This window comes from Haplochromis burtoni, unplaced genomic scaffold (assembly GCF_018398535.1).
Source record: "Haplochromis burtoni strain Fernald_Lab_line unplaced genomic scaffold, NCSU_Asbu1 Contig_260, whole genome shotgun sequence".
Classification (NCBI taxonomy): domain Eukaryota; kingdom Metazoa; phylum Chordata; class Actinopteri; order Cichliformes; family Cichlidae; genus Haplochromis; species Haplochromis burtoni.
The window spans coordinates 381,356-453,444 of NW_024582621.1; the positions used below are offsets into that span (position 1 = coordinate 381,356).

General features: G+C 40.4%; 3 protein-coding genes across 6 annotated transcripts in view; all 3 read right to left on the reverse strand.

Moving 5' to 3' along the window:
- Nucleotides 1-10,538: 10,538 nt before the first annotated feature.
- On the reverse strand, nucleotides 10,539-20,369 carry LOC102290461 (carboxypeptidase Z). Its single transcript, XM_005939656.2, has 11 exons — nucleotides 20,192-20,369; nucleotides 19,703-19,732; nucleotides 18,861-19,235; nucleotides 15,898-16,125; nucleotides 15,587-15,813; nucleotides 15,162-15,326; nucleotides 14,856-15,014; nucleotides 12,577-12,712; nucleotides 12,260-12,399; nucleotides 12,023-12,122; nucleotides 10,539-11,110 (listed from the first exon to the last, which is right to left on the reverse strand). Exons 1-11 carry the CDS (start codon nucleotides 20,262-20,264, stop codon nucleotides 10,770-10,772), a joined length of 1,974 nt encoding a protein of 657 aa, XP_005939718.2. The 5' UTR covers nucleotides 20,265-20,369; the 3' UTR covers nucleotides 10,539-10,769.
- A 6,215-nt stretch (nucleotides 20,370-26,584) lies between these two features.
- LOC102290961 (G-protein coupled receptor 26) lies at nucleotides 26,585-32,436 on the reverse strand. Of its 4 annotated transcripts, none has more exons than XM_005939659.2 (4): nucleotides 32,286-32,436; nucleotides 31,134-32,165; nucleotides 30,924-31,037; nucleotides 26,585-27,903 (listed from the first exon to the last, which is right to left on the reverse strand). In XM_005939659.2, the coding sequence occupies exons 2-4, from the start codon at nucleotides 31,802-31,804 to the stop codon at nucleotides 27,666-27,668; spliced, it is 1,023 nt and encodes a 340-aa protein (XP_005939721.1). In that variant the 5' UTR covers nucleotides 31,805-32,165; nucleotides 32,286-32,436; the 3' UTR covers nucleotides 26,585-27,665. The 4 variants fall into 4 exon arrangements, with proteins under 4 accessions (XP_005939721.1, XP_005939722.1, XP_042083365.1 ...); XM_005939660.2 differs by having other exon boundaries at nucleotides 32,257-32,436; XM_042227431.1 differs by having other exon boundaries at nucleotides 32,245-32,436.
- Nucleotides 32,437-65,067: 32,631 nt separating this feature from the next.
- Nucleotides 65,068-72,089, reverse strand: part of trmt44 (tRNA methyltransferase 44 homolog) — a 15,774-nt gene continuing 8,752 nt past the window's right edge. The window contains exons 10-11 of the mRNA XM_005939661.3: nucleotides 67,560-67,676; nucleotides 65,068-66,135 (exon numbers count right to left, since the gene is read on the reverse strand). Coding sequence (XP_005939723.1) covers nucleotides 65,903-66,135; nucleotides 67,560-67,676 — 350 coding nt within the window. The 3' untranslated portion in view covers nucleotides 65,068-65,902. The remainder of the gene's footprint in view (nucleotides 66,136-67,559; nucleotides 67,677-72,089) is intronic.

Genomic DNA, 72,089 nt, shown 5'->3' on the forward strand with positions numbered 1-72,089 from the left:
ATAGAATATGAGAGCTGTGTAATGCAACCCCTTAAAACGTGCCAAAATATTCCTTCTCTCTGACACAATGAATTTAAGTCCATGTGAAAGTCTGTTTATTCATATTCATACACTGGAAAGCCTCCAGGTACTGTCATTACCTACGCACACACCCAGTTTCACAGCCTGGGAACCAAGAGATTTCAAAACTTAATACAGAAACATGCTGTTTGATGCTTTCATCATAGAAAAGTAAAATATCCTTTATTCGTCTCGAACATACACAATCATTTAGCCTGACACCAAACCACAATTTATTTTTCGTAGCATCCAGGCAGTGACAGAGCAGCTCAACAAAGCAGTGGAACACAATGACATCCACACAGACTCCTGCGCTTGTTAGCACTAAGAAAATCACCCGTGATGGCGAAATATGAGGAAACTTTCTTTAACAAAACAAAGATGAAGGACTATGAAGTGAGACATTTGCAGAAACAGGACAACTTATCTGGATAAAATCTTCCTGTTTTCCTGGAACACTCACTTCCTGGCCAGGTCGAAATAAACATAAACTTCTAACAATGAAGCGCTTACGTATTTTTCATAAACTCCAAATTTTTATCCTGCAAGTCAAACTTACTGTGCAAAAGTCGTTAGTGACCTTTCATTTCTTTATATTCTGCTGGGAAAATAGGAAGTAGATGCAGTCATTTATGAAAATGTGCAAGCATACATGAAAACGCAGTTCATAAGGTAAAAACTGAGTTTGAACAAATCTGACTTGAAAGCTTGAAAGTAAATATTTGGCACAAGCACCTTTATTCTTCAACACAGGCAGAAGTCTCTGGGGCGAGCTTTCTTACCATTCCTTGCCATAGTCCTCCAGGATTCTTGAAGGACTGAAGAAAAGCTCTTCTTTAGATGTTTGCTGCATTTTGATCTCTTCCCTGTCAAGATTATCCCACACTGCTTCAATAATGCCGAGGTTCTGGCTCTGGGGAGGCCAATCCATGACTAATATTGATACTGTGATACTTATAATGTGTGTTTTTCTGTCCAGGTATGCTTTTACTGCACTGCATCTTCTAGTCAGTGTCCTATCTTGTATGTTGCATGATAATAAAGGCAATTCAGTTCAACTCAATTCAACACCACAGGCTGAAATGCGGACCCAAAACCATGACCGAGCCTCCACAGACGGCTGTAGACACTCAGGGTTCTGTCTCTCTGTTGACCTCTGTACATATTGACCTTGAACCATTGAAACTTGTAATTTGGATTCATCACACCATAAGACCAGATGCCACTGATTTTCAGTCCAGTTTCTGTGTAATTTGGCATGCTTCAACCTTTTCTACCTGTTTCCCTTACCTTCAGTCCAAGACCTGGACTGAAAATGAGTGACAAAGAAGCCAATGTTCATGAAAAACTTTGAAAAAGCTTCAGAAGACTTGAAGAACTATTGCACAGGATCACTTTGTCTAGTGCTCAACACTTTTACACAGAACTGTAAAGTCCAAATCATTTCCAGTTAATATTTTTGCTGCTTCAAATTGCGTCTTCAGAAACGACGTCGCAGTAATTATGCTCTGCAAGCCTAAGGAGAAACAACTGTTGGGACAATGAATGTGGTCTCATCATCATCAGTGTGCATTTTAAACACAGTGTTTACACTGATTTGCCAATGGGCAGCAAAAGACAAATAGAATATATAATAGATATAATGTAAAATGACATTATTTGTATGGCACTGATATTCATGCTTGGAACTGTAGTTTGTGAAGAACTCCACACAGAATAATGTCCAGTGCAATTACTCTCTGCTAAAGCCACATATTCCTAAATTTAGACATGAAAAATTTAGTGTCATGGCAAATTTTTGTTTATCCCCATTGTCCAGATTTTGTTACTCTCATGTTTCAGTAGCTGTCAGAATGCATTTCTATTGCGTGAACTCGGTCTGTTTCTGTTCAGTCTGGGAGAACTAGGCTTGACAGAGTGGTGAATTTAAACCTTGCAATAAATCACTGTCACGTTAACCACAGCTAATAGATCATCTTGTCTTTTTTTTTTTTTTTACTTAAACAGTTTTTATTCATTATCAAGAAAAGCATAAAACATAACAAGCAAACAAAAAAGAAAGAAAAGAAAGAAAAGGAAAAAAAACCCAAAGGGAATATATTAAAGTCATTATATACCTGTACAAGGGTAAAGAGGAGAGAGAGAAAAAACAAAAAAAAACACACACACAAAAAAAAACATATTTTCAACTCCAAGAATGAATTGTTGTCCTTTACACTTACTTCCTATTTAACTGAGAACATCTTAATCGCAACCACCCCCCCTCAACAGTTGGGACAAATCATTTGGCAAATAAGAAAGCAAAGGGGACCAAACATTGAGAAAGAGACCCTCATTTCCTCCTAAAATAGCAGCAGTTCTTTCGTGAGGAATAACTTTAAATAATTCTCTGTACCACAAAGTCACAGAGGGGGGTTTATCCTTAACCCAATTAATGAGAATACATTTCCTAGCTACCAGCAATAGTTTGTCACATAATTGTGACAAACTATTGCAAGTGATTCAATGTTACTTCTTTTGAGGGTAGGCCAAGAAGAAAATACCCGGGGTTCCTTTGAATCAGATTGTTAAAAATATTACTTAGTTCTTGAGATATGAAGCTCCAAAGTCTTTTGATTAATTTACATTCCCAAAAGTAATGAAAAAAAGTGCCAGTTTCTTTTTGACATTTACTACAAAAAGGGGAAATATGAGGTGCAATCTTATGCAAGACATATAAAGGCGATGTATGATTTTGTATTGGGTTTCTCGCAAGCAGTTGCAAGTAAAAGTGGAACTACCCATGTTAATGGCTCCTTTCCACTCCTCTTCGGTATATTGATTATTAAGATCTCGCTCCCATTTATGAATAGCGCTCAATGTGTTGCTACCGAGAGTATATAGGAGAGAATAAAAAGCTGAGATAAAATGAGTTCTGTCTTTTCGCTTAATAAGAAATGTCTCAATATCATCATATATAACTATTTCTGAAGACTGTGGAATTTTAGAATGAACAAAGTTATGAACCTGGAGAAAGCCAAAAAATGGTCTCTAGGAATATTAAAATTTGACTGCAATTGCTCAAAGTTCATCAGTGTGTTGTTTAGATACAAATCGCCAATTACCCTTAATCCCTTTTTGTGCCACTTATCGAACATACTGCAAGACATTCCTGGAACAAAAGATCATCTTGTCTAACAGGGAAGACGTGCTTGATACTACAGAGTATACAGGATCTGAAAATACTGATTACACAAATAATAGTTCACACGGTGCGTTTAAATCTTTAGAAGAGATGGCTGGTTTAAAGAAACGTTGAGTTATTTACTAAAGTTAGTACCACTAGAAGTTATATTGTTTATCTGGAGGAAGTGTTTACTTTGCTGCTGGGTATTTGTGCTGAATAATGTGAAACTGTCCCAGTACTTCTTTCAAAAGAAAGTAGATTGCACCAAAGAGTTCACAAACCCTTGATTAGTTGGTTTTGGCCACATATTTTTGTTTACATGTAGGCTCTCTTTCTGCATTGAATTTGGTATTCATCTTTTTTTTTTAGCCCTGCAATAGACTGACAACCCGTCCAGGGTGTACCACCACCCCTATAACAGCTGGGATAGGCTCCAATCCAACTGCAACCCGATAAGCAGATGGATGGATGGATGGATTTAATGGATGGATGGATGGATGGATGGATGGATGGATGGATGGATGGATGGATGAATGAATGAATGAATGAATGAATGAATGAATGGATGGATGGATGGATGGATGGATGGATGGATGGGTATTTCCTTTGTCAGCCCTAATGTAGAAGGCTAACAATACTTTAGCCATACTAGCAACGTGATTCTGTCCATCATGCATCTGTAGCTCACATAACTTTTTTTTCTTTTTGTATGGCTTATTCAAAGATATTTCTTACCCAACAATGAATAAAAAATTATTTAACTTTGAAAAAAAATCTCTAACATTTACTTTTGCTACAACAAAATGATTTGACAGATTCAGTTAAAATGAAATGGTCTGCACTGCTCCTGTGCCAACAGGCAAAGCCCTGTAACTGAACCAGAACACAAGATCCTCACTTTGATCCCCCTCTATAAGAGAGTATCAGAGCGTTGCAGAAATAAATCAAAATAAATGAACACAATGGGAACATGTCAACAAACATGATTCTTCATCTGAGCCTGCAGGTCACTCTGGAGCCTGTGTGGCTTTGATGGACAATGACCTCTGACTGTCACGCTGAAGGAGAAACCCCAAACAAACCAACAGAAGAAGTCCACAAAGAAACTCTCAGATTCGCAGCGTACCTCCCAAGTTCATATACATAAGCAGCTAGTCAACCCGGACGCAGCCTCTTATTCCCAAAAGTAAGTGACTTCCACAAACGAGCAGCTGTATGTTCTATTGTTATGTGGTGTTGTGGCTGCGGATCCCAGCACTATTAAAGTGGAATCACCTTAACCCAGTTGGACCTGCTTTTGTCATAGCTGAGGGGTTTTCTACAAGAATGATTGGTGGGGTTTTGTATACACTCTCGCTCGACTGGTCGCATTATCTTTGCTTCACGTGTTCCCCTACGAGTTTGTTCAGGGTCTGTAACAAAGAAAGTGGCTTATTATCACCCACTGGAGGAGTTGTCTGCACATGTACCATTCAGTAATTGCTGCCGCTTAACAAGCGGACAGAATTGGACTTGACATTGAGCCATTATTAGGAAATGAAATGCTGTTTTTCCAATTATGGGAGTTTGGCAGGGCCCAGTGACTCTCCCCTGTAAGGATTATGAAAAGAGAGTTACAGTCACGGAGAGGCAGTGGCAGTCTGACGTCGGAGGCATGATTTTCACTGTAAGCAACACAACTGGTTGAAAGTTATGAATGAAAGTTGAGTTTGACATCCACTAAACTCTATTTCTCCCTGGTATTAGTACTTCCTGTGGTGAGTAGATTTTCTATGGCTACCCCTCAATGACTAGACTTGATGTGGTTCCATACAGCTATACAGCAGTGCTTGTATTGCAAGACGTGCTAACATTTCAAAAGCACACACCTATTACAGAGGAGTCAGTTCTTGTTCCTGTCATGAAGAAATAAACAAAAAGGTGAGACCTTGACATTATGCCAGGGATGTCCAACTCCAGGCCTTGAGGGCCGATGTCCTGCAGGTTTTACACATCACCCTGGGTCGACACACCTGAATCAAATGATTAGTTAGTCTGGAGAACTTCAGGGCATGTTGAGGAGGTCATTTAGCCATTTAAATCAGCTGTGTTGGATCAAGGACACATCTAAAACCTGCAGGACACCGTCCCTCGAGGTCTGGAATTGGACACCCCTGCATTACACACTAACTGTAAATTCGGAAAAAGGCTCAGGAAAGGGAACACTTCACCTTGATTGTGTCTTTAACCTCTAATACCACTCAACTTATTGTACCATTAAAAAAACCCCAAAAGAACAAATAAACAAAACAAGAAGTGAAGGAAGCTACTAATACATTTACTTATTTTCTGTCCAGTTATCACCATTTCACTAGCTGGGCCCACGTCCTCATTTTAGGTTTGACGGCGTTTTAGTAGGTAAAGGTAAATGCTTGGACATGAATTGAGCTGCAGTTTGGGGAAGGCCTCGAAGGGGACTGGTGGCAGATCCCCGTGTACTAAATAGAAGTGAAGAAGTTAAAGATTTGAGAACAAGGAGGGAGGGAGGGTGGGGCACGTAAACAAGAATGAACAGCTTGCAGAACTGGGGGAACCTATATAGATGAGAACCGGAAGGAGCGTGTTTGGAGGCGTGGTCCTGCACCTGAAATTCCGATACATAATCTCCAATTCAAACCTTCTCTGCTCTCTTTGGCAAACTCTTTGCAACAGCATTGTTTGAGTTCACTGACATTTGCAAGCATTCAAGGATATATCAATCAGGTTGAGATCTGGACTAGATTTGCTGCTGTGCCTGGGATCATTGTCCTGTAGAATGAACTAATTTCAACCAATCTGTTAGACAGACATATTTGACTCTAGAATACTGTGTTAAACAGAGGAGTTCATGGTCTATTCCATTACTGTAATGTGCACAAGTCCTGTGGCTGCAAAACAAGCCCAAATCATCACCCCTCCATCACCATGCCTCACAGTTGAGGTGAGGTGTTTGTGCTGATATGCTGTACTTGGTTTTCTTCAATTATGGTTCTGCACATTATGGCCAAACATCAACACTTTGGCCTTGTCTGTGCAAAAGGACAGTCTTTTGTACTATTGTGAACCTTAACATTTAACATGACAACTGAGGCCTGTAGAGTCTGAGATGTAGCTCTTGTGCATGGTCTGACCATAGGATGAATTTCCTGGGAAGATTGTGTGATTATGTTCGCACACACCTGAACAGTCCAGACCTGCAAACTGCCAAAACCTTTGCGTCTTAATTCATTTGGTATCAGTAGCGGTGTGTTTTGTTTTTCACACACCATTTCTGCTTTTTGATTTAGCTTTTGTTCAATTTCATAATGATGCTGTGTAAAAAAGTCAAGTTTTGTGGTTCATTATAGGTTGTGCTTATTTAAATTTAGACCTGCTAAGGATGGGTAATTGTTATAATATTCTAAACATAAAACCTCAGAATTTAATGTGGGTGTACTTTCTTTTCACCATGGTGGATGGCATTTCCAATTTTTGTTGTAACTTCTAATGTCCTAGAACATTTTCTCAAATGATATATGAAAGAAATGTTTAACCAATAATTAACCCACAAATAAAAGCACCTAGCCTATTGTGAAGTTATATATTATATATATATATATATATATTACCTATTGCTTCTTATTACTCTCTCTGTCTCAGTCATCACAATTTATTCTTTTTTAAGAGGCTTCTGTTTTGAAAAGCGCAGCATGATAAAAGTATGTCTGCGTATTATATTAATATACATTTACACAGATAACAGCACTTTGTCTGACGTCCAGCAGACTTGTCAGTCTCATACTAAAATGAGTTAATGAGAGTATTAAATGAAAGTACCCCCTGCTTCAATGCTGGCACCTGGTGGCACTGTATCCACATGGTGGACTAAGCATTCATAAATAGTCATAGTTAACAAACTGGTCTCGAGGTGGGACATAAGCGTATTAAAAGTCCTCTGAGAAAAGAGAGCAGGTTCACTGAACTGAAATGAGGCGTTACTTACCTACTTGCCAGCAGCATGATGCTAACACAACATGGCAGCTCAGGGCAGCTTTCTCAGCCTTACCAAGTAATTGGTGACCTGGCACCCCACCTGACATCGTACGCTCAAGGAAGCGGGCTCAGAAAAGCAAACGGGTTCAATTCTGCATTTTGCACATTTTGCAGAAGATTGCAGCGCCATTAAATCAAGGACATTTGTCGATAAAATATCTAAAGTTTCTTATATTACATTCTCATGTTGATATGTCTGGTGTTTTAACTGTAATTTCCAAGAACTGCAAAGTGCAGTAAAAAACAGTTTGAATGGCACATGGTTTAAATAAAACAAAAATGAAAAAGAAACTAAAAAACAAGTGAAAATTGATCAGCTCATTCATAAAATTACAGGAAAAAAGGGCAAATAGAGACGAAAAAGGAAAAAATATGATACACTATCCTTAAAACCCAGCCAGCAGTAACATATGGAAAAAAGTACTGGACCACCTACACATTAAACCTACAGGAGCTGCTCAGGTATTGATCCCCATCCCATGAAGCTCCCAGTGGACAGGATTTGTGCTGATGTTAATGCCAGAGGATGTTAGGATTTCTGTAGTTACATGGTCTGCGACTGGCGGCTGGGTCGCTGTGGTTCCTAAATGCTTCCACTTTGTAATAATACCACTAAGAATATCTAAGTGGACAGTAATTTTATAAACTGACTCGTTGCAATGGTGATATCCTGTTACCAACCACCAAACCTGAATTCAGTGGGCTCATTAGAACGACTCATTCTTTCGCAAAAAGCAGACTGCATGACTAGATGCTTGATTTTATATACCTGTGGGCCTGAAAACACCTGAATTCAAAGAATTAAGAGGTGTGGCCTAATGCCTTGCTGTATACAAGGTCAGTCTATAAATACTAGAGTGAAAAAAGTCACATAATGGACATATCCCTTAGATTCATCAATGGATGATGGATCATTGGATAAACAGTTGGATTTTGTATGCCACACTGTCAGTTATTGTACTTAAAATGTCACACAATGTCAAATTTCCATTGAGACCTTTTAAACCTTACCTGCAGTGTTCACCTGTAGAGCTACTTTATCTCAGTCAAGCTTGAACTTTCACTCTTGACCTTGTCAACCTAAGATCCACTTATTAGCTTCCGCAGCTTTCGGTCTAATGCGACAAGTGATGACAGTTAAGTGATTGTAAAGGTCACATGATAACACTCTTAACCATCTTCGCCACAACTGAACAACTGACGGCCAAAAGATTGTAATTAAAGCTGCTGAAACAGTGAGTGAACCTTGTTATGAAAAGTTTGCAGCTTCATTAGCTCCTCAGATTTATGGTATGTTAGTGTAGCAGCTTCATATATGTTTACTTGACAAAACAAAGGCCACCATAGTGAATGAGCAAAATAATGGGACTGAAGAAGTCAGACAGAAATACTCATCCACATTCAGGAGACGAATAAAAAAGAATAAGAAAGGGAGAAAGGAATAAGTTATTTAGTCCTGGTCTAGGAGACACCACCCCATCCCCCTACTTCCACCCCAAACCCTGAGTAGGAAACGTTATCAATGCTTGCAGCTTAAAGCCCACTACTTTGATATATGTGACCATGAATATGGTGGTATAGATGTTGCTGCAGGTACCATTGCAATATCACTGTAAACAATACCGTTAGAGGTACTGCAGTGCCAGTGCGGTACATAATGAAATCCAGTATTTGTAACATCCTGCATGGACCTGCAGGCATCCTGATGCCCTCTGACAGTCTGCTGAAAGCCCTGCACACAGGGTTATGTGATCCTGGGAGAGTGTGGAGTATTTTCCTATTCTCCTGTAGATGGAGGTCTCTGTTGTTTGGCTGACCGAGTTTGGTGCCAAATCATGTGTTTGTGTTTTATAAATCCCCTGAGAAGCCCGGTGTTTTTTTCACTGACTTGTCATGGGTCAAGTAGTTCTCTAAGCAGACTTTTCACTATGATTTTATAATACTATTCCTCGACCTTTATCTGGGGGTAATTTGCTTTTCCCATGCTTCTTTCATGACCTTTCATAAAAAAATTCTTAAGAGCTGTTTTGTTTATAGGATTTGGGACTTCACTGGACCCCAGGGCTGCCAATGCGAATGCATGCCTTACTCTGGTTGGGCTACTTTTCATTATCGGGATCTAGTGTCCATTTGGTGGTTTTCTCTGTAAAATTCTTGTTGTTGAGGATGTTTTGTTTTTTCTTTAACTGTAACAAATTTGCCTTCTAAGAAGATAAAGATATAGCTTTATCTTCTTAGCACTTCTTGCTTGTTCCTCCATTGTTGTTTGTAGACAAGTCTACGTAATGCACTTGTCTGCCACTATTTATGGACTCCAAAAGAAATGAGGTCTAATTTGACCGAACGCTCATCCTCTAAAGAAGGTCGACATGCAATACACCCTAAACACTGACAGAAGTTTCAACTGATTACCCCGGGCTTGGTTGTAAATAAACTATACAAGAGGTCAGGATCCCTCCAAGAAGCTTGGTTTATTTTCTGTGGGAAAAGTGGAGAATATAACTTCATCAAGTGTCTAACAATTATTCAGCAATGAAGGCCAGTCACTCTTTGGTGGAACGACATACAGATTATTGCAGGACAGCATGTCTACACGTGGAGGGGTTTTAGGTTAAGAATGCATTTTAGGAGTAATACAGTAATAATATAATTATAAAATATTATATTTTATAATTGACCTGCTCAGTGATATACTGATGCTTTCATGTTTATGTTTGTTTGTTCTGTTGGTGTGTTTTTAGTTGCCTCTTGGGGAATAAATAAAGTGTTTTTTGAATTTGAAGCATGACTCATGAAATCTAAATAGCATAAAAAAATGATAAAAGTTGAAAACTACTATTCTGCGCTGCCTATGAGAACACTTTCAGAATCCTGGACACATGAGAGTTGTGTATAATGAGTAAATTGTTGTTTTATAGTCAATGTAAAACCTTTAACTTCTTTTTATAATCGCTTAAATAACAGATTATATCACAAACCAAATTCTTCCTTACGCTCACTAATGAGAGAAATGAATGCAGAACTATTTATTCTCAATGACATGTCTATTTACTTCAATTTCACAAATTGCACACTGTGTTGAGGAGCAACCACCGTTTGGAGCAACTTCAGCCAGATGTTGGTTTAGCTTGCCCCCTAGTGGCCATCAGAAACCTTGTGTTTGGTAATTGTAAGTAGTCAGGGGTCAGGTCTAAATACGCCAATAATTCATGAAAAATATCGACAGTTCAGGTGAAATAGTGCTATAAAACTGCAGGTCAAATCTTTTAACGTGTTTTTTATTCAATCGTGGCCATTAACTAAAGTTATGTTACTGTCCAGGCAAAAGCTTGTAAGGCGCTTACATTATAATTCAGGTGTGGGCTTCGGACCAGACACAGCACATAAAGGCAAAATTGTGAAGCAGGAGTAGCATCAGTAAAAAGTAACGCTTCCATGTTTTTCTGCATAATGTAGAAAGACAGACTCATTTCTTGCTTCTCTTGTTAAAGCTCTAATATTGCTTCAGCAGCCAGGTGGGGGAAGGTACTCCAGGCAAAGCAAAGTAATTCCACCACCAGGGCTTCTCTGCTCTCTCCTCTTGGTTCTGGCTCAAATCAGCCATCTGGGTGTAGTGCTGGTACTGGTTGTAAGGGTCAAACTTGTCGTAGGACAAGTCCTCTTCCTGCGGGTCAAAGTTCACAGGCGCTTTCGGCAACACAAAGTCCACCCGGCCTGCAATCTTCATGCGAGAGGGCAGCTGGATTATCTTGGTGGCTGTGGTGTAGCCTTGCGCAGAGGCGGAGACTATGTGGCTGCCAGGAGTGAGGAGGCGCCAGTAGTCTCCATTTTCAGCTAGGGCAGGGAGAGAAAGGCTGAGTATTTGGGCTTTTAATTGGGCTTATAATCAACATGAATACACAGTACATGAGTACGAATATATTTGTAGAGAAATGTTCATTTTACACATCAAGATGGGTTTACACAACTTGCAGAAACCCTGTAATACAAACTGTAGGAGTAGGTGTTTGGTAGAACTGCAATGACCTTAATAACTTTAGTTGAAGTAAGATATTGATTTGGTTTCCAGGTACTTCCACCTCGAGAACCTAGATAGGATTTTTAATACAGACACCAGTGCCGATATTTGGCAATATGAAAAAAACCCATATATATCAGAAATTGTTTACCTTTCTCAACACAAGAAATAAACTAAAATAAACAGATTACTCAGATAATATGACAAAAAAGTTGAGATTTGTCAATTATTTTGAAAGTTTTGTGCTGCTGTTAGTGACTACTTGATGCTGAATCTTGTTTTACTGTCACAACAAGGTGTTTACATACGATGCTTCTCAGATTCTCACTTGGTTATTGAATTTGTGGCCAAACGCATCTCACCTTAAGGAAAGTTGTAGAGTGCCTTACTGTGCAACAGTAACACTCATAACATGGTTGAAGGGTGGTTGGAAGGTTGTGATCAGAATAAACAATGATGTTATTGAGCTTTGTTATGAGCTTAATATAGGTTTTATGAAGAACCTGACACAGGAAGTTGTACTTATACTGGACAACTACCTCAAAATGCCTTTTTTGCCTTTATAGCTCATATCTTTTTAATATTTAAGATGCTACATATCTGAATTACTGAATAAAAATCATGTTGGCCATAAAGAGCTTAAGAATTGACTAAGAGACAAAACTAATGTCATAACTAAATGAAATTTTGTAAAGGCGTATGTTTTGTTAGCAGGTGATAGTTATTACCTGTTGTAATGTCGTGCTGTATCCCTCTGACAGATATCCTGGCACCTTTCATAGCATTTCCCTTTTCATCTTTTACAATCCCTTTGATGCCACGATGGGCCTGAGGACCAACACCCAAGAAAGTTGTTTACAAATAGATCATTTCATTCATCGCACTTGAGATTCAGTATGCTATTGCTAACATGTGCTGAACTGCCATGCCAACAAAAATCAGGATATCTGCTAAAAGAGTCTTACTGTCTCCATAAATGAGAGCAAAGATTCTTGGTTTTCATGCCAGGCAAAGGCCAGATCCTCTTCAGGGGGAAATCTATCACATCCCACACTCACAGTCACCTCAAAGCAGTTGGTGTGGAGATAGTTGAAGTCTTGCATTCCTGACCACAAAAAAACAAAAATCCAAAAAACACACTCACAGGTTCACAACTGTTCTTACAGCACACTCTAGCAGACTCAGCAGACAACAGCACTTTCCTTCCTGCTCAGAAATCTATTTTACTTCTCTTGGATTTGTGCCCCCCCCCCCCCCCTCCGCCCCCCCCCCCCCAACTCACCGCCTGCCAAGCTGGACCACTGAGCTGCATTAACGATCCCTTTCTGGCTGTGAGTACGAGACGATCCACAGCGTGCGTTTTCATTGGACATGGTTTCGTGGGCATTTGCATAAGTTGCTGCGATAAATTTGAAAACCTGCAAAATGTAAAACTGGTTAACTGTTTCTCCCTTTGTTCAGATGAAAAAATAACCACTGATTTAAACCACATGTTCACAGGGTTTTACCGGGGCAACAAGCATAAATAAAAAATCAGAGTCTGCTGATCTTAATAATGTTTTGTCCTATTTTTTTGCCATCTGTTTTCTGTTGTTAGCAATGACTCATTGCTTCCTACCTTCCCTCAAAGAGCAGTAAACAGGCATGTCACTGCATTAAGTGTTTTATGGGAGCACACTGCAAATAATATTCAATATTACACCTTACTTACCAGTCCCGTTACAGTTGTAGTAGCTGTAGTCTACACCATCATGGGTCCTTCACTTTATAGCCTTTAACTCATTAAAACATGACATATATTGCATAAAGTAAGAATATAAGGGTGTAGAAGGTTTTCAGAACTGACCAGTGACTGTAGGAAAAAGCATAGAGCAGTGTGCACTCCTGGAGGATGCACACTCGGTCACAAAGGATGCACTGGTGTATCTTTTGTGTTTATATTTATCATACAGTCATGTCAGGTATCATTTAATTAACACTGCTTTAAAAAGGCTTTCTCCTTTTTTTAAAAAAATCCCCGTTGCCCCGGCTCCTCGCTCCAAGGGAATCCTCACCTCTTTTATTTGCTTGTGAGTTGGGAGGCCTAGGGGCAATGGGAGGAGTCAAGTAGGGCTGCCACGATTAGTCGACTAGTCACGATTACGTCGACTATCAAAATCATCGACGACTAATTTAATAGTCGACGCATTGTTTGAAGCTTTGTAAGATCCCAAAAGACGCAGGAATAAGTAGCAGGATTTAAGAGTGTAATAACAGACTGAAACAGAAGATGGCAGCACTGCATGTACAAGGATGCCAGCTGCCGTTAAACCCCGAAGAAGAAGAAGAAGCTGTGTACCAGAATTCATAGCGCGGACCAGCACAGTTGCCAACAATGGCGGCAGCTAGTTAGTTTTAATATTACTCTTATTATTCTTTCTGGGTCACAAAATAAAGTTGAACATATTTTCAGACGAGAATGTAGCTGTGTAAACCTCAAATATCTGCTCAGTTTATTAAGACACCACATATTTTCAAAAGTGCGCCGACGTTTTTGGAGACGTCTGTTACCCACTCGATAGCTAGCCGGGGGCAAGGCTCACTAGAGTCCGTGAGAACACCGGACTCCCGGCAAATCATTTTCAAACCCACCGCCGTCTTTCGCTACTCAGGTTAAACATATAAGTCACTTGGATAACTTACAAATGTTATTGTTTGGCTTTTTTAGTATTTTATTTGTTCCTGAGTAAATCGGTTTGGCTGAGAAATAAAGTTATAGTTTTTACACAGCTGAATAAACGACAAATGATTATCAGAAATGTGAGATGCTCAAGAATATACTCCGATGTCCTGTTATATTTTAGATAGCAAGGAGCAGACGAGACTGAGTTTATTAAACTCCAACGAAACAATCTGCAGATTTCATTAAACTTTAATAAACTATCATCTTGTCTTTATTTTTAGTTAAAATATACCTTAAACACTTAAAGCTGTAAGCTAATGATAGTTATATAAGAGCAAATACGTGCTGGTGCAATAAGCTGTACGTTTTACGTCCAATGGATGCATGATCTGATTAGTCGACTAATCGCAAAAATAATCGGTGACTAGTCGACTATCAAAATCGTTTGTGGCAGCCCTAGAGTCAAGGATGCCCAATTTTGCATGAGAAAGAGGGGAATATATACACTGAGAACTGGATTAAACATGCAATTAAATTAAGGTTAGGTTCACATCTAACACGTCCAACCATTTATGTGAAACTAATACGTTTAAGAGACGTGCTCTTCATCTTGTAGTTTATGCTTGTTTAGCATTGGTTGACCCACCATTTACCTGGTAGATGTTAAAAGATTAAAAAGGCAAATCAAATAACCAGAATGTCTATGGTTACAGTCAACAGTCTATTCTTTTTCCAGCTTCCTCTAAACATATACTACATGTTCATACCTGTACTGATGACAGTAATAATTGAGGTCCTTTATATTTTCTGGTTTTTAGGGTTTGTTTAGGTTTCACTTTGTTTTTGATTATTACAAACTATTCTTTAACTCTATAAGTTTCCCAAAGAACCCTTTTTACCTTATCATCTGGGGTTGGGCAGAACATTTCATGTCCCAATGGGTGTTTGGACAGATCATAAGGGTAAGACACCACCAAGTCTCCACCATGGAAGTTAGCGGAGAGCACAAACGGGATGGAGCGGACCCACTTCATGACAGCGTAGGTCTCTGGTGCAACCTGGATTTCAGCATTAACACTTCTTATTGGTCTAACTGATTAAGTCAGTTTATTGTAAAGAGGCAAACTTTGCAACAGCACAGCTCATTATTTCATAAAGTATGTGCAGTGTCATTCACTATATATGGATAAGGATTTATACTGTACCTTACCAAACCAGTAATAGTCTGGGATTGGGATGTGGTCGGTGCGGTAGCCCTTTTGTCTGCGTCTGCTGTAAACGATGGACGTCAGGTCGGGGAAGTTTCTGTTCAGGTCGATGTTTTGGGCGTTATTTCGGCCGATGTTCCAAGAATCATATCTTTGATCCTCCTGAGGATTAAGTATTATTGCCTTATTAATAATATGTGTTTTAGATAGTAGCAGTATGAGTCATCCAGAAATTGCCATTCAACTATAACAGACTACAATATATTCTGTAAGGTGAGCGTTTGGCTTCGTGCTCATGGGCATCAATTTAAAGAGCTGATGTTCTGCTGCACTGTGCAGGGAATCATGCATTACTAATTACTTAACTATTGACTCAAACTGCACATCAATATATTTACTGCTTGTAACTGTAAATAGCTCACCTGCTCAAAATCGTAGTTATTGTCACTGACTCCGGAAACAGCCAACTCATACCCATCGGGGTTCATGGAGGGCAGAATGTGGATGCGGGTGGTGTTGATTAGAGTCTGAATCCGCTCGTTGCCGAGCAAATACTCTGAGCACAAGTGCTGAGCCAAGTAGATGAGTAGTTGGCGGCCAAGGACTTCATTTCCACGCATGTTCCCAATATACTTTACCTCCGGCTCAACTGTAGAGAGCCACGTTTAAGTTTTACCTACATTTGTAAGAGAAAAGAAAGCAGACCTTATGAAGACTGAGGAGCCTGACTTACGTAGTTCATGCTCTCCGGGATTGTTAGAGAACTCGATCACAAGCAGCTCTCTGCCCTCCATACTGCGGCCTATGCTGTAGGTCCGGGCTATGCCGGAGCACTGCTCCTCAGTCTTCTTTAAGACACTGATCAGGTCAGTGTTGGAATGATAGGTGAACTGCAAAGTGTCAGGAGAGTCCGCAGTGAGTAGAATATCCAGGCCATCAGCAGCTTCTCCTTCCTCCTGCCCTGTAGAGACAAGCATAGTTACTGGAAATCTGCAAGCTGCTCTGCAAGCTGCTTTGCAACCCTTCACCACTCCAGCTCATCTTTTTAATCAATGCCAGTTCTGTTGCTCATCCCACAACCAGCTTTTTGTGTATGCACACAGAGTAAGGTCACAAAACAGACACACTACCGTGGCTCAGGGGGTTGGGAATCGCATCTGTAACCGGAAGGTCGCCGGTTCGATCCCTGTCCTTGGGCAAGACACTTTACCCTACTTGCCTACTGGTGTTGGCCAGAGGGGCCGATGGCGCGATATGGCAGCCTCGCTTCTGTCAGCCTGCCCCAGGGCAGCTGTGGCTACAACTGTAGCTGCCTCCACCAGCGTGTGAGAGTGAATGAATAGTGGTATTGTAAAGTGCTTTGGGTGCCTAGAAAAAGTGCTATATAAATCCAATCTATTATATTATCACAGTGGGTTTTAACACCCTCTTTTTAGGGGCTGTTAGGTGAAGCTGGCTTAACAATGACTTGTTCTATCTCACCTACCTCAAATGGAAGTACTATCCTTATTTGTGTAAGGTTTTCCAGGGTATAAATATTGCAGTTTACAACAGAAATCTAAAGGAGAAAAAGTTGAAGCACTTCAAATCTATAATTAGTTAGAAGTGTTTATTTCAACTGCCACCCCGCCCCTCCCCCAAAGTCTGTACAAGTCTGCCCTGATTTTAGGATTCACACTTATTTCTGACACCAGCTGAGACCAGACCTAGAAAGGCTGTAAAACCTTTCGCTGCTGGTTTAAAAAACATGATTTATGCAGTGTAAAACTGTATTATACAAAAACTTTAACATCTATGACTGCAACACAGAGCTGCTGGCTACATTATAAGCTACAGATGGTTTATGTAAACACTTCCTGCGCGTCATATTGTGGAGAAATCATCCCAAATGGTACGTGCACTCACACCTCTGAGGCCCTTTCTTTTTCCCTAATATGTCTTTGCATAGATACAATTTAAAGGGTGGAAATCACAGAGTAGCACAAGACAATCATATAACAAAAAATCATAGTACAAAGAAAAACAACCCAAGACCAACTGCATGTTTTATAAATATATTGATAATTGACACTACTGTGTTGATAATTTATCTCAATAGAAAGTGGAAGATTACATAGTGTATGCTTGGCCAATATGGAAATTTTAAATTTTAAGACTGATGCAGATATTTAGTGATTTCAAAAACCCAAACAGATTTCCATCATGTTTGTTATCTGTAGTTATTTAAGAATCCTTGTTGACAATGAAGTCTTCTTTCATTCTTTCATTCAATCTGAAGAAGATGCACCTCTGTGTATAAATAGTATGACTTCCATTGTGTTTGAGCCTCTGATGAAGGTCGGCAAAATAAATTAGTAGAGTTGAGGTTTGCGAATTATTTCGCTTACGTTTCGTGCTAGCACTACCTAATGCCTCTGCTTGGATCAGCTTGTTGTTGCATTTGAGTGCCCTCTGGTGGATAAATTGTGTAACATCATGTTGTGGTTGATTGTTTCTCTCGTTTCCACTTTTTCAAAATTTTTATTTATCGGCCTTTATAAATACTGATATGAGCCAATATCGGTCCCTAGTATACCGCACCCGAATTATGTTTTTACATTTATGTAATGTGAAGATTTAATATTATCAGGATTTTTTAAATGACACATGAGGAAATCAACCCATCACTTTGCGCCACAAACACTGACCCAGTCTGCCTACAAACATTAAGTTTTATTGTGCTGAGTGATAGAAGTAAAGTTAGCTTCACTGCTGCAAAATAAAGGAGTAAGACGATGTCAGGCAGTGGACCAAAGAACTGAGAGGCCCGTGAGGGGAGTCCAAACTTAAGAATGTATTGTAGTGTCTGCTACAGCTTGTTGTTTTATTATTTAAGATGATATAGTTATGTTTATAAGGGTGCATTCAGGAGAACACTGTTAACGCAGGCCTTTAATCGCCCTCGTGAGTGTTACTGTCCTAATATGATACACAGTGAAAGAAGAACAGCTGGAGTTCTTACACTGATATCAGGCTAACCTGCTACCAGACTGTGCATCATGAAAGTTTTGGAACAATTTAAAAAGCACTACCTGCATACACTTCATGAAATGTACACATTATACTGTCTATAAATGTTGAAATGACACAACTTAACTACTCAAATTGGTTCCATGTGTCTGTGCAGAAGTTGCTGCTGTTCACGCGCTCATCTGGTTCACACATGGAGATGCAACGAGTGGTAGCAAAATACATATTTGGGTCTGTTATTGTTTTTGTGTTTAGTTTTTTACTATAAAGACTTTTCAGCTATTTGGGCAAGATATGATTTAGCAATGTGTGCCTTTCTGTGGTTCATTGTGGGTTGTTTATAAAGCCACTGCCAATAAAAACACCAGAAGATAACCACAGGATCAAGGATTAGTGACAGTTTATAGGGGAAGTAAGGCGTTCCAGTTAGGCTATATCTTAAAGTGAGCCACATACGCATCTCTGCAAACCAGATGCCTTCAGAAAATGTGTTTAGGAGAAGGAGTGCACTGCTGAAATTTTCATGCCTGCTTTTTATTTGAGTTGCTCTTTTTTTCAGGTGGAAAAAAGAAGCTAATGTCAGTATTTAAAACATTTACACGGATGTCATCAGCCACAGCCAAGACTAAGGCCAATTCAGGTCAACAAAGGTCAACATAATGACAGTATGCTGTGATTATATCTCACCTCTGAGGCCCTCCAGGGGGTCATAACATCCCTCTTGGTCGCTGACAAAGAAGCGATCGCAGTCGAGGAAGTAGGGCCAGGCCATCTGTATCTTGTCAAACGTGCGACTGCATCTTCTGCGCACGGCTTCACACGTGCTGCGGCACGGCTTCAGCACCTTCTCCTTCTCACAACGTGGGGCCAACACCGAGCAGCCCAGCATGCGAATCTCTGGGTTACAATCTCCGCCCAGCAGAGATTCAGCCACGCTGATGAGGAGGTACTCAGTGCCAGCTTCAGCATCCTCACGAGTCTTGTGACCGAGGATGTTTGGGAACATGGTTTGAGCGTAGGGCATGTCATCGCAGTAGGACAGTATTAGATCTGTGCATTTGGCTGCATAGAAAAATTCCACAATGAAGACAGATCAGGGATCAGCTTAGAAAGTAACAGATCAAGACGTGTATCTCCATCTGTTGCAGCGCTTAATCATGAGCCTCACTGTGCCGTCCTCAATCATCTAGTCCTAAATATTTCTATTATCTCTGGAAATTAGAATTTGAATATTTCATGCTGCCATCGATCATCTAAAAATACTCAATGATTTTGTGGCTTTGGGGACAGATTCCACTAAAACTACACCCACTATCATTTATAATCTCCTCCTGTTTGTTGTGAAAAACAGTCCTGTTGCAGTCACTTGGCATATTAAGGGGGGAGAAGGGGGACTTTGAGGCTTGGTTTTGTCCAGTGTTAGAGGCACAAAAGACTGATTGGTTAGAAATTAGAAAGTGTACAGAAAAGCAAGATAGCAAACAGCACATGCATGACACTTTTCTTGCTTTAAGCCCATGGGTACTTACGTTTTTCTTCTATTATTGGCTTGCACTGTCCTGCAAGACATACCAGCATGCCATTAGCTGACACTGAGTAGACACTAGATGGCAGGGTGGTTTTTGTAAATGCTACAGTGTGGCCTACAGAACACTGTGCTCGCTTCAACAACTCTCTATAAAGCCAGTCAGTGTACAAAGAATCATTAAGTCCCTCGAGGATCACATTTTCCACGACTATAAATCGTATTCATTAAACTTGCTTCCATCTAAAACATTAACACCATCTGTCAGACTTTAGATCTGTCACCATCTAATTCAGCTCACTCATCCTGTAGCTTTAGGTTTTTTTAAAGTTATATACAAGAATTTTTCACAAGTCTAATTGAACAAAAATGAGCTTCTGAATCAAGAATAGTCCACAGCCTGCACGTGACGTCCTGTCCAGTTTTTGCGCGGCAGGTCCAGATGCGCACATCAGCATAAAGTTTGTTATCGCAAAAAGTGCAGAAAGTTTACCTCGAAACTTCGGGTCGCATCGCGGAGGAGCACAAGACGCAAAAACCAACAACTGCAGCAGGATCAGCAGCATGATGCGCACTTTCCGACACTTATGTTCCGTTTCGATGTGGCACCTCACACACTGAGCCAGAGGGCGTGAGTGTGCGCGTTGGAGTGTCCCAAGTCTGCAAAACTTTCCTCCGAGAAACTCTGTGAGCGACTTTATTACAAGCATTACGGTTTCCTATCGAGTTACAGAGGAAATGGCTCTGAGGTAAAACGGGGATAAGTGCATGAAAGGATGGGCAAATTTTCGCTCACATTTTGCTGCGTCTTCGTTTTTCAGTACGGCTGGTGGCTGTTTCACGGGCCTGCTGCTGGGTTTAACTCGAAACTCAAACCTGGCTCTGCGTATTTAGACTAATAACCTCACATTTTCACTTCACATGAATCCTCATTCTGAAGAATAATAATTTATAGTTTGTGTCGGTGCTTCTTCTTGCTTTAAACTGACTGTAAAATTATAACATCATATTAAATGTCAGTGTGAGCTTGCTTTTAGTCATGAAGCCACAGATTATCTTTTTTTGTTTGTTTGTTTGTTTTGCCTGTCCCGTTTGGCTCTTATGCCGTCAGAATTGTTGTCTAAAGGCGAAGAAAGATGCCCAACGGATTTACTTTACCAAATAGACCATCCCAGCCTCTCCGTAATGGTCTATTTGATTCACCTTTTATTGTTTATTTTATTTTATTTTTACTTGTTAAATACGGGACAGACTGGGGAAAAGAAAGGGGAGAAAGAAGAGGGACGGGGATAAAGGTCAAAAAACAAAAACCAACAGAATAAGCAGAAAAAAAATACATATATAAGCCACAGATTATCATTTCATTCTGTATCCCCCTTCCTGTGGGAAGCTTTGTGCTACGTTTAAACACAATATTCTAGTTTTATTTGTCTGTTCTAAACACTTAAAGCGGTCTAATCCACAAAAATCCCCCCAAACCAGTCACGTGCCCGCAGAGAAAGAGAGTACAAGCACCTAATGCTGCTTTCAGTGTGTGAGTAAGTCACAGTCAGAACTTACATATAATAATAATAATAATAATAATAATAATAATAATAACATATGTTGCAAGTACTTAGTACCAGAGTTGCTAGTTTTAGTGAAGTCTTTACGTGACTTGTGTTTTTATTTTTCCTGTATTGGTCAATTTGTGTATTGAAAGGTTATAAAGGTTTCTCAGCCTTTGTTTTTTGCCTCTCTCTTGCTGCTACTGCCCATCTGCCCATCATTAGCCCATCTGCTTCAAGGTTCAACATGTGCATTCAGAGATGCTCTTCTCCTGGTTACCAGAGTTATTGTTGCATTCCTGTGAGCTCAGTGCAGTCGGGCTATTCTCCTCTGACCTCTGACATCAACAAGGCATTTTAATCCAGAGAACTGCTGCTTATTGGATATTTTCTCTTTTTCAGAACAGTCTCTGTAAACCCCAGAGATGGATGTGTGTGAAAATCCAGCAGATCAGCAGGTTCTGAAATACACAGACAATGTAACACCAACAGCCATGCTGCATTCAAAGTCACCTTTCCTTTTTATTCTGATACTCAGTTTGAACTTCAGACTGTAGACGGTGTCTACATACCTAAATGCATCAAATTGCTGCCATGTGACTGGCTGATTGGACATTTGCATTAATGGGCAGGTGACGTGTTGTACCTAACAAAGTGGCCAGCACACCTGATAACACACCTGATGTAGCTGTACATCTGGCAAATACTTAGAGTACTTAATATCTTTTGATCTATTCTTGCCTTCTCTCTTTGGTGTCAGTTTTGCTTTGGACAACATGTCATTTTAAATTAAGCTTTTTAAGACTTTTTAAGAATATTTGTAAGCCTGAGTCCAACTCACAAGGTTGGAGCAACAACCAGTTGGCTGTGATTAAATAAACCTAGCAACCAAGAAACATTTACAATTTATAATCCTCAAACTTGCTGCCATGATAGTGCAAAACCTGAGACTTAATTTGCTTCCAGTCAATCAAAGTGGATGCGTAGCAGCTTTTACGGTGATGTTCAGAAGGCTAAATCACATAAAATACTGCAGAAATCTTAATCATTATTAGACAAAAAAATATTATTAGTAGTAAATACCATTTTGAAGGTGATCTGTTTTTCTTATTGAGCCAGTATTAGAGTCCTTTCTTCTTCAAGCTGGGCAGAGTTGAATTTGCATAACCGGAAGCCTGGGTATTCATCATGCAGGCAGGTGGAGGATGGTGTGGAGGTAAAGCAAAAATACTACTACATCCTTCAGCTAAACCAGGAATATTGATTAGATCCTTAACACGTTCATGTATTATGCAAATTACTACATGCCCCAGAAACTGAATGGAAAAGGAGCCTCGTGGGAGACGTGACCCTCTACAGAAAACACGCACAAACTTGTAAATTGTGATTTTGATCAAGTGTCTCTGTGGGAAACTGCTGGAGAAAAAAAGGGGTGGATCTGTAGCAACGGACAAGTGTTTTAAAGTGTTTAGAACAGCTTTTAATGAACAAACTATATATATGTATATATGTATATATATATAGAGAGAGATATATATATATACATATATACATACAAATATATGTGCGTGCTCACTCCCAATGAAAATCTGAGCATCTTCAGCTCGGCCTCCTTCTGTCAGTGCCACCGCCTCCAAACCATACATCACAGCAGGTCTCACTACCATCTTGTAAACCTTCCCTTTCACTCTTGCTGTTATCCTTCTCTCACAAATCACCCCTGACACTCATCCCCACCCACTCCACCCTGCCTGCACTCTTATCTTCACCTCTCTTGTGCGGTGTGGATGGTTCACCACCTTCACTACCTCTGCTCCCTGCAGCTTCACTGTCCCTCTTATTCCCACACATATATTCTATCTTTCGTTCCTCTTCTCTTCAGAGCATACCTCCACCTCTCCAGGCTCTCCTCCACCTGTTCCCCGCTCTCCCTACACACCACAAAGTCTTCTGCAAACATCATAGCCCACAAAGACTCCTGCCTGACCTTTGCGAACAAGAAGATGTTCACAGCCGATGTAGTCCCACTCCCACATTGAACCCATCTATCACGCCTGCTGCACGCCTCAACCCTGCCTCACTGTCCTCATACATCTCTCTGCCGCTCCTGACTTCCTCATGCAGCACCACAGTTCCTCTCGTGGCGCCCTCTCCTATGACCTCCTGACCTTCTCCTTCCTTCTCCATCAACACTCTATAATAATAACAGAAAACAAGCTGCTTATATGGAACTCAGACTCTTCTAATTCAGTTTATCTTGGATTTTTTTCTTCCTTATTTTAATTACAAGCTTATCATTTCATCTACTTTATCACCATATGTAGGTGGACTGAAGTGTGGAAGGAGGTTAAGATATTTACCACTGATGCAGACAATGCTGCTGTCTTTAAATCCTCCTCAGGCTGCTCTAGAGTGTGAGAGGAGTCATGTATTAATAGCCATGTAGAAAGCATATTTTCAAGAGAGGCCCGACAGTCTGCAAACCCGCTCAGTCGATTCCGTACTTTTAAACTCGAGCAGCTGTGACACATATTGTGCCATGCATACATTTTCCATTTGAGCAGTTTTAATTACCAGTTTCTCTTTTATCAGGTTCTGGTGATTGGGGTTAATTAAGAGGTGCAAAAATAGCCGAGCTCTAGCTTCTGCACAAGCCTGAGCTGCTTTAAGCGTTAACTGCCTGTGAATTCAGAGGTGCCGGTGGTTGAGCGAGCCACCAAAAATGGGGATTTCTAATTTTAATGTTGCCAGTAATTACTGCTGGTCTGTTTCCACGCATCAGATTAAAAGAGATTCATTACTGAGTTTGAATATATTAATTGACAAAGATGAACTCCTCTCTTTAATTATACTTGCCGATATTGCAAGAGAAGTTCTCCATGTGACACCAGAGTCATTTTTTGTGTTGCATGCTATCTGCGCCACAATCAAGGCTGTGAGGCAGAAACAGGTGCGACCCGGAAAGCTTTTTATTATTCAGAGAATAACTTCCCCGTGTAAGCCTCTTCAAATGCATCTGTTTCATCTTTATTTATTTAAGACTGTAAAATCTGAAATTAATGAGTCCAAATTTAAATAAAAGACATGCTATTTGTCTTTCAGTGTGCCGGCCTGTCGTGTCCATGGGCTGAATTCAATATAAAAACTGGCAAATCAAATCTGGAGATGAAATATGATGTAATTAAAGGACATTTGTGTACGTTCAGCAACGTTGCAGTGAAAACATTCATATTCATATTTTATAATTGACAGCTTTTTATTATTGCACATATTCCACTAATAGCTAATCACACTGCCAAAGAACAGCAAGTGGCTAACAGGAGGAAAAAATACATGTGAGTAAAATACATCCAAATAACCAGATTTTTATTTTAGTAATAATAATAACTGTTATTATAATAAAGCAGCTATTCTGGTTCTCGTGTGGAACAGCTGGAAAAAAAATCACATATTTAAATCTGGCACAAACACAGAGCAGTGTGTTTTAAAGCACTTTGAAAACACTCCTATGCTACATCACGTTGCTCCCCATTTATCTAGACAAAAAGTTGTTCCTGTACAGTGCAAAATATGTAATATCATTATGTAAATATCCATAGAAACGACTTCTGCAGTCAGCTGGCAAAACAAAACACAATTATACAAACGCGTTTCAGTTAAAAGTGGGCGATCAGGTACATTCAGTTAAAAACTCTAACTTAAAAGTATAAATCTGGTAATTTGCCATATTTTTTCTTACTGTCAACAAATCCACAAAATGAAAAAAATAAAAAGTGTTCTCCCTCCTCTTATTAACTCTCCAAGCTAAAATGGCATTATAAAATTATGGACTGGCGATATGCCCACACGACCTAGCTTTATTCAACCTGCAGACTGGTGCTTATTTAATTAGATAATGACTCAAATGCACACTAACATAAAATTTGGGAAAACCAAGAAAGCCAAGTATTCAGTGATGGATGCTTTGTGGTCAAGTAGTTTTTTTTTTTATCTTCTTTCTGCCGTCTACAAGTGTGTCCTGACAGCTGCAATATTGTGAAAAGGTTCATTTATTTTCAATTTAATTGAAATATTCATTGCATTCATTGTATTCATTGCATGCAATGACAATTGTTTTTTCTGTAACTTTGATGATAGGTCATGAAAATCAGAAATCCGGTATCTCGTTATCTTATGATTTCATTCTCAGTTTGAGTAAATTACTATTCACACGTCATAAATACTGTATTTCTCTGAGTCTATTTAAGGCCTCGTAACCACGATCAACAGGAAGACTGCTGACTTGACGACTGTCCAGATGTCACCAACACCCTCCACAAACAGAGTGAACCACCGACAGTCTCAACTGAAAAGACTGGCTGTTTTCACTGAGAGCTGAATTGAAGCATATTAATGGACAGTTGACTTGAAGGGAAACGTGTGGTAGGATAAGTGCATGAGCAGCAGGAATAATTGTAGCCTTTAGAGGACTGCCAAAAAGTCGATTCAAGAATTCAAGAGCTTCACAAGAAGTGGACTGAGGCTGGTGACTTGGCATCAAGGGCCACCGCGTGCAAATGTCAGCTGGCCGTGGCCAGAAGGTTAGTGATTTGATCCTTGGCTGCTCTGGTCTGTGTGCAAGTGTGCAAGTATCCTTGGGCAAAATACTGAACCCCAAGTTGCTCTCCAATGTATCCATCAGAGTGTGAATGTATGTGAATGTTACACAGAAAGCACTTAGGTGTAGAAAAAAAGCGCTTGTATGAATGGTTGAATTAGGCATGTTAGATCAGAGAGCTTTGAGTGTTCAAGTCGAGTAGAATAGTGCTGTACAAGAACCAGTCCATTAGCATTTACCACTTTGATTCCTAATATCAAGCCACTTCTGAACCAGAGATGTCAGAAGTATCTTACCTGGGAAGGAAATGTCCCAAAATTTTATATGTTATTTGAAAGTCTCAGTCCTAGTGCCTGCAGGAGAGTGGAGCGGAGTGTTTAAAGTCCAGTGTGAAGCTTCTGCAGTCCTTGATGAACTGGGTTGCTGTTATTAACGGTTGGTCCACTGTGTTTTATGAAGTCCAAAGTAAAAGGAGCATCTACCAGGAGGTTTCAGAGCGCATCAAGCTTTCATCTGCTGGCGAGCCTCATGGAGATCCTGCTTTCTTTTTCCTGCACCTGCCCCGCTTCAATAACAACCTCAGCAGAGCCACAGATCACCTCTGCATACTTTTAAAAAGTCGGGCATCTCTCCATCATAAATAATTCTATGATTGACGTTACTGAATGTTGTACTGGATGTGTGATTTTCATGAGCTATAAAACATAATTAGAAAAACTAAAACAAACAAAGCCTTGGCATATTTCATTGTACGTGTGATGTATACAAAATATAACTTTCAATTTTAAAAAAAATAAATAAATAAAGCTTTTAAAGACTGACCTGTGTATTAATGGAAATAGTCTAAACATGCACATTAATTGCTGTCTATACTTGAGAAATTCAAAGAACAGGGATGCTTGGGAAGTTGGAAAATACTGAGAAACCGACCAACTAATTGATTTTGGTGACAGTAACAAAGAATAAAGCCTCTCACCAGACTCATCCTTTAAGATTAGGGTGTAAATGTCAAATGCCTTTGGCTCCTTTAGGTATAGCATCTCTGAGAGAATTAGACAAAGTGCATCAATATTAAGTGACTGACATGACACTGCAAAGTAGTCTAACACAGTCAATACAGAACATGGCAATAATGTGCAGCAGCTGAGCCTCCACATTTAAGTCTGCATCCATTCACTGACAGGACATTATACAGAAGCAGGAGCAACAAAAGTCTTTCCCTCTTTGCCCGTCGTCGCTCGGCTGCTTATCGACCACCAGCCTCCGTGTGTGCGATGTTAAGTGGGGCAAGAACAGGTTTGAAATGATTCTAAAGTTGTTGGAGTAGAGGAAGGCCACCTTTTACATGTCGCTCAGAGTGAAGAAGGGAACTCATCTCCAGCTGTGCGTCCCCTCAGCTTTAGATGAGCCAATGACTTATTCAGTGAAATAGACTGGCTGTGTGGTTTCTGGGGAATGCTGTTCCTGATGAATCACAGATCCCTTGTTTGCCGTCACTCCCCAACGTCTCCACCCTATCTGTCGTCTTACCCATCTCTTCTTTATCTTTTTGCCCATTCATCCTCCCCCACATCGCCACCTTTTCATTCCTGTCCGCCCACCGTCTTCCTTATGGTTTTTTTTTTTTTTGCTCTCTTCTTCACCTTCCACCCACTTCCTTGTCCCATCTTTCGACTCTCTTTTCTCTTTCTAACAATAACCTGTCCTCTCTTTCTCTCTCCTGTTCTTTTTTTCTCTCCACCCACCTTTTTTTTCTGCAAGAGGCAACCTTTATTTTTGGCCTGCACTGTAGCGTGTGCATATGTCACGTCCTGCATTTGCCATTAACTGATCCTCTGGAGACAGTAGTCGTTCTCTGTGTCTAAAGAGCTGTTATGGCCAGACGAAGGGTACAGGTCACGTCGGAGTAGCCTGTTGACGACGGTGACCAGGACTTTCTTGTACTGCTGACGTAGGAGAGAGTAGGCAAAGGGGTCAGACGCAGCCTTGCTATATGTCAGGCACTTACTGATGATTCCCCAGTGGCGGTTGACGTCCACGAACGGGAGAAGCTCAGCCAACCTGAAGGGGCGTCAGGAGAAACATGACTAAACAGAGTGCATTTTAGTGAAGCTGCCGCTCAGAGATTTGTCCTGATGTCATGTCAGATGATTAGGTAAGACTGACCATAAAACCTTTAACACGTTAGGTACTCTATAATGATCATAAAAGAGGCTTGGAAATGCAATTGTGTGCTCTTTTTCTTTTTCTTTTGCAAAGGTAGGTGTAACATGGTGAAATTTTTTTTAGAACTCTGCCCTTTCAAAAGAAGAAGATCTTTTATCATTTTTTCACCTCAGATTTGTATGTTCAGACCACTCGTGTTATTAATGATCAAAAGGAACTGTGTGGCAGATTTTTAAATGCCTAAATGAAAAACAAACCAAACAAAGAACTCCATTTCAACCAAAGTTGGGAGGCTGTGTGAAACATTAACAAAAAATAATAATCAAAAGCTATTTTTAACTAAAAAACAGCACACAGACAAAATATTAGCTGATGAAACTGATCATTTTTCTTGTTTTATTTCAATTAAAGCTGACTTTTTTTTTTAAATCACAGATGCTGTGTCCTCTGGATTAAAGAAGACCTGCTGTGGTCCCTGGCCTTGGCCCTGTTTTCAGTTTGCTTAGTAAAAGTATCTAGATTTGAATTTTCCCTGTAAAATCCGATTCAGATTTTTTGTTATTGTATTTTTTGTTCCTGTTTTTGGTTGGAGCTTTTGCTATTTCTTTCTTTTTTCTTTGAAACATGTCTCCTGTATCTGAACTTTACTCCCTCCCTCTGGTTGTCTTGATTGTTTTCACCTGTTTCATTTCATCCAGCTGTTTCCACGTCCCTGTTTACCCCATGTGTATAAATAGCCCTCTCCTTCCGCTGAGCCTCAGTTTATGTATATTTGTGTCTTTAAGGTCTCAGAACTATGACAGGATCATTGCTTTCTGTTATCAAAACGCACTTCAAAAGCTGTTGTCTCTGACAGTGTGAAGGTGCATTAGTGCACGCTACATGAGTACTATACACATTTATGATAACCCATTAATGCTGAATAATGTATGCAGGTTTCGAAGTGACATATGCTGCCACACAGACAATGTCCTTTTCAGGGAAAGTGTAACCTATTATAACACCAAGACAACACCAAAATTGTGTTGTGTGTGTAATCTAACAGTATGACTCTGCAGTAAGGGGGTCCTGATGATAGATTGGCTATGCTACAGACCAACCAACCTTTATTTTTATGATTAAAGTTTTTAAAAAAAAAGCCAAAATGTTAATGTTACTATAAATTTTGACAGAACTAAGTTTCCTAAGTCAAGAAAGAAAACGTCAGTAGGCTTATTTACTGTGGCGTATTTGTCATATTATACCAAGAATAACCTCCCAATTGCCCCAGTTGTTAAGCTGTCCTCTACTGAATGCATTTTTATATTTTAGATAAGGTACTTTCTAATAACCTAAAATTCAGCTTTTTTGGCTGAAGAGGCCAGTAAACAAAAGCAAAATATAGATAGATACCCAAAAAAGGCCATGAAGACTCTCATCGTGTTTAAGGAATTGTGAGGTTTAACTCTCACAGGAGAGACTTGATCAAGGATACTCTGCTGAGCAGGTGAAGAAATACATTTGAAAACTTCAGCATGTAGAAGAAACTCTGAAGAAGGCAAAGGGACAGATGTGTCCTTGTCTCACCAGTTAATGTTTTTTTTAAACATATTGATCCCATCAAATTAAAAATGAACAGATAGATTTCAAAACATGGTCTCATTTGACACATGTTTTTTTTTTTGTTTTTTTTTTAAAAAGGGGTTAGATATTTGTCTAAGGAGCTTAAAAAAGAAGATATCTGGTCTCATCTAAGAATCTTCTTCAGTTAAACAAGTCCCATCACCTTCTTTTCAAGCTTCTTAGACTACTATGACCCGGATTGCTGAGAACCTGCACAGATATTTAGATAGTTTCCACATCTTTATGTTGGTTACTGAATTAAATGCTAAAGCATTTTCAGTGCCACGTTAACATCAAATCAAAACATTAAAAAAGGTGGAGAAATTATCATTTTTAAAGGCATTACATATGACCATAGATATTGTGTAGATTTTATTAAGGCGCTTCAAATTATCCAATAAAGAAGTTTTTTCTTTTGTTTTTTCTGTCCAGTGGAGATTACATTTTCTTATTTATTTATTTACTTACTTACTTACTATATTATCAGTTAAAGTATTTGAAACACAGCGTAGGGTTTTGCCTTTTTCAACTTAAACCACACAGCTGAGCGCCTCTCCACATTTCTAACACAGTCTCCTGTATTCTTCTGGTCAGGGGGGATGTGGAACAGTGAAATCAAACAGGACCATCAAAATACCACAGAGGCAAAGACTACTTTACAAGTACAAAAGATAAAATATGCGTATGAATTATCATAATTGGATGCTTAGGTGCCAACTGCCACACTAGACACTTCCTGTGGGCAGGCACGGTCAGTGGGGGGTTACTCCACCTCAAATGCTGCTCTTTGCTAATTTGTCCTCCTTCTTCCCTTCCATATATGAGCACACCACAAATGTCAAATTGATGGATCATCAGCACCGCATCTGGGCGATTTGTGGCCCACTAAAGCATTTCCACGCTTCTCTGGGAGCCTCTTTGGTTGTTTGAACTGTATCTATTGTCCTAGACTCTAATGCGTGTCTTTCACTGGAAGTAGCCTGCCATGTTTATGTACAGCGCAGCACAGGTGGCTAATGAGCCACATCACAGTTTAAGGAAATGATCATTGAAATTATGAGCGGTGTGCTGTCAGCTTGGAATAAACTGTTTGTTTGTATCTGATCGGACATTGTGAGTTTGTACTGCATTATCATGTGAAGAAAACAGGTCTGCAAAGCTGATCAGCGTGGATGCAGATCTCAACATGCTGGCTAAATGTTTTTTACTTAGTCAAATGCCGTCGAAGATGTATTATTTTACAAATGTGTGGGGTCAGTTATTTCTTAAGCAGTTGTTTTGCAGTAAGTTGAATTATGTATGAGTTGACTCACCTTGTGATTACATAAGGAGCAAAGCAGATGATAAATGAGCCGATGAAGATGCTGATCTTCTTCGTGGCTCTCTGCTTTCTCCTCTTTTGCTCTGCTAAGCATCTTTGTTTCACGCTGAAAACAGCAAAGAACATTTAGACTTTTTTGCCACAAGGCCACTGTCAAAACAGACCGGGAGAAATCATGCTCACAATACACGAGGTGAACTACCTTGGGTGAATATCGACTAGCAGGAACAGAGTCTGCATGGTGATAATGTCAATCCTCTTGCAGTGAAACCTAGCGACCTTCAACACCTTCAAATAGGTGAAACACAAGATGAGCAGGGACAGAATGAAACTGGTGGCGTGGAAAACGATAGTGAAGATTGTAAACTTAATCCTGTCGCTGCCTTCCTCGCTCGGCTGCAAGGTGCAGGACGCGTAAACGTCGCTGTAGTCGACCCAGGAGAAGAGCAGCGCCGTCAGGGAGAAGGTAAAGGAGTGCAGCCAGGAGTAGCACACCATGATCAGTGCGTCCTTGTAGCGCATTTTGGTGGAGTAACTGAGCGGGAAGACGACCGCTATCCACCGATCTATGCTGAGAGCCGCCATGCTCAGCATGGTGTTTGCGGTGAGAAAAGTCTCCAGAAAGCTCACCGTGTGGCAAACGCAATCTCCAAAGGGCTGCTGCTTTCTGATAATCCCCACCAGAGTGGCCGGCATGTTCAAAACAGTGATGAGTATGTTGCAGAAAGACAAGTTCATGGTGAAAACACCGGGCACCTGTCGGCGTATCTCGGTGCTGTGGACGAAACATAGCAGCACCAACAAGTTGGACAACAGCGAGACGATCGCGACCACGACGATGAACAAAGCGAAAATGATTTCAGCAAAGTCCATGTCTCACTCCAGAAAGTCCACTCGCACGTTACCTGCGCCTGTTGTTGCAAACGAGAACTTCAAATCCACCATGGTCGCTCATTTCTCCGGCGGCTCCACGCACTCGTTTCACTTAGATCCTCGTGCGTCCGCGCGCCGCCGCCGCCGTACTTTCCAAATTCCTCGAGCGCTATCCAGCGTGCTGAACCCAGCAGTCACCATCTCTCTCTGCCCCTCTCGCTCTATAAGCTCACCGACCGCTTCCCACTTACATCCGACAGGTGCGCGTGTGGCGCTCTGCGATGCGCGGGGGTCACGTCTTTCAGCAGCCACGACAGTTTGAACAACACGCCAACGGAACAGCCATCAGGCAGAGAGCGATCTGTGGGGCACCGAGAAAAGCAAGTTGATGAATGACTGAACAAAAACCTGTTCACAGAAAAAATGAACCCAAGCTTCACCTCGTTTCCTACATGTTTTGTCGATGCCTCGTTCGGCTCACCTTGAGCAAACTTGAGCACAAACACAAGTCGTCACGCTTCAGTTATTCACCGTCGAGTTTTGCACTGATCGCCCTTTGCTCCCAATCAGCGTGGATGTGGAGGCAAAGGGCGCAGATAAACTCCGGCATGTGTTTCTGAATAATGGGAAACGGCTCAGCCGTCATCAAATGGCACAAGGTGCACACGCCCCCCTTTTGCTCATATGAATTATTTATTACGCGCGTAGATTTGGCGTGTCATATTTTCTGTAGATGCAATGCAAATAAACAAATAGTTTGAAGGAAGGACTGTTAGAATGTCACTTTTTAACGGGATTTTCGCCTAAAATTTGATTTAAATATACGAAGATACAATTATTTGCCACGAATTGCTGCAGTAACAGTAAAATATCATTTTCTTTACACAATTTTATCTTAATATGTTTAATATGTTCATGTTATGCGGCTTTTTGCTTTTACTCCACAGTACAAAGTTTTCTTTTCTATGTTATAAGATGCAGTTATTGCACTTTGTATTCCATACTATTAATTTTAAAATAGTTACTTGTTTGTATGACAGCTCAAGCTAACCAGCAGTTCATAAGTACTTAAAAACATCAATAGGTGCAAAATTCAAGAGAGAAAATATACACATATTAATCATCAGACATAGTACCGTCATGCATATAGTAGGCCTACATACAATATCATGCATCACATAATGCCTGCACTTACTTTAGACACTTTAAATATATTTTAAATATATTTTGATTACACAACCCGTGGACTGTTAAGCTACACAGAATAAGAAAAATTAACGTTTACTTTTGTCATTTGTTTTTTTTAAAAAAATCCAAAATAAAGATATGTGTAAATTCTTATACAGCACCAATTTTCACACAATCAAACCTCTAACTGAGCCTGAAAACTGTGTTTTTTATTTTTGTTTAAACCTGCTGTGTTTTTGGTCCCACTCTCCCACCGACTTGGAAAGACTCACTGAAATGCCCTTGCTTTGCAGATCAAACACCAGCTGTCTCTCGGGAGTCCATGTGGTTATATCCTTTTATTAATTTGGCAATAATCTTGTTAATAACGTATGTAACTCAAAGTTAAATAATCCTGGATCTACTGACTTCTAATCGGCCACAGAAGCAATAGGTCTTTAATTAAGAAAATGAGTTCTTCCCCTTCTGTCAGCCTTCTGCCAGTTCGCAAACCTTTCAATGGATGCAGATAGTGTTATAATCCATTTTAGCTAGTTATTTTGGACGCACTGAAGTTGTTCATGTTAATGACTTTGGAAGGTGGAGCTTTAAATCATTAGTAAGTGAAACATTTGCTATATATACAGCCATAAGTCTTTCTTAATGTCCAGGTACAAGGGGGTTTCCTTAAACCTCGGCACGACGTTTGGGAAGTTTGGGTTCACAACCATTATTAATCATTTAAACAAGAATAAAATGTTAATCAAATTAAGTTTTAATCAGTTTACATCATGTTGTTAGTTAAATACCAGTCTGTATTTATATGAATTCAGACTTTATAATTGCCCATAAATTGGTCAATAACCATAGTAGTTTACTAACCATTAACAAAGTTGTTTCTGCCTTAAAAACTCTTAAAGTGTAAATTGATTAAGTGCAAGGGGACATGCCGTGGTCACCCCGTCTCCACAACATTCTGCAATTTTCGGTGTTTTTGTAACATCTCAGTGAGGCATTTTTGTCTAAAGGAAAAAGGGAATTGCACTTCAAAAAGCAAAAACCGTACAAGCGGCACTCTGTGTTCCAATAAATGAGATAAAACTCCAGGTAAGGTAGCCAGCAATAGAAGTGCACTTCACTAATGTTCGTGCTTGTTACTGAGTCATGCTCAGTTCTGCAGAAGCTCGCGTAGACAGTGACTCACCGGGGTCAGACACAGCCTGCAGGGGTTTTGTGTATCTTTTTTCGTTTTCACTCGCTTCATACTCCCACATGTTATGAGGCTTGTGCCCGAATCCCCTTCCCCTCCAATTAAGAGCAGCAGTTTATTTATTAAAGAGTGATGCTGTATCTGAGAATTGACTTTACTCTGTGCCCACGGCTTTGTTCGCAGCAGTCGTAGTTGAGTCTTAAGCGATTAGGTGAGTCATCAGTAAGTGTAGTAGCGTAGTTTAGGGAAACCCTGAGGCAAACCATCTGCCCTCAAAGGCATCATCATCATCACAGCAGCTGATGAAGCTCTCCATGAGCACTGTATTCAAGCTATAATTAAGCTACAGCGTTTTGTATACGTGTGTATGTGTGCGTGTGTTTATATGCAGGAGTCAGAAAGTCAGTGAGAAAAAGGCAGAAGTGGGTGATGTCAGTTCACTACAAACAAGTGATCAAATGCCTGGGAGAGCGCTAGCTGAGCTCCTGGGGGGAAAGTGCAAAGCTATTTATAGGCCTGACGGGTGTCACCTCCAATATAACTCTCTGCACCGCTGTACTACACAACTGATGCATCATAGTGGAAGCCCTGAACAGCTTTAGAGCCTCAAATGACATTCCTTTGAGAAGATGCATTTATGTACATGAAGCAATCACCCACTGCTGTTTTGTTGTCCCCTCCTCCAAAATGCCTCAAGGCCTTTTAGCAGTTTAGAAGAAGGCATTCAAACAGTGCGAAAAAATCTTCTAATTATCCACCATCGACTGTAAAACAAATCCAACTTCACAATAAAAAAGGACGCTGGTCCCCGAGAGTTTAGACAACATTCAGTAAATTTTCATTTCTGAATGTGTGAGTCAGAATGAGCCACAAGGTAAATGTAAGGGAGCAGATGGGATGGGCTGGATATGCATTGTTGCTTCCAGATACAACAATACGTAAACACACAATAAAAAAACACACAATATTTTTGTTTGATAGGATGATCACCCTGTTAGCTTAGGCTACTGCAGTCATAAATTCTTAGTGTGACTCAGCTGAGACACATAACAGGCTGTGGACTGGTCACCTACGCCGCTGTCTTTCGCAACCTGCTACAGAAGGAGGTGCCAGGCATCGGCTACTGGAAACAAGGATCTATGCAAACAGTGGCTCTGTGTGATGCTCGCCGTCAAATAATCAGAAAATAGAAAAAGCAGAGGTAAAATGAGAAAAACACCCGAGGACATGTAGGTGGGTTGAATCAAGAGGACAGGATTGGTCCTTTAGCTTATTTTTCATTTCTGTGTAGTGAGTGGGAGGGTATTCTGTGCTTCTGATGTTCAGCGTGGGTGGGTAAAAGTTTCCAGTCTGAGGGTCAGGACATCGTGAGGCATCACCTGCTTCATTACATGGGATAAAACATTCGACTGATTACCAGAGGAGGTGCGAGTGACATTAAAAGAGTCGAATTTATTTAGAAAAACGGTCGATGCATCTCCGTGAGGAATTGCTCCAACAGCTTTCACACAGCTGAGATGGAAGTTATCCCCAAAGTGAAGTGTTTTCAATATGAAGAAAGTTTTGAACATGTGCATCAGTCTTACTGAAACACATCTCAGCTAGGGTTTTACAACTTGAAGGAAATAAGGCTATTGTGGCAGAAACCACCACTTGCACTCATCAGCCACTTTATTAGATATAGCCTTAATTCTTTACTGAACAAGTTCAACAAGGTGCTGGAAACATTCCTCACAGATTTTGGTCCATATTGTCATGATAGCATTAAACAATAGCTGCAGATTGGTCAGCTGCACATCCATGATGTAAATCTGCTGTTCTACCACAACCCAAAGGTGCTCTATTAGACTGGGATCTGGTGACTGCGGAGGACATTTGAATACAGTGAACTCAAGTTATGTTTAAGAAACCAGTTTAGAGTGATCTGAGCTTTGTGACATGCTCTGTAATCCTGCTAGAAGCAGACATCAGAAGATATGTACATTGTGATCATAAAAGGATTGGTTGGCTGTATCTCGGTTGTAAGGTGTGGTTATTTTAGTTACCTTTGCCTTCCTCTCAGTTCAAAGCAATCTGTCCATTCTCCTCTGAAATCACCAGTAAGGTATTTTAACCCTTACTGGATATTTTCCAGTTTCAGACTGTTTTCTTTAAACCCTAGAGATGGTTGTGTGGGACCAGCCCTGCTCAGTTTAAACCTTAGCGGGTCACCTTCATTGTGTCTACATAACTAACTGCTTTGAATTACTGAAAGGTGATTTGCTGATTAGATATTTATATTAAGGAGCAGTTAAACGTGTAACCAATAAAGTGTCCAGTGAGTGCATACTGTAAGTAGGTTACATCCACAAACAAGTGTCTGACTGTTGGGACCCATTGCGAGATGGTTTCTCTTTCATATTTTTCTTTTGCATGAAAGAAATTGATTATTTGAAAAAAAATGTGCAGATTAAAGATATGATGTCAAATCAAATCTGGACAAAACAGCCTCATATCAAATAAGTAATACTGCTGTTTGGTACATGTGGTGTTTAAAGGCTTAAATTACACCAAGATGGGCTTTCAGTGCCGATATAGAACAACACAATGAATATTTTCGCAGCGTAGGCAAGACTGAAAGTGAGCTCACTGAGAGCAAAATTGGTTCTTTGTGAGCATGTCACAGCCTCAGCCTCATAACAAAAAGCCCTCTGAGAGCTCTTCAGATTTCCATTAACCAATGATCTTATGCAACATTGTCTGACGTTCATAAAGGCCTATATCACGATCACCTCAAGCCAGTAGAAGTGCTTCATGTTCAGAAAAAGTGTGATCTCAGTGCAGTCATGAAATCCCCCTGCAGCCCTACAAGTACCTGATGTCACTTGGATCCAGTAGCTGTGCTGCGCCTTTTTAAATACGCTGCCTTTACAGCGTCCCCAGAGCACAGAGCAGCGCCTGAGGACAGGAAGGAAGAGGGGGAGGATCTCAGGTCATGCGTTAGGTAACTCAGCAGTCGGTATGTCTTGTCTTGGAGGCACAGCACAAGATACAGTAGAGGGTAACACGATGCTTTTGGACAGGTACATGGAATAAAGAGGATCAAGCAGTCCACAGATCCTTACTGTGTTCCACTGAACCGCTAAAATATTCACAGATTGAACTGGTTGTTGCTCTCATGTTAACCATACTAAAAAAACTGAATTTCTTTGTACAACAATCATAAACTTTAAAGATACGTCCTGTTTTTTTCCTCACAGCTACTTTGATTAGACAGAACAGTGAGTAAACTTTTGGTCAGTTTTGGTATTATTAAAAATGAGAACACACGGCTTCATTCATAGCCAAAATAATAAACTGTTATTGTAGCATTTGTGCTGATAAGGTTTATGAGGCAGTGAGCTTGGGACGGAGTGCAAATATAAACTGAAAACCTTGTTTTAATGTTTTAATCTAGTTGGAAATAAGAGCAGTTTGACTCTGCCAGGGCTGAAAAGTCCCTTCAGATAGTGGAAATCTTGGCCCGGGGATCAAGTGATCAAGTGATTGCCTGGATTTTTCTTATTGCTCTTTGATATGCGTTTGTGAAGATGGGATGCAAAATTGTCCAATTTTGTTTAGTTGTTATAACCATGTCATAACTTTCGCAATAAACGTTCTTGGACCTAGATTAACTCCTAAGATCTGATTAAAAACTAATCCTGGAAAACCAACCAGAAGTTTTTGAGTAATCCTAATCAATAAAAATCTATAACATCCTTGAAGGAGGCATTGAAACCATGTTAATATTTTAACATTGGATGTGCAGTTCTTGGTTGCAGGACTTGAACGCACCATTAAACTCTAATCTTGCTCAGAACAGTTCCTGCTAGCAGCTGCAATCCATAGCTAACTATAACAAATCAATGTTAGTTAATAGAAGTGATGAATTGTTTTTTGCATAGTATAATGTGCAGTGAATCTAAATGATAGCGACACCGAATGGTTATCAATCTAAAATCTTTTTTTAACAGCTTGGAAAATGGACTTGCATAACTACGTGATTGGTCCTAATTTCATACACACCTATTCAGCATCTACGTGTGTATACAGTAAATTGATATAACATCAGTATAAATAAATATCCAGCTAATTGTTTGTGTTCATATTAACTATAGGTCAGCTGGTTAGAAACAAGGTCAGAAGTTATTAACCTTTAAAGGAAGATCACGCTCATACTCCAATGATTCATTATGTACAAATGAATTTCATGTTGAGGTTTGCATTTATTTATTTTTTCATGCCTCCAACAGCTCATTAATCTTTACACACACTATGACTTTCACTTCTTACAGCTTCTGCAAACCACAGTTTGTTCAACGTTGTATATGTAACGTAGAATTGTTTATGTTTGGGGGAGTTTTTATTTTTACCTTCATGGGCGCTGCCTGCCTGAGAAGTAACCAGTGAGAATAAAAGAGCGTGGGCGTGCAGTGAATGACAGCTCGGGATTTTTGTTTACAGGGTTAGTAGTGCTGTGACAGATGGGCCACCTCCACACTTCTCAGTGTATGACAACATACCTGAAGCGCCACACAGAAACAAAACCGAACTCAAACATCAGCCATGCGTGCGTTCATTTCTGCGCTACATCTAATGGTGACAAGCACCAGCGTTTGCAGTTTGTCTGTTAGACAATGTGTTGCACCTTCAGAAAAGATGTTGTAAAAAGTGACATTAAAACTTTTGTTCTATTGTCATTATTGTTGGAATAATATTCTTATTTTTATGTCTTTTTATATATATTCATTTTGTAACTTTACCTGCTGGTGCATGAAATATAGCTTCAATTATATATATAAAAAAATCATATTTATCTAATTTAATTATGCTAAGTTGATAAATTCATATTTATCAGCTTAGCAGTTGCAGAGGAAGAAACATACCTCTTTATTTTGCCTTAAAATGCAGTTTATATCTCCACAATACAAATAATCTAAACTTAAAATCAGCTGTAAAGACTTTACTTAAACAGACACTTGGTTTACTTGACAGCAGGCCAGTGGCAATTTGATAAACAAAGCAGCAATATTGATCGGAAAACAAATATAAAAAATAAAAAAAACATAGACTGTAAAAAAGGATGGGAGTAGACAGCCTGACGTCACCCACTGGATTCTAGATCAGATATTTATATTTTGGGTAGTTCCAGGTTGCTATGGAAACATGTTTGGACCAGAGGATGGAGCGCTAATTTATCAGCTGATGATAGCAAGCTTGGTTAGCATATATTAGCATACATATATTGTATAGACACAGATCCTTGCTAACGACTGCTTAGCTACAGTTACAAAATAAATACTGAATGAATTTGACGTCCTGCACAGCTTCTAATTTAGATAAATCCAATGTTAAAAAAGAACCAGCAGTTTAAACATTAGTGAAGAGGTTCAGAGGGGTGTGAAATGAAGTGAGATCCCTGCGTTAGCGACTTAATTTGAGCCTAAAGTCAGAATTTTCAGTGTAATGAAAGCGGCTATCTCACCTGGCTAGATCGACATGGTAAATGATGCGGAGCAGGTTATGTTGAGAGTTTTGTTTTAACCTTGTCGTGCATGACAGGGTTAAATAACAATAATTACAATGAAACACGTCATACATCTATATCAGTGTCTAATGTATGGTTTATGTGCAAGTATACCATCAACACTGACACCAATGCAAGAAAACAGCCTTTGAATAGCTGCCCACTGTAGTGACCACTCTGCGTGAAAGGGTTAAAATTATCTGGAAGTGCCACTTTTTCACAGATTCTTATGCTGCAGTTAGAGCATGTTTACAATATGCTGATGACTTCGGCTTACATTTTAAACCTGTTGAGCTTACTGCTAAAGTATTTAAAGTTGCAGCAGTGCAAACTGTTCATCACACTATTATTGGGATACATTCAGCTGGTTGCAGAAAATGTTTCGTTTTTTAAAAGAGTTGCAGCTACTAGATCTTTAAAATTCCGATCAGCTCACACTTGGTGTTTGTTTCATTTTTTTGCCAGACTCAATAAATAAACCTTAAAAGCCTCATGACTAATTTTCCTTTGAAATTATCTTTAAATTACGTGATTTATTAACTGCATTCACACGTAGGTGTATATGACATAAATCTTTGTCGTGTATTTTACTCCATTCAGCAACTGCAAAGCTCCTATTACATCAGCCCATTAACCAATACATTAAGATCACTGATCAAGATCGGTGCTCATGTCATACAATCATCAAGTTACACAAATTTATGTCAAACATCAATATAAAAACCACTTTGAAAGGTTCAGGTTCACGTTACTTTATTAGTTCCTGTATGTAGATTTGGTCTGCAGCAGATGAGTCATCCATCCTCACGAGCACATTTCCAAAACAAACGCAGTTACAATAGAAAACAGAATAGATAGAATAAATTATGATAAAGGATTTACACTGTAACATGTAAGACAACAAAAATAATTTGTTCATCTGAGTTTTGGCTGATGGAACGATGCAGTTTTGTATGTTGTTGTGCACTTTGTGAAGTCTTTAAGAAACTCACTCTGCAAAGGCTGAAAACTGTCTGGTAGAATTGAACCAGCCAACCTCTGTAACTGTGTGGTATACAGAGATGCTGGGTTCAGCTATTGCTCACCGCTGAGTGAGTTTCTGTTGTTCACGGGTAAGTATTAAAACCGTGACACCAAGTAAAAGGACAATAAAATAGAAATCGTTGCGGTTTTGTCAGTCTGAAAATAAATAAATACGTTTCTTCAAACTTCAGACACTTTTGCCTTCAGGCTTCTTTTTTTTTCTTACACACAACTTGGCTCAAAGTTCAACTTTAAATTAATAACAGCTCCAAGATATTTATAAGACTGATCAGATCCTTAATGGAAGTCACATCTTTGGTCTCAGATTTGTAATTGAAGATAGAAGTCATCACACCATTTAACAAAGTTGCAGAGGAATGGACCATGGCTAACAGAACAATAATAGATCTGCAAACTTTAAAATGATCATATTTTCATAAATGCTGTTACATGTATTTGGGTAGTGGATAAACAACGACGACGAGAGCACGCTTTCTTGTTGGGAGCCAGTCGAGGAGCAGACTCTATTGCATGGGAGTCCGTTAATCTGGATTTTGTGAGTCCTGTTCATTAAAAATCCATTATTCAGGCTGAAATGTTCTGTTTAAAAGATGAGGCTCAGTTTTGCTGAAGGCTGTAGAAAAATCAGCAAACAGTAATCGAACACGAGCAACTTTTCCCTTAAAGTGTTTGACAATCAGGCTCAAAAAGATCACTGTGGCACCTTCTGCTCCTCTATGTGGTCTAGAAGCTAACTGCATGGATTCAGGCACATGCTCCGTTTGTCCTCATCAGTTTCACTGTCCCTGATCTAAGGGTGGCTGGCCTGAAATCAATTAGAGTTTTACCTGGATTTAAGTACAGAGACCACCACAGCATCTTTCCATACCTGAGGTACATGGCGTGCCTGTAAGGAGTCATTAAAAGGCAGCAGAACACAGAACTCAACCTCTGAGCACAAGACCTGACTAATCAAGCACAGATATTTTCAGCTCCATGGGACTTGCTTGCTCTTACAGAGCAGAAGGTCATTTTCAGATCCCGTAGGTCAAAAATGGTGATTATTTCCAAGCTTGCAGTGTAATTCCTGAACCTCATTACTGATTCAAAATTAACAAAACAATCATAAAAACAATTAAGAAAAAGTAATTAACTCCGAGTCCAACTGGAAGCCATCTAGTCAATCAGTCATCATGTCCTCTAAGCCAGATTTGTATTTATGTTTAACATTTCTACTTTCAGCTCCTTAGTAGCTAAATAAAAGTCAGATGCTGTACTAGACTCCTCGCAGAGTTTGAGAGCGTTGCTAGGGTAGACTTTGACTGATTCAGAAGAAATGATCACGTCTCTACAAAACGCAGCACCAAAGCGAACGCAGGAAAATGTCGGTTTCTTCAGCCCCTCGTTACACAATCAGGGATGTCGTCGTCATCGTTTGATTGCCTGATTATAAAGCAATCGCAGCCTCGCTCTAAAGTCAGTAAAACATGTTCAGAAGGGGAAAAAACAAACTTGCGAGAGTAGCCTTTTTTTAGACACCCGAGTCTCGCTGTGTTTTCGCAGACATCTGATAATGATACGTTATTGCTGGTTGGCAAACAAAAGGAGCATGAAATAGCTTTCATGAGTGCTGTGCAGCTGCCACAGGTAAGGCAGGAAGACTTGTGGTGAGTCATATTCCCATAGCAACGCCTCATTCGAAGAAGTTATCGCACCATCTCTGGCAGCACATGCTCTCGTTGTGGATGTAAATATCTTTTACGTGGAGGCTGCTGTTGTCATTAATGGAGATTACGAGGTCTCCATGAGGTCTCCATTGTCTGCTGCCACTTTTTTTTTGTTTGTTTTTTAATTGCATATCAAAGGACGCATGTACAGCTGATAGACTTCCTAACGTGTAGGCACAGTGGCCTCCCCCACCATCACGCAGTCCCCGTTTTATCGAACCTGAGCGCACAGAACGGTTTGATCCGCGGCAGGTGCCCAAAGCTCTGTCAAAGCAGTTGCTTTGTTCACAATGAGCCCTCTTTTATCTGGAGACCTAAAGGAGATAGCAGGGGTGAGGACGAAGCATAAATAGATTGCTTTGACCCAATGAGGACAGACCACACAAAGCCACTTTTGAAAGGACTCCTTTAGTGGTTTATTAATGACCCAGCAGGAAATGGCCTACTCATGTATTGATGTCTTTATCAATCCTTTTTTACGTGGTTAAAGATTTTCTTTGTGGAACTGTATATATTCCATATGATCCACAGGCATCCTGGATGGTGTCGCAAGGATCTGTGGAAGAATAACGCAGCGAGTTCAGCTCTGTTTCTAACTGCTGGCCGGAGTGTTTGTCTTGGATTTAAAAAGGCATTCCTTTGGTAAGGACCAGGGTAACAAACACATTGTTATGGCAGAGGGTTCGTGACCAGAGATTCAGCGCAGCCAACAGGCCGCTGAACCAGGAAAACTGACTTTCTTGGCAGCTTCTCTTGCATGGGGAGCAGAGCAACGGCAGACTGTAACCTGAGTCTGACTGGAATGGATTAACAGTGAGCTCGCAAGCACAGCGAGCAGACACACTGCATTCATTACCATTAGGCGACAGCAGCGCTTTGAAGCCAGTGGGCAGGCAGACCAGGCCAGCAGGCACGTGTTGGTGCATTACAGCTTCTGCAGCCAACTATGAAAAGAGCCTCTTAAAACATGCCAGCCCACTGATGAAGAAAACACTGCTTTGTACAGGCAGGCTTTAATGAACAGCCTTTAGAAATGATGATGTGCAGACACCAGAACTGCTCTCTAAGATTCATGTGGCACTGCATGTGAAAGCTTTCACTTTAACAGTGACATACAGTGGACACGCATTTAAGCTGATTTGATAGCTGTGTGAAAATAATTTGAAAAGAGAGAAAGGTGCTAAGAAAAAGCTTCTCTCAAAAGTAATCTGTGATATTGGTTTGTCCCTGCTAATCTTTGAAATTGGGGCATTTGTTTTTAATTTTTAAAACCTATTTCAGAGGATTTGTCATCACTTTTTGCTGTCGTAACATTACCTATTAAACACGATCAAAGCGCCCTCTGTCATTTCATGAAAACTGAGCTCTTTGAGGAGGCTGTGAGTTATTTCTGAACAAAACAAATAATTGGATTTTCGCTTAAGAAAATACACAAAAATCTCAAAAGCCTTCTCAGTCTTGACATGTACTTTAATTAAGAAGCACTAAATTGATAATTTGGCACAACCTTCAAGCACATCTCTCATTTTCTTGTCAAACATGATTATACTTTTATGCGTCCTAATGCATTCCTGGATCAGGTTAAATTTGGAATAAATTCTGGAGTTTTACTTTTTAGAAGAAACTTTAAAATGAATATAAAGCTATGCGGGTGGAAAATGTAAATTTGGTTTAAATAAGGACAGGAACAGGTCTGAAACTGCAGTTCCTCTAGTGACCACTTGAGGCTGAATAAAATGGCCAAGTTCAGCCATAACACTCTTGTGTTTATAAGTGCATATAAGAAAATAGTCTTAATCTCTTCAGATATTTTCCTCCATCATAACAACTGAACCTTTTGGCAAGACTGAAAATTGGGTGCATGGCTGCAGATGTGCCGACATAGGTTACTGCACTGGAGCTCTCTGCAGTGTGTGAGCTTTTAAATCGAATTGTGAGCTGTTATTTTATTAGCCAGGCACTTAGCACTTATTACCAGTTATCCATCTCAGTACACATAAAATTGGGTGGTGCTTACTCCTGATGACATCTTCACCCTTTTGTTCAAATATTGTCACCTGTGGTTCCACAATGGCAGCAGCCATAAAGCTAAAGTTCAGGCTTCCAAAGGTGGAGTTCAGATTTTCCATGATGGTCGACATCAAGATGCCTTTTCCATTTTTTACAGTCTTGAGTAAGAATAGTGGATATAAAAAGTCTGCACATGCCTCACTAAAATGTGTTTTAAAGAAATTAGTCCCAGATAAATCATTTTAGAACTTTTCCCACTTTGAATGTTACCTGTGGTTTGTGTTAATCCGCCATTGTCGTGCTTAAATGTGGAATTCCTCTTCATCTTCAACTTTCTAGTAGATCCCTGAAGGTTTGTGTCTAAATTGATAAGTCTTTGGAACTGCTGATCATTTCTTCCACCTTAAACAAAAATCCAGCACCAAGTGAAGAAACTCATGCCAGGATGCTGCCACCACCATGCTTCACCATGAGTACTGTATGCAGTTCTGTTTTTGTGACAAACATCTCTGTAGGTGTTATGACTAAGAAGCTGAAACTCAGTCTCACAGGACAGAACAAATTTACCCACTTGCTTTCAGGAGGGTTGATGTGCAGTATGTTGTTGTATGTTGGTGCTAATTTAGCCCTTTTTTAACTCCCCCATAGCCATGTAGTAAACAGTAACTGTGTGAATTCCTGGAGCTCCTTAATGATACAGTGGGACTGTTGCAGCCTCCATGATGAGGTTTCTTTGTGTTTTTTCAGCAATTTTAGAGGGGCATCCAGTTCTTGGTGATGCCACTCTTGTGCCATATTTACTGGCTACACTGTGTTCCACAGGACATTTAATGCCCTTTTGTACCCTTCTCCTGACTGAGACCTTTTGATGCTTTGTAAACTCTTTGCTGTAAGATGCAACTTAGTATGGAGGTTCGCCACATAATACACACTTTGCTCACAATTTCCCTGCCATATCGGATGTAATACAACCACTGGTTGCTAGGGAAACGTGTAAAGTGATGGACTTGAGTGCAAACACTGTCCAGCTACTCTCCGAGCTGTCATGAAACTGTGAAAAGTGCAACACAATCTGGAAATGAAGACAATTCACCTTTAAAGTAGCATGTTGGCAGCACTGCAGCCAGCATGATTCATTAAGCACATCTTTTACTTTGTGATTGAACCGTTGCCTTTTCCAGTTTGTGTTGGACTTCACAGTTTCACAACAACTCAGAGAGCAGCTGGACTGTGTTTGCACTCAAGTCCATCAATATGGACAGCAATATGCTAGCGGCTAAAGGAATCACAAGGAGGTTTTTCCCAACAGGCTAGGGAATGCATATTTTTTCCCCTAGCGACAGGTGGTGGCCAGGAGTCACTGACCCTCTGTATCCTTGTGCGACTGGGACTTTAGCAAACTTCCATCAATCCATCAATCAATTTATGTTTTTGCCTCAAAACCAGTGGTTGCCAGATGGTCTCTAGGCTTGTGTAACTGAGGCCTTATTCACTCGACCCTGCACTGTCACCATGACGGTCACACATCCAAAATGACCGACAGCCTAATGTCACAGAGTCAGCAGTTTTGCATCTGCAAAGCCTCAATAGGAAGGTATGTACACATTGAAATGTGCAGGTTATAGTTACATCACAGTCAACACAGCACTGCCTCTGCACTACAGCTGCTACATTCACAGTCTGGCTGAGGCAGACTGTATGGAGTGAAGAAGAGGACCCAAATGCAGACAAGCAAAACGAAAATTGCACTTTTAACACAAAGCGGTATTTTTATTGTGGATGATGAATAAGTACAAAACAAAAGGCAAAATCAACGGCAATGCTAAACAAAATCCTAAACTGCGAGGAAACTAGAAAATAACATGAAAAAACCCCTAAACATGGAAACCTGACAAGAATACGTAAATACCTGGAAACATGACGTGAACTTAGCAGACGACCTGACAACGAATGACTGGAAACACACAGAGTAAATGCACACATGAGGTGATCAGGGGGAAACAGATGATCTGAATGAACGACATCACAGGGGAGAGAGTAAAACCAAACACACTGAAGGTAGGAACGCAAGAACTCTTCAAAATAAAACAGGAAACATAGTGAGAGGCAGACATGAAACACATGAAGGGCGAGGCAGACTTAACACAGGGGTTGAGGACACAAGGGGAATCTAATAACAAAGAACTATAGGCATAATAGAAATGAACTTGGAAAACCTGAAGGACTCAAAACACCCAGGATCGTGACAGCTACAGTCCATTTAATACTCCATATTTTTTTATTCTATTCTTTTTTATAAATATATATCTTCTTTATTTATACAGTTTTTTTTCATCTAAGTACAATTTTACCTTTCATTGTTCAAAATTGAGGAGACACTGAGCCTAAGAATTTCATTGCAGGTAGTAATGAGCCATTGTTACCTGTATATGACAAATAAAAACTTGAAACCTGGATTTTTGCATTTTTACAGGTATTAAAAACGTTTCATATCCATTTTACATGGTAAAAATTGATTTCAATTACTGGCTCATCACTAAAAATATTTAGATATTATTATTAAAAAGAAAGCCAAACTATACTGAGAGGGGCAGGGCTTGGTGAATGCACAACTGGGCTAAGGAGGGACTCGCTGCAGCCTTCACTATCAAATATCACAACATAATGCTGTTCAAGAGCTTCCTGATCATCCAAGAGTAAAGCAAAAATCATCTTTGCACATTGAGCTTTGCTTTCATAGCTCATGGAAACCAACAGCTACCGCAGCAAGAGGCTTCTGGAGATTTTACATTTTCTGCACAGCAAGTGAATATATTATGAGATCTATAATTTCACCAGCTGTCTCCTTGTGCTCCAGCCTTTTGTTATACACACAGTCCAAGCACTGACTCACTCGTTTCTGTGCCCATTTTCTTCTCTCTCCCTGCACACACCAAGATCCAAAGCCGAGTCCTCGGTTCTTACTCATCCTCACCTAACCTTTACTGCAGCCCATTGGCCGTAAGGACAAGACGCCCCCAGAACAGGCTGCTCCAAGGTATTTCCTAGGCTTGAGTGATCTGAAAAGGTGTGGACTCCAGTACACATGACTCATCTAAATAAGTTGCATGAGTCACTACACACCAAGCTTAAGGTCAGGACATCCACCTTACACTTCCTGTCACAGCAGAGGTACACTGAGATGTGATATTTGGAGTGGAGGCTAAACAGGTTTACAGGAGTGGACAGCAATAACTTCAAAGTTATAGGAGACTCTGTCTAGCACCGCTAAAAGGAAATGTGCTTCCCTTTTTCCAAAAACGACTGTGACTGCACCGGTGAGCAGGCTTCACGGCTCGCTTGCCACAAGTACAAGATTGTATTTGTACCAGGTGGCTCCCAAGTGGGTGTATGTGTGCAATTTTTCCTTGCTCAACAACTACTCCCACTGGCTGGGTTCATGAATAAGACTGTGTTTTTTAATAAAGCTGAAGATGAAGATGCCAATCTAGGTGAAAGAAGATTATATAATTTTTCATTAAAGCCTACTGTGCAGGGGGGGTTTATCCTCTTTTTTTTTTTTAGATGCCATGGAGAAAGTTGGGGAGAAGGGATGCTTAAAAAAGTGTTATTGCCTTAATTCAGGCACCTCTTTTGGGTTTAAAAAAATGCAAAGTCTTGCCTGTAACACACACACACCAAAACAATAGACATCTGGAAGGACTGAAAACCACAACACATGTATAAAGACAGCCTAGAGTAAAAGCTGGAGGACTTTGAAGACCTCGCATTTATGACAGAGAGACTGTTGGAGATGAGAAGAAAGCAAACAGAGAAAAGCATTGAGAATCCTGTGCTCTCTACAACTTATTATAGCTAATATCCATGCTAATCTCCTCTGCTTTCTCATGAAGCAACTTTTATTCCATTTATCCACCTGATGACCCGAGGAGAGCAGCAGACACGGGTGAAGTTTACGGTTGAGTAATTGCTTGGGCTCTGCCTAAAGGAGGATATGATAAGCTCCAGCTGCTCCTCGCTGAAATGAAGTCATCTATATTTTAATGCAAAACTGTAGAAAAAGTGCATTTTGCAAAATCTATTAAAAACCATAGTCCAAGCTCCAAGCTCGGCCTGCATTATTTATGCTGTAAAATAGTCATTATCTGCAATCTAATCGAGCGACATAGATCCATAAAAGATCCTTTCAGCTTTATGTCATGGTGCTTGTTTCATGAAGCCAAAATCCTGACAGACAATCACAGGTGAGCAAGGATATATGTAGTAACAAATTGAGTTGTAAGAAGGAAGCAGCAGGGCCAGAGGCTGTAGGAGCTGAGCCGAGTCGTGCTTGAGGAAATGGCAGAGCAGGTCAGAGGCTGTGCCACTTCCCTACTGTTCTGGCACTGGCAGGAGTCGGGCAGGGGGAGGAAGAGCTCGCAGATGCAAAGCAGAGTAGGCAAAAAGCGCTAACAAGCAACGATGTTCAAAGAATGGCTAGAACAAGGCTAACTGTGAATCCCAGTCTATGATGTGGCAGTGTGGTTTATGGCAGAGATGATTGGAGATGATTGGCAGCCGGCTGCTCATCTCCTGTGCACCTGATCCCACTCGTATAATCAGGACACGACACAGACAGACAAACAAGGAGAGGGAGCGAGGGGGACGCTCCGGGTCAGGAGGGAGTCGAGGCAGAAGTGGTGGGTGAGACACGTCAGATCAAATCCAGACAAACAATCATTCTGTCACATTTTTCATAGAAAATGGTTTTGTCGGTTGTTTTATTTATTTATTTTTGCCTCATTTCTGCACAGTTTTTGTCAAAGGCAAAGTAAAGCGGAAAAAAGCTAAGGATACAAAGGGGAGTGTGGCAGCCAGCACCCCATTACACCTAATCGCCATTCAGGATTCTTGTATAAAAATGAGATTTGAGGGGAAGTTGCATAGCTGGGGCCAGATAAACACCAACTAATGGATGCTGTATTTGCCTTAAGTTTAGCAAGATGGAGGAGCTGTGATTTTGATTTTGGCTTCAGCTACCTCTAGATCATCTCCCCCTTGTTTGTCATCTGCTGCATGAATTGGATATATTACAGCTGACCAAACTCAGATTGTCTGAAACCCTAACCCTTAAAGGTTGGGGTCTAACTAGCTAGCTCAGCTTTTTTTCTTTTTAGCTCCGCTTAAAAATCTGAGACTCTCCACCAGTTGCTCTTAGAACTAAAGAAGATTCTAGGATGAAAGGTGAAACGTCTTCAAACCTAAAGAAGTCCAGATGCTTTTCTTTTCAAGCTTCTTAGACTACGATGACCTGGATGACTGAGAACCTTCACAGACATAGCTAGCTCTGACTATAAAAGACTAGCCTAGCCACCGTTAAGTCAACCAAAAGTTCAAGGACTACTACTCTTAATCTTAATCTCTGTAACCATCTAACAATCACCATTGGTTTCTGTGTTTGTTTTTGGTTTTGCTGTTATTGTTGTTTTAATTGGATAAACTTGAATCAATGACCTGAAGAGTTATCAGCTAATAGCCAGCTGCTAAACTAAAATTTACTTACCAGAAAAAAATGACCAAAAACAAAATGCTACCACCTGTCGTTGAACTGTAAATAACGTTCTCTGATATGTACTGTCCCAAAAAAGTTCCACTATTTTCTTTACATTTTCATTCTATAGAGTGATTTTTGAAAGTGGTCGGTGTCAGGCCCAAGAAACTATCTACAGCAGATGAACAGCATCAGAAAGCCATGGCCTTAAACAAAATCCAGCAAAGACACAGGACCTCAGAGATGCATCTGGCCCTTCAGCTGATACATCTACTGTTCACTGAAGCCTCATCAGAAATGGCCTCACTGGAGCGTAGCTGTCAAGAAAACTTTCTTAAAGAAGGAAACAAACTGGATTGTAAATCAGTAGCAATAGGTCTTATAAAGTAATAAATCTTATTTTGACATTTTTGGTTCAAATGGTCATCAGTATGTGCACAGGAGGAAAGCTGAAAAGTACAACAGGGGTTGTATACAGACATCTCTAAAACATGTTGAGGGGTCTGCCATGTTTTCAGCCAGTGGTGTTGGAGAGGTTGTCAAAATTTATACAATTATGATTGCAGAAAAATACCACCAGATTTAGATCCACCAATCAGTGCCACCTGGAAAACATCTGACTGGCATCATTCGTTGTTTGCTCTGATGCCCAAACTGCCAAAGCAGTAAAAGCATACCTGGATAGAGAAACACACTGTGGCAGAAGTCATGGATTCCCCGGAGTCCATGTATGTTTGCAGATTTCAATAAATCAATTCACTCACTTTTCAATTTTTCTAGCAAAATATAAAGGTTAACCTTTAACTTTTTTAGCAACTACTGTTTTCCATTAGAGGATTAAAATTGCTCTACTTTGGCTCTGGTACTAAATGACCGAAACTCCGGTATTGTGAGGAGATTTGAAGAATCCCCAAATACAAGACATGTAGATAAGTGAATAACTACAAGTGTTTACACTGTGATGGGCAAATTGAATCAATGCAGGGCTTACACTGAAACAGACAGGAAGTTGCAAGAATACACAAAGGCCAGCAACAACAAAATAAAACAGGAAACAGCTCGACAGGAAGCCAACATCACATCAACAGGTATTGTGTTGAAAACATACCACGTCTTCATGTTAACCGGTGAGGTGTTGGGGTCATTCTGTAGAGCAAGTTAGTCCATTTCTCAGTGCTTCAGACACATGACAAATTTAGGCCAGATCCTCGGGCGTTCTCATGTCGGGTTCATTATTAATTCAGGTACATTTTGCAAAAATCAGGATGATTTAAGTGATTTAGCAGCTGTGAGCAGCAAATTAATACAAAACCTTCTGTAACCTGTCATCACAGGATTGATTTTGCCTCACTGGCATATGTCATCGTTTTTTTTTAGTATGGCACATGCACTATTAAAAAGTGTTACATAACCTTAATCAGAGAAGTAAAGTGAAGCTTTGAGAAACCTCCACGCCAGCAAGCACTTTCTCTTTAATCTTTAATTAAGCATAAGGTGCAGTGTTGATTCATCCTTTCTCAACGAGATCTATTTTTAGCCAGCGTCGCCCACTCCTCCCCTCTCTGGGGAGGTAGGGGAAGCCTTTAAAAGCGAAGAAGAGGCTACCCAACAGTCCTGTCAAAGAGTGATTGGATTGAGAAAGGCCACTTCAAAGCATATGTCTGTTTGGATTGTGACATGCATGCTGTAAAATAATCATGGTGTCGGCAGCATGTGACTTCTTGTGCTTGATATCATTCTAGAGAATCAGGGAATATGATTAGAGATGTGGCATATCGAAACAGGAAGCGTTCTTGATTCATAATTCATGTGCTTTGGCACTTGATGTTGGCCCTGCCATCAAGCTAACATTGTGCACTAAGAACCCAGAACAAGTGAAATGTCATTGCATATCAGCATTTCTCACTGTGACATGATGAAGACAATAATGAATAACCAATGAATATTTTAGGACTGTACATCACACCATGCCCATTTCAGCTGGAGCTGGTCTTACTTCAAGTAGCTGGAAGCCATCTCCTGGCCATTTTTATCACCAAATTTGCTACCATTTAGAAAATACTGAGTTTGCATCAGCTATAGGCTTATGGAATAATGCTAGTGGTATTATAAGCCCAATATCAAGCACCAGCATGGAGTGACCACTAAAGGATTGGCTGGGGGTTTTTGGGAAATGGGCTTTCTAACCAAGAGTTAAATGAGAAGATCGATCTCAAATCAGTTCAATAAGTGAGGAGCAAGACTCAGGAGGCAGGTAATTTGGTTTAGCATACAGGCAGCAGAGGTAAGGAAGATGAACATGGCTCTACCCAAACATAAAGTGGATCTAATATGCTCTATATTTCCAATTAGGCACTCCATTAAGACAGCTGTGCATTATTCACAGTTAATAAATCCTTATTAAACCCTTTATTTAATATCACCTATTTTGCAGCACCTCGGCTGAGCATGTGCTTGAAAGAGGCCATATTACCTTCTGTCCTTTTAAGTTTCCCACTTCCCTACAAAGTCCACTTTCCTCTGATAGGTCAACTTCTGGAAACCTTGCTGAGGTGTAGCACCCAGTGAAAATGAGCTCCACTTTCTCTTCTCACCAGTGTGGAGGCTCAAAAACAGACAGCAGAGCTACTAAACCTACAAATGATAACTTCCTGAATCCAAAACTGATCTTGAACAAGCAGCCTGGGCAGCAACAGGAGTGCAGAAAATATGGCAAATATGTTTGCTTCTTGTTGTGTTAGCTTTCAGTCACTAATCAATTTTGTTAAGCTACTTGTATGTGTATTTGTAGGAAATGTGCTAAAATTCAGACAGACTTAGGAGGTAAAGTATGTGGTAAAGCTATGTTGCCAAACATTCATATGACAGAATATGTTAAATGGCTGTTATACCACTCCAAGCTCAAGTATGTTTACTCAGTGAATTAACAGTTTCAGGAAATCAACAGCAAACTGTGGTGAGCAACTGCAGGGCGCTCTGTTGTTAGCCACAATAACTGTCAGTTTTACATTTTAAAAAGAAATGCATGAGTACAAAAAAGATTAATCCAATCAGTTGTTCCAGCTTTTTTATATAAATAACCTTCTATAAACAAGTACTTGGTGACAGGGGGAATCTGCACCAAAGGGTTGGGGGTGAGGGGAACGAGGAAAAGGAGAACAAAGGCAGACGGGAAGAAAATACTCACTGTAGGAGATGAGACACAATTTAGTGACATGCAATAGTAGCATTTAAACAAATGGTGAGTCAAAGCTTTAGAGAATTGACTTGTTTTGGTGCATAATCTTTATAGTTCCAGACAAAGACAAGCTACATATCTCCAGCTTATCCCAACTGCTACCTCTTGCAAATTAGCTTAAACCTGTAAAAGCACATGCTACGTTGGTCAGCTTTCATAAATTGAACAGGACAGCAGAAGTCTGTATTTTGACAATGTTTGCCTACCCTGAGAGACCCGTGGGATTTGATCACCTGTCGGCTTTTCCTCATTGGCTGCCAGGGCCACCTACCTTCAAGCAAACACATGAGCTGTATTTGAAAAGCTGTGACTGATGAAAGCACGCTACTGATGGGTTTCATTTATCTATTTAATTATTTTTGTCTAAAATCTTCATTTACTCATGGCTGTTGATTAAACTATTGACAGTCCATTATCCAGGAGCAGGAAATGAGTAAACAAGGATGCTGCCTTTCTCTTCACTCAGACGTGTGACCTTATTTGAAGTTGTGGATAATGTAGCATCGGTGGCTTTTCTAAATCACTGCAGACAGACTAGGTGTAGCTGTCACAGTGGTCCAATAGTCTCAGCTGCTTTTGTGCCATCTGGGTCACATAGGCCCGTCGCCCATGGTAACAACACCCCCTCCCTGGTCTGCCTCCGTGGTAACCCCATTTTCACTTCACATCAGAGCGGTTGCACTGCTCTTATGTTGGTCAGATGCATTTTCTTTTCTTTATTTCTTTTTTCATTTTAGCAGGTTTGTGAAGACTTACCTAATGGATAGTGGATTTTCACAGCACTTTAACATCCTTCATGTGATCATCAGCTAAAGGTGTGATGTCAAACTAAAAGCAAAAGAATTGGGGGGGGCTTCTGATGGTGCATTGCATCATGTTCGCTGTAAATGAAAAGGAAAACTGGATGTGTGTTCATCCTGTGGGAATTGTTGCACTGCCACAGCAGAGGGTAGATGATCCAATACATTTTATTCTGATTAAAAGACTCAAGGGAAATTGATAAATGAACACAAATATGCTGAAGCTTGAACAGCATAAAACTAAATGCTAAAACTAAACAATTATTTATGGGCTTTTATCCATATTTAGATGGGGGGGCGTTGTGTCATGTGCAACAATGCATGCTATAAATCAAGTTTTCCAAATGTCACTTTGTGTTTGGCAAGAGAGAATATTGTTAATTTATGATGAAACAAGAGGATTTCAATATAAGCAAAAAACTAAATTCATGATTCATATAGCACCAAATCACAACAACAGTCACCTCTGTGAGCTTTATATTGTAAGTTGTGCTGTCAGCGTTAATCTCGTTAACATGACGTTAACGCCATAACCGCATTAACACGGCAAATCTCTGTTAACGAGTTAACGCCGATCGCCCCGCGCATGGGGCTGGACGGCGCTAACGCATTAACGAGCTAACCGCGCTAACACGTTAACGAGATTAACGCTGACAGCACTAATTGTAAGGTAAAGACGTACAATAATAAAGAGAGAACTCCAACAATCAGACAACCCCCAAACACTTGGCGACAGTGAGAAGGAAAAACTCCCTTTTAACAGGAAGAAACCATCCCTAACTATAAGGCTTTATGAGAAAGTATATTTCTGAGCCTGATCATAAAAGTAGAGGGTACGGTGTACGTTTTATGTAATAATGATAATAATACATTTTATTTGAAAGCACCTTTCAGAACACTCAAGGACACTGTACACAATAGCAACATAAAAGCAAGCAGTTTACACAATCATAAAAGCATAAGACAAATTTAAAATAGCCGAGTGGCGAGTTTATGTGGGATAAGCTATTTTGAACAAGTGAGTTTTGAGTTGGGACTTAAAGAGAGAGAAGGAAGAGATATTTCTTAAATCAGGAGGTAGGGATCTAAACTAAAAGTTGGTTCCATCCTAGAGAGACCTGAAAGCTGAAGGCTCTGCCTCCTATTCCTTGAAGTGATATTATGGTACTATGAGGCCTTTAAGAAAAGATAAGGCCTGTACATTCAAAGCCTTGTATGTGAGGAAAAGGATTTTAAATTAAATTCTGGATTTTTTTTACATGTATCTGTACCCATCTGCTGTCACCACTGACTTTAAAGCGGTGACTTTATTAAAAAATAAATAAATTTTAACCAAAAACCTGGAGACGCAGAAACTGTGGGCGTGTGACAACATGATGCATCCTGAGTGAAAGCAGCAGCAAGTCTCCGATTATTTAATCCTGGTGTTGTTGTTGTGACACTGAAGCTAAACCAGCAAAGAAACAATCTGACTGTCATGATGCCTTGGCCTGTTTCTTTTAATCGCTAAAAGATGTTTCAGTTGCACAAAATTAGGTGACTTAAATGCAATGTGGAAGCAAGAAAATGTATATTTTTATCTGATGAGTAGCGAAGGGAGAAGGAAAGGACCAAGAGAGTGGGAATTCACACTCTGTGAGGCTTCACATTTTGTGATGAAACCAGTATAAGCTTAACACTTCATCTAAAGTAATGCAATATATATTTATATTCTTCTTCTGTTCAGCAGTTTGGATGTGATAAATGTGATGAACTGATGGACTGATATGGATGGGATCCAGCAGCCTTGTATCTGCAGGGAAACAGTGTACTAATTTTAACTGCATGTTAATCTGAGTGAATTGGGTAGATGCCACTGCACAGCCCATGTGTCTATTGTGTATTTCCAGCTCCGCGTTGAGAAGAAGTGCCATCCGCGCTTGGCAGCTCTCCACTGGCGATGGCACGAAGCTAAACTTTTTGAATTTCAAATAAAGAACGTGTTGAATGTGGAAATATTACCAAACAAACCCTCCCTCCATATCTCTTTCTGTCTGTGGGGGTGCAGGAAAGTTTACACGAAGCCAAACCGAGGAAGCACCAGGTATGAATTGGTAAGCCTCTGAGTGCCGCTCATGTGATGAGGATAATTGAGGCAGGTGGGAGTGTTTCCTTCAGGTGTACAGCGACATCTGAGTCATCTACCGTGGCCATTCACTCTGCAGCTTTGAGATATTGATCGAGTGCCTGGATCAATTCATGAAAGCTCAAGTGGCAGAGATTTTGAGAGATTTCCTGTTGGAAAATCCTCCAAGGAACTTTTTTCTATACTAAACTTAAACAGGAAATGCTTCAGATTTTGGAATGTACTTTTTATTTACATTATAGAATATAGTGACAGAGGCCAGTTTATGGGAGTTAGACCCCTTTTTTACCTCCGATGCTCCAAAGTATATAATTGGGTCTGTTTATAAGTAAGGGTTGTTTGAGGGCCTGTTTGAATTGTTTTATTTGATTGTGTTATCCTGTTGGAAGCAGCCATTAGAAGATGGGTACAAGCAAATATCCCCCACACAATTACACCAGCCTGAGCCACTGATTCTAAGCATGATTGATCCATGTTTTCCTGGTGTCTACACCAAAGACAACATCGAGACTCATCCAAACCAGGCAGCATTTTTCCATCTACTGATGTCCAGTTTTGCAGAGCCTGTGTGAATTGCAAGCCTCAGTTTCCTGTTCTGGCTGACAAAAGTGCCACCCAGTGTGGTCTTTTACTACTGTAGCTTATCAGCAGCAAGGTTTGACAAAAAATTTCAAGGGGAATCAGACCTGTTGTTTGACTATGCTGTTTATTTTAACTCACCCCTCAGTGAATTTGCCAGTTTGCTTAGAATCAGTATCTAGAATCACTCGTCTAAAAGATGCTGAATTCAGAGAATCATTGGCTGGATGGTCATTAGTAATTTTGTTTTGCTCTGATGTTCTTTCTGGACTTGTCAAGATCTGCAGGCACAGATCGTCTGTTTGCAGAGAGGATCCAAAATTATTATTTTTTTAACAAAAAGCAAGCTGTTTATTAGGGCTGCATGGAAATGCAAAACAAAAGCAAAAGGAGACTGGATGTTCACTTATAAGAAGCTAATCTGAAAATCTCAAACTAGCACAGAGAGAGCATGGAGGATGGAGACAAACAGAAGATCTGGCAAGGGACAAGGGGGAACAGACACAACATATACACATGAGGAGACATGCATGGAAAGTGGAGATGCATGAGAACACCGGAGGGACAAATCACGCATAACATGACAGGGGAAGCAAAACTGGACACAATGCACATGAGACAAGGATGACAAAATAAAACGGGAAGTAACACAAACACGCGCACTGACACTAGGATGGGAATAAGCAAACACGACAGGTTGAGGAGGAACAAGGAAACAGGTAAGGGAGACACAAACAGGAAAGAAATGTGAGACAGAGAGGGAATAAACAGAGCAAATAAACACAGAGGACACGGCAGACTCTCACAGGAGAGACACAGGGATAAGACAAAGACAAGAAGCCATGAACCAGAAATACAAATAAACTCAAAGACATAAAGAGAACCGAACTCAAGACTTGAAGTTAAATCAACTTCAAAAGTAAAGGAAAAAACCATGACTTCAAAAATAAACTCAAAATGCTGCGTCAGAGACCGAACCCCATGACAAGATCACAAACACAACCGGAAGAACTGAGAATGAGAGAACGTGGAGGAAAACACAACCGAACCATGAAAGCAGAGTGTGAAAAAATATCTTGTGGCATTCCTCGGTTTCAACACATTATTACACATGACATGACATCACCACAACGAATCACCCAGTGACTCACTGATATCTTGTTAATTTAAACTCACAAGTCTGCATTTTTCTGGGATGAGCGAGGCGACTTAGTCATCCAAGAAATTCAGTTTGAAAGAATATTAATGGAGCCACTCAACAAATAATAGCTTTAGATTTGATGTTTGTTTAATTCATTAAATCCATCCATTAAAGAAAAACAGGTGGGGTTGTAAGCTACTAGTAAAGCTTCTGTAAGGTGTAATACATAAAGAGCTGTAACACAAATAGAGTCTTCTCTAATGTAGGATGCACACATTAGTGTGTCACACGACTCATTTGTACAACCTACAGCAGTTATTATTGACTAAGACTTATTTCAAGGTTGTGGGTATTAAAAAGCTGTTTCTTTAACAAGACTAAAAGTAAGAGCTGCTGTTTGGAAAATATGAAACAACTGCCTGTTGAAAAAGTCCAGGTGAAGCCAGATGTGTCTGAGACACAAAACAAAGTCAGGTAAAGCCTCAAATCAAAGAATAGCATTGTTGTATTCAGTGCAATTCATTAGTAAGTACAAATTATGGTGAGTTTCAAAGTTTTACTAATATATATGTGTGGTTTTGTGCATGTATAATGACAGTTTATCTGTTTAGATCCGCTTCTGGTAAAATGAAATATGCTTTTATTGTCACAATCTGTCGGACAGTGACTGCAGTCAGTCCAAATCAGAGCATGACTGTGTGGACATGGAAACAGCCAAACAGAGACCGAGAGGGCTGGATGCTCAATCGCTGGGAAACCAGTTACTTATCCAGCTACTTGAAATCACCAAAGCCAAAAATGCCATCGCCAGGCAACCACTGATTTATTTATTTTTTTCCTCTTGTTGCAAGTTGGTCGCCGTCCTATTTTTACTCTAGTGTGACTGAGCCGTAAACAAGCTCACATATACTGACAAAATAATAGTATAAAAACACCTTCTATTTAAAAGAAAACTTGAAGAATAAAATGTAGAAAGGTTTGTTTTCTTTCTAAAATGGAAACAGACACACAAAAGAAGTCATCGCCGTGACAGCTGTCACCATCACAGTCCAATATGGTTCGCTTTTGCTTCTGTTCACTCTCAGAGATGTTGCATTACATCGAGTCCCACGATGCCACGATGAATAAAGCATGAGAGAAACACGGGGAAAGTTGTTGGCTTAGCCAAAGATATGCAGCCACTTCTCTCTGCCCTAGATTTCGGGCACGGCGAGTCATTTTATCTGATAATGTGTTCCCCTCTGTCCTGTCGTTTGCTTTCACCATCTCTAAGTTCATTAATCAGAGCTGATGGACGTCGTGCAAACTACTTTAGCTATAAGAAACATATAAATATGTGAAGTAGCAGAGTATCAGTTTTAGGCTTCAGCGTAACAAAGAAAGGCCGTTTGTTTACACATTTCACATAATTCACATAGTTCACCAGTGGAGCAACAACAGGATTAAGCTATTCGGACCCTTGTATAAAGTGAGCAGTTTGAACATGTAAGGAAATAAAGAAATGCATTTTTGTTGTGTTTAAAAAATTTCTGTGTCATTATACAATTTATCTTCAGGGAACTTGTTCACCGTTAAACATGCTTTTTCATGTACAGCTCAATAATAAGTTTTAATGCCTTCTGTTTTAATCATTACTTATATACAGACTATTTATGGATGGGCAAAGATAAAAATATAAAAAAAAAAGTTTGTGGGAGGACCTTGAGTTGTATAACTCCTGCTCCTTAGACCAAGAATGAATTAAAATGCACATTGTTGCCCTCTTACTCTATTTATTCCTCCTTTAGCACAGATAACTTTTTATAGGTTCTAGCACACTCAAAAAAAATGAAATTGGGTGGTTGTTACATTTACAAAATTCAAACTTGTAATGTGAAGAAAATAATTTCATGTTTCTGTGGTGAACGTAATTAAAGCATGCAGGATCTGCATGAAAGTCAGCAACTTCATTTATTCTTGTTGAGATGACGTGATACAATCTAGTAAGAGTAGTTAGTTGCATTTTTTTGAAGTCAAGATTGACAGCTCGGTGGCACACTGGTTAGCACTGTTGCCTCGCAGCAAGAAGGTCTTGGGTTCAAATCTCCAATCTGGCCAAGTTTGCAGTGGGTCTTCTCTGGGTACTCTAGTCAGTTAAAAGTCATGCAGTAATTAGAGTTAGGTTAATTGGTGTTTCCATAATATCTATGAGTGCCGTTGTCTGTCTCTCTGTGAGAGACTGGCGACCTGTCCAGTGGCTCTCACCCTATTACATTTGGGATAGGCCCCTGCAACCCTGGTAAAGATAAGAGGATGAATATTGTGGAAGTTATTACAAATCCATGAACATTTTATGTTAACCAGACTCTAGACTTTGTTGAACACTCCAAAAAAATAACTCTTTAAATAATCATGGAAAGGATTTCCACGTGGCTTTCTATTACGATTAAGCGTTTTTGTCGCACTAACGTAATTTGCATGGTTTGGATCAACTCAATTAAATTAAGTTGGACTCAACTGTAGTAAAACAGTTGATTCATCATTAATTAATCAAGTTAGTCCAACTCAAGCACATTAAGTTGGAATAACAGAATTGCATAATGCGAAAATAAAGCAATTTAATTACGTGGAATGATTTTTTTTATGTTCATTCAAAGAGTTGTTTTTTTTAGCGCATTACATCCTCATTCATGGGTTCAGCTGCTCTTTTTTTTTGTTGGCTGTTTTGTTTCTCTGAGGATTTGCCAGTGTGCTCCACAGTCTTTATCCTGTTGAAACGTGCTGGTATGATGGAGAATTTATTGTTGGATCAGTGACAGTAAGCTTTACACTTTCTGAGGCAGTGTTGTAAAAATCGGACATAAATTGAAGCGCGCACAACCAGGTTGTCTGCGTGAGTTTTATTTTCCTTTGCAAAGGGGTCAAACAACAGTACGGAGACTATGACAGCAGTCTGAATGCTTTTCTGACAAACAGGGACTGTAAACACAGATCAAGTTATCTGTTGGCTATAGTCACAGAATAGATTCGTATCACTGTGTGCAAAAGATCATTTGTGCATCAACATGTGGTGTAGCTCAAAAATGACACAGTGAAGTAGCACAATCCTAAAAAATTCCCACCACGTTTCTCATTTTGATAATCAGATTTACGACATAAACATCACTCCCCAAAACATTCACCCCAGTGTGTCATAGGGAAAGCACGCTAATGCCACTCCTTGCTGCGTAACAAGCAGTAATGAGACAAAACGTCCATTTTTATACTAAAACTTGTGATTCTTCATCACGTCCTGGCTGAGGCGCACACTTAACCCACTCATCTGACAGGGAGTGATCAATATACCTTGGCAGCATCAGATTTACACACAGCACTACACAACAGAGAATATGACAAACACAATGAACACATATCTAGCTCGTGGCGGTGGTTGGGTTGAGATCCTCCTTCGTGTCTGCTGTTCTGTTGTCCCAGAACTGGACGGATGGCTGGAGCTCGGAGCAAAGCTCTCCTCTCTCACAACTGAAGCAACAAAGCTGAGGAGAGGCTTTTCCTTCCAAACCTGGTGTTTGCTGTAAGATAGCGCTTTACTTCTTCCCCTCTGTTTTTGTTCATTGTCAGACAAAACAACTCCTTTCCTGGAGTGGGAAGAGCATCCTTCACCTGCCTGTGAATTTGGGATAGCACAGAAGACAAAGTTCTGTGATGTGTCAGGCTGTCATTTCCACAGTGGTCAGGGAGAGGTGGTCTGTCTGTATGCCTCACCCCATTTCGGGGGGTCTTCCCAAGCAGAATATCAAAGGTACTGAAAGATCAGGTTGAGTCATTTTGCAGTTCCCCAGCAACAGGCAGCAAAATACCAGGATTTAAACAGAGCAGCCTTGGACGCTGATGTTTACTAAGCCAAGGAGATCTGCACTGTATTTGACCAAACGTGTTTGAAAGGACCCGAATCCTCCCGTCTGCCACTGTCACGCTTTGAAAGCGACACACGAGGAGTGGATTTGACGCATCAAACATGTTAACTGTGTGGCTGCTAGCTGCACATTTATGTTAGCACTGTTTCTACTGAGATGTTTCAGTAAAATCTTAATTATCTAAAGGTCTTTTATTTTTATCAATATAAATCAGGAGTATTTGATATTTAAATTTAGTTTAGTTTTCTTATTATTACTGTATGGAGGTCACCCATTTAGACAAGATTGATTAAACTCAGTACAGGTATTACAATAAAAAACACATCAGATCACAGCTTGATGTCCCTGTGTGGCAACAGGTAGGCAGTAAAAATGAGGTTTGAGGTTAGATTTTCCACTGATTCATGATTACAGATTAGTAATAAAACAAGATTTTTTCTCACCACTTGTCCTGACGCCCTGACAGAGGAAACACTGACCTTTGAAGGACCTGGAAACTTACAATTTGTCTTCACAGTAGGAAATAGCTTGTGTGAAAAGCGTAAGTTATAAACTATCAGGTGTGTGTGCTGCACGTCTCTCCTGGGCCTCTCCTCCAGCCTCGCCGTGCTCATCGGCAGCAGTGTTGATCACATGGAGACAGAATAAGATCATATGGAGCTTTTTCACTAAGTGAAGTCAACTTGACAAAGATATGTAGCAGAATCTTAAAGTTTTCCATTGCAGGCAGCAAAGAAACACTGAGCCATAGTTCTTACTGTGCTATACAGCTGGTATCAGGTCATCCATGAAAGCTTTGATCTATGTTGAATGACTGCTGCCTTTGTCTCTGTGCATGCAATTTAATTCCAAAAAGATGCCTGCTCTTTGCGTAAGTGTTCAGTTTTTTCATGGCATACTTGTCTCTCATTGGAAATATATTTAACACACACACACACACACACAAAAAACTATCTACAGATTAAGAAATTAAAAAAATATCTGTGGGCTGCCCTGAGGTCACAATCCAGGAAAAGCAGGCAGTCAATTCAAATCCACTTTTGGATGATTTTCTTTTAATGGGATGATTTATTTGAAATCATCTGCATCCCCTTACCAGACTCTGAGGCATCCACAACCTCTTTAGATGCTGGTGATGAGCGTGAGGCCGTGGCGGTTCAATGACACCGGTCAGGGTTCTACTTAGCACCCAACACTACAGTAAGAGATCCATCTCCTGTTTTGGTCTCTGCGCTCCTGCATGTTTGCTCCTCCTCTACTTTCTGTGTGGTTTGCAGTGTTTGACTGGGCTCTTCTTCTTTTCCGTCTTCATGACCTGGTCTTGACTGCTTAGTGAGTCAAGACCAGAAAGTTACTCAACATATTCTAGCTCTAAATCTGCAATCTGTACTGTGATAGCCAAGCTACTTAAATACAACTAACCCAGCAGTTATGAGGCCAGAGCTACAGATGCTAATGATAAACAATTTGTCCTGAATTTCACAATTCCAGTTTATGGCTGAATAAGAGGACTGAGGGCTGTTTAATTACATCACTGTTACTGTTCCTCTGTGCCTCTAATCACGAGTCCAAATGAGTTTTCATATTTCAATAAATGTGAACATTTTTACTATAATTAATACTAATGCTGCACCCACTGAGGAGCTCCCAGGAAACTCATTTTTTTAAAGTCAGAAGAGGTTTAAATAATTGGCTAAAAAGCCGGCTGTGAAACTTGACAATCCTTCAGCAATAATGGAAAGAGCATTTTAATATCGCTCAGGTTCCTAAAATGGATTTATGTAACCTTGCTAATTGTTTTTCTTTGCTGAACTAGATGAAGTCTGGTTTTAACATTTAGTCCCAGACAGCGACTCGACCCACGTATGCACTGCATCTTTATTTAACCCCTAAACGTCTGGTGTATCCTATGAGTTTTTGAGACTCGCATATCATCAGTGCGATGCTGCACAGTACATTTTTAAGCAGTAATAATATAATAATAATTAATAATATAATTTTTTAGATTGTCAGAGCATTCAATAAGCACTCAATTATCATGGTTTGGGGCTTTAAAGGGTTAAGTCTATGCATGTGCATATGCATATTTTATTTTGTTTATATCCGTTTTTGCCTTTTGGCATACTGCAAATGAGTAGCCAGCAGACTTCCTGTTATGTTTTATAGGGACAGGGTGGGTCTGCTTTACTGATCTCCAGGGTAGCGGTGTGAAACAGACATAAACAGTCATTGTGTCAGTCAGGGCTGGGGCCAAAAGACCACAACAACAGCATCAGCAACAGTGTCGAGCTGGGATGGGTACGTAACCTCCTCCACTCCCCGGCCATGTCGCAGCAGTTAAATATAGGGCAGCGGGTCGATCAGATGATCTCTGCAGATGCAGAGCAGCAGGAGCATTTTCATCATTTCATTTCTTCCAAGAAACATAACAGAGTGGGGTGAATGGTGGGAGGGGGACAAGTGATTTAAACAGGTCATTAAAATCCACACATTGCTATACACGTTACGACTGAGCAGTTTATGTCCATCTCACAGCTGAAGCATCGGTTGTGTTTAAATGCTTTTTGATCTCTGAGGAAGTTTCTATTTACTGATCGCAGTTACTCAAAAACTCCAGAGAACTTTCTTCCTCGCTGTACTGAACCTTTGAACAGGCTGAGCAAACGATTGTGGATCCACATCAATATTCAGTGACGAAGCCGCTGAGCAGGGAGACGTGCGAGCACCCGGTCAGCTGTACGTAACCTCAGGATGTCCATTTCAACCACAGTATGGACTTTATGAGAGGCACTCGCCTTTTTAAGGAGCCACAGTGTGTCTTTTGTCCTAGCTTCCTCCCCTCACCCCCAACCGGTCACCGTAGATGGCTGCCCCACCCTGAGCCTGGTTCTGCTAGAAGTTTCACAAATGTTTCAGATCATCAAACAAATACACGATCTGTGACTTGACCTTAAAAATTCAGTTCATGCTGGAAAACCCTCCAACGTGGCTGAATGACAACACGGTGCTGTAGAAGACTCTCTCCCACAATCGATATGTGATCCATTGTTGATCTGCCCACAGCTGTTGTCACTAACAGCGCACTCGCTTACATCACTGTCCTGAGACATTCTCGCAAAAAAAAAAAATCACGGTTTTAGTAACGCAGTAACGCAGCGTTCCTACAGGGAAGTAACGGTAATATAATTACCATTTTTGTAATAGTAATCCCTTACTTTACTCGTTACTTGAAAAAAGTAATCAGATTACAGTAACGCATTGCCACACACTGATTGTATAAACAATGTTTTTATTGTATCAGCGGTCTGGTTGTTGTCTGTCACACACACAAAACAAACCCCAGGGAGGCACTTCTCACTGCTCGGCTGCAGTCCCCTCGGAGGGCCTTACCGTCTTTGACATTTGAGCCACAGGGTGATGGAAGCTGTGTTAGAAAGACGCAGCAGTGAGCGCCCATCCAGACGGGACAACACGCAGCTCAGCCCTCGACTCCTGCCAACAAATAATTCATACCGCTAACATTTACTTTGTTCAAACGCTGTCCGGCCTTTCTCCCCCGCCCTGTCTGTGAACCCCAAAGCACACGTCTGAGCTGAATGAAATGTCTAAGTGAAGCACGCAGTTAAAGACTGAAAGTTTACAGGAGCTTTTAGAGTTTTTATGCTGTGGGCGAGGAGAAGATCCACCACAGAGCTGATAATCTTTAAATAGAAATACAAAGACATAGCTTGAAATCAGCTTTATAGTGAGTAAGTATACCTGAACTCGACAAAAGTCCAACAGTTAAATAAAAAGGAGACAGGATGCTTTGAAATTAAATTTCACAAGACAACATAACCCAGAGGTTTAGAGAGCTCCAGCAGTGAAGCCCCACCAGGAAGCACTGCATGTTGGCAGCCTTACAAAGACGAAAGAGGACTGTGAAATTTCAAGGCTTCAATTCCCAGAAATGATGTAACGTTGCCTCAATAAAACTCGCTGCTTGGACCTGAATCTTATCTTTGAGGCTACAGGGCTGGAAACTAGAGTTCAAACAACGATGTGCAGAGCTCTGCACAAATTAAAAATCCAAACAAAGTCAATGAAAAGTCGTGAAGAACGAGTCGATCAAAAGGCTTCATTCTTTATCTTCTTCAGCGGTCTCGTCGAGGGTCGGAGGTCATGTGCTCCGTGGGCGAAGGCGCAGCTTTCAGCCTGCAGGGGGCAGCCCTGAGGGTGGTGAGCGTGAAACCAGCAGAGGCGAGTTTTCAGGGCACCCGGGGTGACGGGCTTCCTTTTAACATCCGCCCTGAAGGGCATCTTCTCCCGCCAGTCTCTTATGTAGACACGCCCTCCTTCAACTAAAGAGTGACAAGAGGGAGACACAAAATCTATCAGACAAACGCTCCTCCCAAAAGATACAAATAAATATTTTCTTAAAAGACAGAAATTAGGAGAAGAACACAACATAGATGCCTGGCTGTCAGGGCACCGGGTAGAAAAAGTCATGTCTGCGCTGACCCCCACAGGTTATAAGCTTCTCACCTTTCGAGAGTCGTGCACATTTTTATCTATTATCAGAAAGAAATGTCAACTTTGTTTCTATCTCAAGTCTGACTTTGCTTGCACTCTAAGCAATTTCTGTAGGGGAGGGGATCCAATTTTCTCAAACTGATCCCTCGAGACCAACCAAATTCCAAATGACGATGGTAAAAGCGCTCATTTCCCCTCTTTTTCAATCAACAAAAGCCCAGTGTGATGCCATGACGCCAAGCAAATTAACTCTTTGCATCGGACGATTCAAGAGTTTTGGCAAGCACAAGTACGCTTAAATATGCTTTGATGTCAGTGTTGTGGTTACGGGGGGGGGGAGGAAGGCATACTTCTCACCCTGCTGTCTGACACTTTTAACCAGGAACAGCAGCAAAACACACTGCTTTACGGTCAACGACAGTACGACTTCCAGGACTTCATTTTAAAAAGTGTTTGTCCAGTTATGTTGAAAGAATTGTGGCCTGGATTGTTGTTTCCAAATTGTGGTTCTGAGCGTGAGACGTTTTCGTGAGTGAATAAAATTGGGGAAAAAAAGATGTTGCTGCCATGTTTATCTTTAGAAATAGTCCCTTTTAAAAGTCTTAAAAGCATACACTGTAGTTAAAAGATGTCAACATATGGGTAAAATTTTGCAACCTGGAACGAGGCCATCGCCACCTTATGGTTTTAAAGAAGTGCCCATATTTAGACCAGGAGGTGGGACTAATGCTAGCTAGCAAGCTAGTATGAAGAACTAAACAAACAAAATGTTCGTAATGGAAAAACTGGACAGCTGACTCCTCTGAGGGCTTTTTGTACTGACGAACACCGAACGAGCAAGGTGCAAGCAATAAAGCATGAACTGTATTCTAATTAAGACGTTCTTTTAAGGATCTATTAAAGAAGACTTGAAACCAAAATTACCAGTTTACTCAAGTCATAAATCAAACGAGAAGTAGGGTAACTTTGAAATATCCCCAGAAAGTAGGGTTAAGGCCTCCATCTTTTATATACAGTCTATGATTTAAATTGTTGGAAAATAAAAATTCAAACAAAATCTTTTTTTTAAAAAGAAGCTAACGTTTTTTTATTTAACACCCTTTCTGTTACTCGTATAACCTCCAGTATCTTTCTCACTGTCACTGGTTTCATTTAAGCACTATATTGTACTTAATGATCAGTCTAGTGCTCAACAATACAACTTTCAAATGAACCATCTACGAGAACGTAGAGAAGCGTGCAGAAAAGCTACCTCTAAATACTTGATGATTGTTCCTCAGAAGCGTCTGAAGACCTCCACACTCTTTCTTCAGGAGCCGCAGGGTTTCCTGCCCCAACAGCCCCGCAACCTCGCTCACAGAAAGGCTGCCTGAAGGGCAGGGAAGAGGGACAAACAATGAAAGATGGGAGTTATACATGTGCAGGAAGAGGTCTATTGATTTTATAATCATCAATGCATTAACACAGTGCTTCAGCATGCACAGAGATCGTTTTTATCCAGCATTTCAGACAAAGAACCACTCGGCTTGAGTTGATGTTACCGGCTGTTCTATGACAAGACAATGCGAGCAAAGCTATATATACACATAGTATATAAAGATCGGTTTACAGTAGAGAGTAGCTTGTCAGAGTGTTTGTCAGAGCTGTAAAGTATGCTCAGTTAAAGCCGTTCCAACAAGCTGTCGGGGCAGCTGGAACGCGTTTTGCCAGAGTAGCCATTTGAGAGCCTGAATCATTTTTGTCAACTCTCCACTGAGGCAGAGATTTTAGAAAGGAAAAGGAGAATATGTACAGTTTGAACCTCTAGGATTAGCATAGTATAGATGACAAACCCCTTTGTATTCACACATACTTTCGCACTATGGTTATAAAGATCTTTTGGCATTTCTGGCCGTGCCCTTTTTACACCACAAGGGAATTCAATCCGAGCTGACCTTTGGTTTATACAAATGACAAACTTCCTCCTTTCTCTGACGTATTGGAGGGAGAGACACACCGCATGATTTCATAACTATATTTGACTTAAATCTGCATCTTCAGTGATATCTTCATCGTACTTCTGTGGTCACTCGCTGCAATCCCTGCTGGCTTAGAGATGATATGAATACTGAATATGAATGAAAAGCACCGTCTGACCCTCTGATCCAAAACTCAGTTTTCCGAAAACTGTTCAGTTTCAAACTCTTCTGCTTGTCAGGTCTCTGAACTTTGTCTTTCTGCCGTTGAAATTCATCGAAAAACATATTGTCCACCCAAATACATCCTAATTTTAGTTGGCCAAATTGCTGCGTTAATCCCTAAAATATGCGACACACTCCCACATTCACAGACACTAGCGCAGCCAAACCCAGTCGTATGCTGCAGAGTGTGAAACTGGGCAGACTCTCATCCCACAGCTCTGACGCCAGGGAGCTCCAGGCCTTGATATAATATCAATACACCGTTTAGAGCTGCCCTTTACTGCCTACAATGTTAATGGGGATTAATGGGATAGGGACAGTATTGACAGAGTAGATTCAGCTTGGACTAAGACCAGGTGCAGATGAGAATTAATGACTTGGCTTAAAGTACAGTTGGACTTGCTTTTTTGAAACGATGCCTGTTGTGTAGGATTGCTTTTGTTGTGCTGAAGGAAAAAAAAAAGAGAGAAGAGCTCAGTTGTGATTTCCATCTTTGCAAAAACTGCAACTCTCACAAGGCGTGTAAAGATGACAGGACATATTTCTGAGGGATTACATACTTTTAGGGTAATATTTGTCTTGATGAGCAGAGGAGGGGTAGTGGACATGGAGCTGCCCAGGCAGGAGGAATAGAGGGAGGCCACAGAGAAGATTCATGAATGTAGAGAAGGAGGACATACAGAGGGTTGGGGTGACAGAAGAGGTTGGAGGCTGGTGATTTGTTGTGGTGACCCCTAAATGGAGAAGCCAAAAGAAGAAGAAGAAATCTATATACTTCTCCTAAATACAACTTTTGGGCTTGAGAAACAATCAAAGCTTCTCCAGGCGAGCAGAGGGAGGAGGAATCATAGGGTTTGGAGACAATGGCAATGCTATGATTCTGCAAACCATTTAACTTGCGCATAAAATGGTCACTCAGACAAACAACAACAGAAGTCTCGCTTTTTTCCAATCACATTTGAGATCTCTTAATCGGTCTCTCTGTACACAGCTGCCCCACGTCTCTCTTTGCAACCTCACTGCTAGCTCACAGAGCAATAAACACAGCAGAGAGAGAGGAAAGGAGACAGGCTACTGCTGTGCCAGGAGAGCAAGATGTACCTGCAATGCAAAGGAATAAGTACGCGAGCTTTTTGCTAGACCTTTAAGAAAAAAAATCTATTTACAAGGTGATGAAAAGTTGGTAAATGATCTGGCAAAGGTGCAAAGCTAGTAACAATCAGGTGAACTGAAACATGAACTTGCTATAATATGATGCCACCGTGTTGCCTGGCAACCTAAAAAAAAAAAAAAAAGGGACTACTGGCATTTATGTAGTAATGCAGGACACTGACATGTACTAGAACCAATAATTACATTATTATTACTAATAAACGTTAATATGCATGCTTGCTGAATCCTCTTATAGCACCCAATAAATAATATTTACACTCATCCTCATATATCTATGGTTCGAGCATGTGGCTTACACATTTCCCTGCCAAGCGAAAGATCCCCCGGTTCAGTCTGGGAGGAGACACAAATCCCTTTGGGGTTGTGTCAGGAAGTGCATCCAGCACATCCAGATCAAACATGCGGAGCTACCTGCCGTGGTGACCCTTTGCGAATAAGGGAGCAGCTGAAAGCAACTTTAAAACCGGCCTTTATATGAATGACATTTTGGAGACAAAAGCAAAAGTATACAAAAAACAAAAACAACCCAAAAAACTCCGTTTGGATTTTTTCAAACCAACAATCTGAAAAATATTTGGTTTAAACTGAAGGAAAGCAGAAAATGTTCCAGCATGTGAAAGAGTGAAGCGTTCACTCATCAAAAACACACGCAGGCTGCTTCTACTCAGTACAATAGCGTGTTTACTGTACCTCTGACATTTTACTGAGTTGACATTTAGTGTCGCTCGATGTACAGCTACACACAGATTTTCATTCTCGGCGTGATTACATAACTCTGTGACTCAGCACTACAGCCCGCATGAATTAGTAACTTGCTTCATATTTACAGTGTCTCAGAAGAGCTGTGAGATATTTTTAAGTTTAATGCACAGGAAGCACAATATATGCAACTGATATAAGCAGCAGAGACACTAAGATGTTTTAACTTGCTCAGTGCAAACCTTTTAAATAGAGCTTGTCCCAAATGAAAAGGAAAGAGTCTGATTGATGTTAAATAGGAATTTTCATTTCAAAGAATTACTATAAATCACTGAGTATCAGTCTTATGATACAAACCCAACAACAGCTGGCCAAACAGGAAAAATACTGACTCTTATGCATAGTGAAAACCTGTTTGTTTCTGACAGTTTCAGAGCTTAATGAGTATTATTTGTTTGTATTTACAGTAAAAGAGATAAAAAGAAAAGATAAAAGAACATCGGCTGACGTCGCACCAGAGCCATAAAGCCACAGAAACAAAATGATCATAAAATATCCGCTTAAGTGCCAAAAAGGGAAACATCACCATACTGAAAATGATTAGACTTTTTGAAGATGCATTAAAGAGCAGACAGAAACTAAACTCCAAAGCACTTTAAATGACTCCGAGACCCATCTGGATTTATTTAACATGCGCTGGCTCCCTCTGAATTTGGCCTTTGTTCGTACACAGCAGATAACTGGTAGGAATCCCTCAATACAAATGCGTGCTCATGCATAAATCATAGATGGTGGTGCATTATTCATGCAGTCATCTCCATACAGAGTTACACTCTCCCTTTATTCACCCTCCCTAAAATTTTCTACCTTTAATTCCACCGACACCCCGACAAGAAACGTTCTGTTTTAATAATAGCAGGCTTCGTGCCCTTATCTCGTTCATAACGTGTGACTGTGTGTGAGTGTGTGTGTCAGCGGGGCTGCAGAGGTGTTGACAAAGGTGATTGCGTGGGTGCTGTGAAAGTAAATGTGTGTGCGTGTCTGTGGGTGTTTGATACGGGCTGCGTGGTACGCAGCTGGCGGAGGGTGTGGCAGAGTTCAAAGAGGCGTCGCTCTGTGTCATCAGGTCTCACCGGCTGATGCTGAGGGGCAGGATTGTAATCAGCGAGGTGGGGGGGTCAGACGGGATGATGGACGAAGAATGAAATTCAAAGTTCAGGCAGTAGGTGCTGCGGATGTAATGGTGTAGCTGGTGAGTTTTAAAAAGTGCTGACGCTATATGTAACGATTGATTGTGACGGTGTCGTTTCAGAGGCATCGGGTTACATCTGCACCGCACCATACGAGGTAAAAAGCACTCACTATGTAACTGATCAAAGGCATAGACTGTGTACAAAAGATGGAAGTAGCCTCAGGGGTCTGAAAAGTGAGCACAGTAGGGAAATGCACCAAACCTGCATTCTTTGTAATGGACAGCAGAGGCACCAAAGCACAACAACAGTTGCCTCAATGTGCTTTATATTATAAGGTAAAGACTCTACAATAATAAAGACAAAACCTTAATCAGATGACCCCCTGTGAGCAAGCACTTGGTGACAGTGGGAAGGAAAAACTCCCTTTTAACAGGAAGAAACCCCCAGCAGAACCAGGCTCAGGGAGGGGCAGCCATCTGTCGTGACTGGTTGGGGGTGAGGGGAGGGAGACGGGGAAAAAGGCACACTGTGGAAATC

What these genes read in the sequence shown, in the direction of transcription:
- LOC102290961 (XM_005939659.2), bottom strand. Translation starts at nt 31,804, where the DNA reads ATGGACTTTGCTGAAATCATTTTCGCTTTGTTCATCGTCGTGGTCGCG. An exon ending in CTAGTCGATATTCACCCAAG is followed by an intron (nt 31,038 to 31,133) that starts GTAGTTCACCTC and finishes TGCTGTTTTCAG; the next exon opens with CGTGAAACAAAGATGCTTAG. An exon ending in GCTCCTTATGTAATCACAAG is followed by an intron (nt 27,904 to 30,923) that starts GTGAGTCAACTC and finishes ACGCCCCTTCAG; the next exon opens with GTTGGCTGAGCTTCTCCCGT.
- LOC102290461 (XM_005939656.2), bottom strand. Translation starts at nt 20,264, where the DNA reads ATGCTGCTGATCCTGCTGCAGTTGTTGGTTTTTGCGTCTTGTGCTCCT. An exon ending in ATGCGACCCGAAGTTTCGAG is followed by an intron (nt 19,733 to 20,191) that starts GTAAACTTTCTG and finishes TATGTCTTGCAG; the next exon opens with GACAGTGCAAGCCAATAATA. An exon ending in ATAACTACGATTTTGAGCAG is followed by an intron (nt 15,327 to 15,586) that starts GTGAGCTATTTA and finishes CTTAATCCTCAG; the next exon opens with GAGGATCAAAGATATGATTC.